Source organism: Salvelinus sp. IW2-2015, linkage group LG4q.1:29 (genome assembly GCF_002910315.2).
Source record: "Salvelinus sp. IW2-2015 linkage group LG4q.1:29, ASM291031v2, whole genome shotgun sequence".
NCBI classification, from domain to species: Eukaryota; Metazoa; Chordata; class Actinopteri; order Salmoniformes; family Salmonidae; genus Salvelinus; species Salvelinus sp. IW2-2015.
The window spans coordinates 73,403,297-73,475,385 of record NC_036842.1 but is presented as its reverse complement, the minus strand read 5'-3'; the positions used below and the strand labels follow the sequence as shown (position 1 = coordinate 73,475,385).

The window sequence follows — 72,089 nt, the reverse complement described above, 5'->3', positions numbered from 1 at the left end:
GCCCGTCAAATTAGTTGAACTTGTACCAAGCGGCATGGAGGACTGAATTTCCTTCCGTTTGAACGAGTTTCACGGCCCCCTCCCCAACCCTGCCACACTGCAAAGTCCTGGTAAAAATGCTGTGTCTCTTATGAACTTTGAACTCCTGTTGTTTACCTCTTTAGAACCACTGAGGGACTGCAGTCTGCCATCAGCTAGGCTAAGGCTCATTAGCCTGTCCATTTCCCATGGATGAGACACCTCTCTGCTAGTTCACACCATTCCATGCATGCTCAAAAAAACAAAAATACTACCCTTCTCCACTCACCTTTTCCTCCTAGACAGAGAAGCATTCTGTATCCATGACAACACCCCCAAACCCCCAGTTTGACTTTTGACTCCTGACCCCTCTGACCTTTGAACCCAATGTGGTGATGTGTGCTGTACCCTCTTCTAGGTACCCTATGCCCATACTGTCTGTACTCCATAGAAACAAACATTTTTATAGTTAAAGAAGATTAACTCTTTTATCAACCTCTTTCCTGTACGTACTCTACAGAGGGGCACTGTAAGCCTAAGTGGGGTTTTTAACATTCACTGTAAGCCTAAGTGGGGTTTTTAACATTCACTGTAAGCCTAAGTGGGGTTTTTAACATTCACTGTAAGCCTAAATGGGGGTTTTAACATTCACTGTAAGCCTAAGTGGGGGTTTTAACATTCACTGTAAGCCTAAGTGGGGGTTTTAAAACATTCACTGTAAGCCTAAGTGGGGTTTTAACATTCACTGTAAGCCTAAGTGGGGGGGTTTAACATTCACTGTAAGCCTAAGTGGGGGTTTTAACATTCACTGTAAGCCTAAGTGGGGGTTTTTAACATTCACTGTAACGCTAAGTGGGGGTTTTAACATTCACTGTAAGCCTAAGTGGGGGTTTTAACATTCACTGTAAAGCCTAAGTGGGGTTTTAACATTCACTGTAAGCCTAAGTGGGGTTTTAACATTCACTGTAAGCCTAAGTGGGGGTTTTAACATTCACTGTAAGCCTAAGTGGGGGTTTTAAACATTCACTGTAGCCTAAGTGGGGGTTTTAACATTCACTGTAAGCCTAAGTGGGGGTTTTAACATTCACTGTAAGCCTAAGTGGGGGTTTTAACATTCACTGTAAGGCCTAAGTGGGGTTTTAACATTCACTGTAAGCCTAAGTGGGGGTTTTTACATTCACTGTAAGCCTAAGTGGGGGTTTTAAACATTCACTGTAGCCTAAGTGGGGTTTTAACATTCACTGTAAGCCTAAGTGGGGTTTTAACATTCACTGTAAGCCTAAGTGGGTTTTAACATTCACTGTAAGCCTAAGTGGGGGTTTTAACATTCACTGTAAGCCTAAGTGGGGGTTTTAACATTCACTGTAAGCCTAAGTGGGGTTTTAACATTCACTGTAAGCCTAAGTGGGGGTTTTAACATAACCATGTTCCTTTTTATATGAACCAGTATTAGTTGTTTCTTTGGTTTTTGTTTCTAAGTTCTGACATAGTAAAAATCCTTTCAGGTGCTATATGATGACCAGTTACCGCTTTGTCACATAGGATATAGACTCTCCTCATTGTTGTCAATAGTTTTAATACGTTGTGCAGAGCAAAGACCGTCCCTTTAGGCAGTAGGACACCCATCCACCAGACCATAGAGCATGTAACATGATTTTATTGGTTCTCTTCAACTGTAACCTGACGAAAAAAAGGTGTTGTAGAAAAAAACTATGTGGAATTGACACAAAAAAATACTGAATTCCAGTTAATTTATTCTTTTTTCTATTAAGACTTTGTATAGGAACTTTCCATTTTTCTAAATGGTGTTGTTGGCACCTGATGATGGATTGTCCAGATGAGAAGAATTGGTGGTTCTTCAGATTATGAAAATAAATTATTGCTGAATGTTCTCAAGATGGTTTCCTGGTCTGTTCTTCTCTGTGTAATCTGTTGTATGTTCCTAAAGGTTTAGGGGTAGCATGTCCCTCTCACACCTCAATAGCTCAACGTGGCTTCCTCTCCACCTCTCCTTTCCTCTACTCTGGTAACTTTGGACTGATGCAGTAAATACCTGGCTGGCTTCATTGTATTACATCAGGTAGCGTAACGATTCTGCCTGCACTGACTGATGGGTCGGTTGAGGGACAAGCATATCGTAGGTGACACCACCTGTCTGAAGACAATAGGCGGGCCTGGCATGCACCATATTGCTTGAACTTTTATCAGAGCAAATTAAGGAGAGGAAGCCACATTCAGATGGGAAAATAATTAGGAGGACACCACTGAAAAGAACACACTCCTGTACAACCCTCCACCCTGTGGTCTCCATGCTGACAGACCCAGTCTTCAGACAGACCCACTCTGGGACCCCATCTCTTTGAAACTGGGGATTGAAAATCCCCTCACATCAGAGAGGCAAACTCAGGCAAGTCCAACTATTAGCCCCCCATTCTCTTTCCCTTGCCTTCTTTCTCTTACCCTTTGACGTTTTTCTCCCATTCTCTTCCTTTTCCATCTCCATTCTCTCCCCCCCACACCCTCTCCCACTATACTCCCTCTCTCCTCTAAAAAATCCATATTTTCTCTGCTGGTGTTCCCATAGCAGTGCTCTCAGAAACTGTTTCCTGTCTTACTTTATTTAGGAACGAACCCTTTAGGAATGGTGTGTGCATGTTTGAAATAGTGTGTGTGCGTGTGTGTATGTGTGTGTGTGGGACTTTGCTTTGCTTAGTGGACCTCAGGCAGTACTGAAATGGACCAGAACCGATTAAATTAATCATGTAACAATGAACTCAGGATTTGGGACACCACGAGAGCGGTTGTTAAAAGTTACCATCTCCCGAATACATTTTTGAGAAGCGTAGTAGAATGGTCCCACTTAAGTTCACTTTTCTAGATACTTTACTTAGGACAGCTAATCAGCCGTACCAGTGATTGTCCGGGAGGTGATGTTATTGTCTACCTCATGTTGAGATTGCAGAGTTCGAACCACTTTGGACGTGAGCTGCAGCTCAACGCCTCTCTGGTCTCATATGTTAATTCTTAACCCATCATTTTATACAGTTCTTCTAAAGGGGTGGTTCGTGAGGCTGACACTCTCTGAGGGGGGCTCAAGGGGGCGGTGACTACTCACTTGTACAAAGTTATAGAAACAATTTCCTCTTACAGTTTCTAAGATCACATCCCTCTCTTAACAAAAACACTATCATCATTTTTCATATTTTATCAACAACGTAGAGGATGGACACTTCACAGATATAGAGTGTATACTTTTCAAGTTACAGTATAAAATATTTATTGACATCACAAAATAACCAAATTACATTATTATTGTTTAGATCGCCTCTGACCATTCCTCACGTTCTATGTCAGAAATATTGTTCCAGTATTCGCTTTATAATGTGTTAGTGTTTAGACGGGAAAATGTCTGTGTAGACAAAGGCACGTTCATGTGTGAACATTGGAGAGGGATGTTCTCTCCTTGAGAGTGTGTGCTGTCACCCTCTGCGGGTGAGAGGCTGAAGTTATTTATTGCCAAGCTGATCTGACCTATTCGGATCCTCACAGGACAGTCATGACAGGGTGATCAAGACAGTCTAGGATAATGTTAGCTCTCCTCACCACTTGCTTTCTGAATGTCACTGAGAGCTGTGCCTGTTGCACCCCGATGACCTTGCTGGCCACCTTAACAACCCTGTCTGACCTATTTTTGTTGTAAACATTAAGATTGCCAAACCAGGCCAACATCGAGAACATCAACACAGATTCAATAAAACTCCTGTAAAATAGTGTCATCATTGTCTTGCTGACATTAAAACCAGCTACTGTCCCTTTTTACAGATGGCATCTGTTCTCCTCAAACGTCAACTTGTTGTCCAGCACTGTTCCCAGGTACTTGTAGGTATTGACCAGGTCAATGTCATTTCCCATGACCACAGTGGGTGTGTGGTTCAGTGGCTGCCTTCTAAAGTCAATATCTTTAGTTTTGGAGACATTCAGTTGGAGGAAGCAGTTCTCACACCGTGACACAAAGTCTTCTACCACAGGCCCATGCTCAGACTCTCCTTCCTGTAGGAGACTGACGATGACAAAGTCATCAGCAAACTTGATGATGTGCCTGTTTTCATATTCGCTACGACAGTCATTAGTGTATAGTATGTACAGGAGAGGAGAGAGCACACAACCTTGTGGGGATCCGGTGGAGGAGCAGAGCTGCTTTGACATGACGCCACTTGTTGGGACCGGTCGGTAAGGAAGTCCACAATCCAGCCCACAATGCTCACGTCCAGCTTGAAGTGGGAGAGCAGCTTCTCTGCTAGTATATGAGATTGTATTGTATTGAAGGTCGAAGATAAGTCGATGAACAGAAGCTTCGCATGGGTTTTTGGGCCCTCCAGGTGTTTGTAGAGGAAGTTGAATAGGGTTAGAGTGGCGTCCTCGACCCCCCCAGTAAGCAAACTGCAGGGGGTCCAGGGAATTCTCAACCTTACGTAGTACATCTTTCTTGATTAGCTTCTCGAATGATTTCATCACCAAGGATGTCAGTGCCACTGGCCTAAAGTAATTTAGCACCTTGCGGTATTTGCTTTTTTCCACAGGAACAACAGTTGCATGCTTCCAGAGTTTAGGCACCTTCTGCAGCTCGAGTGACAGCATGAAAATGTGATGAAAAATGACACTAAGTTGTTGACTTAAGTACCTGTCCACCAACGTTGTCTGGTCCTGGGCTCTTTTTAACTTTTTTCGGTCTGAATAGGCTGATGACACTCTGGATGCTAAATTCCATTTTGGGAGTAGCAATTGTCCTCATACGCACCTCAATAATTTCTCCACTAAAGTTCTGATTGTCAAATCAGAGATTAAAACCATTTAGCTCATCAGCCAGTCCTTTGTTTGAGTTAAAATCATCAACCTGTATCATCTTGTTTCCCTTGTAGCCCAACCATAGTTCTCCTTCCATTACAGGCAGCCCTAAGATTGTTGCTACTGAGTTCACCCTCAATTTTCTCCTTATATTTCAGTTTAGATTTCTTGATTTCTGGTCTCACCTTAATTCTAGATTCCCTTTTTGCAGTCACATTGCCCTCATAGAAAGCAGTATTCTTTTTACACAATAAGCTCTTCAATGACTTGGTAACCCAAAGCTTGTTTTTGGTATAGATAGTTACATTTTTGCTAGGGATCACTGTATTTTCATATAGCTGCAAACCACATCAGCGAGTTCATCTGTATTGACACTAGAGTCTTGACACACAGCCCAATCTGCACAGTCAAAACCCTATAATGCCAGATTGCTTTCATTGGTCCAAACCTTCACTTCCCGCTTTTGCGCTTTCTCCCTCTTCAGCACTGTCCTGTCGAGAGGCAGAAGATGCACTGTGTTGTGATCAGATGAGCCGAGCAGGGTTCTCGCTATAGACTTGTAGGCACCTCTGATGGAGCCATAACATAGGTTCAGAGTCTTGTTGAGGCGTGTTGGGAAGGTGAAATATTAATAGATGTTATTCAGAGTTTTCTTCATGTTACAGTGATTAAAATCTCCTAAAATAATATTGGGGCATAGGGAGACACCGATTGCAGTTTCTGTGTGACAGTATAAATAAGATCAGCAGCGTTCTTCGCATTGGCCTTCAGGTGAATGTAAATGACCGTGATAAATATTTGGGGAAACTCTCTTGGGAGATAGAAAGGTCTTACCGACACTGACAGAAGTTCAATATCAGGTAGACTCGAGCTGTGTTCGAATATCCATACTAACATACTGTATACTACATACTTAATGAGTATATACTACATACTATTAGTTAATTTGAGTATACTGTATACTTGTATCCTTTCAGTTAATGCTGTTGCTATAAAACCTCATGCTAGCTTGTTAGCATAGCAAATTATTAGCTATACATTTTACGATTTTGGGTGTGTTTGTAAATTCAACCTGGAGTGCCAGAGTGAGCAAATCCAGATCGTTGTCAGATTGTCCGTTAGTAAATTCAGAGCAATTCGCTCTCGGAGCGTACACTGGACGCTCTGGCCGAGGAGTAGGGTTGATCTGAGCGTTCTGACCTCGCAACGGCAGTCACGCACCCAAGCTAACTGGTTTAGAGTGTTGGGCCAGTAACCAAAAGGTTGCTGGCTCGAATCCCCGAACTGACAAGGTAAAAATCTGTCATTCTGCCCCTGAGCAAGGCAGTTAACCCACTGTTCCCCATGCACTTAGTTTGGAGTCATTAAAACTAGTTTTTCAACCACTCCACAAATTTCTTGTTAACAAACTATAGTTTTGGCAAGTCGGTTAGGACATCTACTTTGTGCATGACACAAGTAATTTTTTCCAACAATTGTTTACAGACAGATTATTTCACTTATAATTCACTGTATCACAATTCCAGTGGGTCAGAAGTTTACATACACTAAGTTGACTGTGCCTTTAAACAGCTTGGGAAATTCCAGAAAATCATGTCATGGCTTTAGGAGCTTCTGATAGGCTAATTGACATAATTTGAGTCAATTGGAGGTGTACCTGTGGATGTATTTCAAGGTCTACCTTCAAACTCAGTGCCTCTTTGCTTGACATTATGGGAAAATAAAATCAGCCAAGACCTCAGAAAAATAATTGTAGACCTCCACAAGTCTGGATCTTCCTTGGGAGCAATTTCCAAATGCCTGAAGGTACCACGTTCATCTGTACAAACAATTGTACGCAAGTATAAAGACCATGGGACCATGCAGCCATCATACCGCTCAGGAAGGAGACGCTTTCTGTCTCCTAGAGATGAATGTACTGTGGTGCGAAAAGTGCAAATCAATCCCAGAACAACAGCAAAGGACCTTGTGAAGATGCTGGAGGAAACAGGTACAGAAGTATCAATATCCACAGTAAAACAAGTCCTATATCGACATAACCTGAAAGGCCGCTCAGTAAGGAAGAAGCCACTGCTCCAAAACCACCATAAAAAAGCCAGACTACGGTTTGCAACTGCACATGGGGACAAAGATCGTACTTTTTCGAGAAATTTCCTCTGGTCTGATGAAACAAAAATAGAACTGTTTGGCTATAATGACCATCGTTATGTTTTGAGGAAAAAGGGGGACGCTTGCAAGCCGAAGAACACCATCTCAACCGTGAAGCACGTGGGTGGCAGCATCATGTTGTGGGGGTGCTTTGCTGCAGGAGGGACTGGTGCACTTCACAAAATAGATGGCATCATGAGGGAGGAAAATTATGTGGATATATTGAATTAACATCTCAAGACATCAGTCAGGAAGTTAAAGCTTGGACGCAAATGGGTCTTCCAAATGGACAATGACCCCAAGCATACTTCCAAAGTTGTTGTCACGCCCTGACCTTAAAGAGACGTTTTATTTCTCTGGTTGGTTAGGTCAGGGTGTGATTTGGGGTGGGCATTCTATGTTGTTTGTTTCTATGTTTTGGCCGTGTATGGTTCTCAATCAGGGACAGCTGTCTATCGTTGTCTCTGATTGGGAATCATACTTAGGCAGCCTTTTTTCCTTTTGGTAGTTGTGGGTAGTTGTCTTCGTTTGTGCATGTATAGCCATACGGAGCTTCACGTTCGTTTTTGTTGTATTATTGTTTTGTTGGCGACATTTGCAAATACAGAAAAATGTACGCTAACCACGCTGCACCTTGGTCCATTCCATACGACGATCGTGACAGTTGTGGCAAAATCGCTTAAGGACAACAAAGTCAAGTGGCCATCACAAAGCCCTGACCTCAATCCTATAGAACATTTGTGGGCAGAACTGAAAATACGTGTGCGAGCAAGGAGGCCTACAAACCTGACTCGGTTACACCAGCTCTGTCAGGAGGAATGGGCCAAAATTCACCCAACTTATTGTGGGAAGCTTGTGGAAGGCTAGCCAAAACATTTGACCCAAGTTAAACAATTTAAAGGCAATGCTACCAAATACTAATTGAGTGTATATAAACTTCTGACCCACTGGGAATGTGATGAAAGAAATAAAAGCTGAAATATATCATTCTCTCTACTATTATTCTGACATTTCACATTCTTAAAATAAAGTGGTGATCCTAACTGACCTAAGACAGGGAGTTTTTACTTGGATTAAATGTCAGGAATTGTGAAAAACTGAGTTTAAATGTATTTGGCTTAAGGTGTATGTAAACGTTCCCACTTCAACTGTTACTTAAGTATCAAATGAAAGGGACAAATCATATTCAAATCCGTATATAAGCAAAAAACCAGATGACACCATTTTTTTGCTTTTTTAATTATAAAGATAGCCAGGAGCACAACTTCTCCCCCTCCTTCCTCCCCCCTCCCCACCCTCCCCCTCTCCTCCCCCCCCTTCCCTCCTCCCCACTTTCCCCCCCTCTCCCCACCCCTCCTCCCCCCTCTTCATTCCCCCCTCCCCCCCCTTTTACCTACCTCCTCCCCTCTCTCCCTATCCCTTCCACCTTTTCCCCTCCTTCCCCCCCCTTTTCCTCCCCCCCTTCGCCTCCTCTCCTTCCCCCTCCGGCGCCCGGCCGTTCTCCTCCTCCCATCCCCCCCCCCCCCCCCTCCCCCCCCAGAGTTCCACCCTTCTGTCCGTGGTCACTCTGGCCCTTCCCCCGCGCCCCCTCCTGTCCCCCCCCCATACCATTTGTCATCCCCTTCTCTTCCCCCCTTCCGTCTCCCCCCTCATCCCGCCACCTCCCCCACCGTGGTGCCTGCGACGGGTGTCTTCCCCATTCGGCCCCTGTTGCGCGGCTGTGGCCCTCCTCATCCCCCCCCCCCCCTTCTCACTCCCGTCCCCCCCTCACTTCCCCACTCCTCCCCCCTTGCCCCCCTCTTCCCCCTTTCCCTCCCTGAGCCACCCCCGTGGCCCTGCCTCCTCTACCCCCTCGCTCGGGCCGGTCAACTCTACCCCTCCCCCCCCCCCCTCCGCGCGCTGGCTTTTGGCTTGTCCTCCCTCCCTCCTGGCTTCCCTTCCGCGCGGCTCTCTTCCCGGGCTCTCCCCCTCTCGTGCGCGGTCCTTCCCTCCCCCCCAAACACCCTCCCTTCCCCTGGTGTGGTGGCTCTCCCTTGTTGGCGGTCCCGCCCCTTTCCATCTCCTCCTCCCTCCCCCCTCCCCCCACCTCCTTCTCCTCCTCCTCCCTTTCCTCCCTCCCCTTTTCCTCCTCACCCACCTCCCTCCACCTCCTCTTCCGCCCCTCCTCTTCCTCCCCCTACTCCTCCCTTTATACTCCTCCTCCGCCCCCTTCCGTTCTCCCTCTCCCTTTCCCCCCTCCCCACCCCCCTACTCCTCCCCTCCCTTTTTCTCTTCTCACCCTCACCCCATCCCCCTTTTCTACCTCCCCCCCTCCCCTCCCGCTCCCCTTCTCCCCCCCTCCCTCCCCTTCGTCCCCTTCCCTCACCTCCTCCCTCCTCCTCCCCTCACCCCTTTTCCTCCCTCCCTCCTCTCTCCACCCGACCTCCCTCCCGCCTCTTTCCCCCTTCCCCCTCTCCTTCTCTCCTATCTCCCTCCTTTCCACCACTCCACCTATTCCTCTTTTCTCTTCCCTCCCCCCCCCCTCCCTGCTCTCCATCCCCCCCTCCCCTTCCCGCCTCCCTTCCCCTTTCCTCTCTACAACACTCCCCCCTTCCCCCCCTCTTTCCGCCTCCTCCACTCCGACTCCCCCCCCCCATCTCCCGACCCCCTACTATCCCTTTTCCTCTCTCCCCCTCCTCCCTCCTCCCTCCCTTCCTCCCTCCTCGCTCCCACTTCCCTTCCCCCCACCCTCCCTCCCTCCTCCACTCCCTTTCTCCCCCCCCTTTTCGCTTCCTCCTCCCCTTCCCCTCTTTCCCTCCCCGGTTTATCTCCACTCCCTCACCTACTTACTGCCAACCACTCAGACACATTTACAAACGAACCAAGTTTAGTGAGTCCGCCAGATCAGAGGCAGTAAGGAGGACAGGGATGTTCTCTTGATAAGTTGTGGGAATTGGACCATTTTCCTGTCCTGCTAAGCATTCAAAATGTAACAAGTACTTTTGGGTGTCAGGGAAAATGTATGGAGTAAAAAGTACATTATTGTCTTTAGGAATAGTGAAGTAAAGTAAAAGTTTGTAAAAATATAAATAGTAAAGTACAGATTCCCCAAAAAACGACTATATTTTTTTTTCTAGGCGTGGATCAGCTTAATATTGCAGATAGATGTTTCTTCCATCAATGTAATTGTCTGCATCATTTCCAATCCCCCATATCTTTTTTGGGTAAAATATCCATATACATACACATATGCATACATATACCACAACGTGGGGAGAACAAGTATTTGATACACTGCCAATTTTGCAGGTTTTCCTACTTACAAAACATGGAGAGGTCTGTAATTTTTTATCATAGGTACACTTCAACTGTGAGAGACGGAATCTAAAAACAAAATCCAGAAAATCACATTGTATGATTTTTAAGTAATTAATTTGCATTTATTATTGCATGACATAAGTATTTGATCACCCTACCAACCAGTAAGAATTCCGGCTCTCACAGACCTGTTAGTTTTTCTTTGAGCAAGCCCTCCTGTTCTCCACTCATTACCTGTATTAACTCACACCTGTTTGAACTCGTTACCTGTAAAAAAGACACCTGTCCACACACTCAATCAAACAGACTCCAACCCTCCACAATGGCCAAGACCAGAGAGCTGTGTAAGAACATCAGGGATAAAATTGTAGACCTGCACAAGGCTGGGATGGGCTACAGGACAATAGGCAAGCAGCTTGGTGAGAGGCAACAACTGTTGGCGCAATTATTAGAAAATGGAAGAAGTTCAAGATGACGGTCAATCACCCTCGGTTGGGGCTCCATGCAAGATCTCACCTCGTGGGCATCAATGATCATGAGAAGGTGAGGATTAGCCCAGAACTACACGGCAGGACCTGGTCAATGACTGAAAGAAAGCTGGGACCACAGTCTCAAAGTAAACCATTAGTAACACACTACGCCGTCATGGATTAAAATACCTGCAGTGCACGCAAGGTCCCCCTGCTCAAGCCAGCGCATGTCCAGGCCCGTCTGAAAATTGCCAATGATAAAATGCAAATTAATTACTTAAAAATCATACAATGTGATTTTCTGGATTTTTGTTTAAGATTCCGCCTCTCACAGTTGAAGTGTACCTATGATAAAAATTACAGACCTCTACATGCTTTGTAAGTAGGAAAACCTGCAAAATCGGCAGTGTATCAAATACTTGTTCTCCCCACTGTATATACATACACATACCTATATAGATATACATACTTTTTTTAGAATATACCTTTATTATTCCCCGCAAACCCTACCACCCTTCCCCCAATTGGAATAAACTAATAAGCAATAACACTTAGGCTTCTACCTTCAGTTTATACATCTTATATACACATTTTATAGACATAATCTATTTTACAATAGTTATATTTTGTTTGTTTTTAGTCCTTCCTCTATTTCTGATGTCCATCCAGTTTGATTTCTATTTGTAACTATGCTATTCACTAAATTTCTGAACCTATATACATTTTACAGACCCCATATGTTTTACATTGGTTATCTTGTTATTAGTCCCACCCTTCAGCTCCATTCAACCCCTCCCATTTTGGATTTCTATTTGCCATGTATTTTTGAACTGTGCTGTGATGCTTCACAAAAGTACTGAACCTTTCTATTCTCATAGCTTCTACAGATTTTAAATAAAAAATAAACATTTTTGCTAAAATAATTATTATATTATTGATTGATTGACTATGGATTTTCAAATCACCCAGTATTGCTATTATTATTATTTCTAGGCAAATGTTGCAATTCTTCAGCCATTCCTGGACTTGTGACCAAAAACGAGCTACATATGGACAATACCAAAATGAATTATCTAATGACTCTGCCTTCTCAAAGCAAAATCTACAGAGCTGGGAAGATTGTATCCCCCATATATAACCTTCTATTGGTTGCAATAATTTTGTATAGTAATTTAAATGGAAAAATTCGAAATGTATAATATGGCGTTGTTTTGCGTATCAATTCATAAACAATGTGCCATGGAATGGGTACATCAAAAATCTCTTCCCAACTATTTTGCAATGTATATGGCACAGCTGTCAGTTTTTTGGTCATTAAATGAAATTGGTATATGTTTTCATTTATCACACTTTTCTTTAACCATTTATGTTCTTTAGTGCAGGGCCGACATACAAGTTCCCTACTTTTTTCCCCGTCTACTTGCCTCTTCCATTTTTGTGGTAATGCTGCAATTAGTTGGTTGTAATTTTGGGTAGAGCAGACATTTCCATATGTCTGTGTTAGCTGCATGTGTGACAACTCCACCAGTCCTATTTATGATATCATTCACTAAAATTATCCAATTTTTAAAAATGTATTCGAAAAAAAACATTTTTTTTATCAATTAGTATATTGGAGTTTAACCACACTATTTGTTGTATTATTTTTCTGTCTTTTCGGGTGGATTAAACTGAAATTGCAACCAACTTTCTAAGGCTTGTTTAAAAATAACGATATTTTGGAGAATATTTCCTTTTCAAACAACCGAAAGTGAGCAGGTGTAATCTGGATAAAGGGAAAAAGGCCATTCTTGAACATAGGATGTGTCACGAATACCACCGAAGGTGGCTCCCCTTCCTGTTCGGGTGGCGCTCGGCAGTCGTCGTCGCCGGTCTACTAGCTGCCACCGATCCCTTTTTCCTTTTCGTTTGTTTTTGTCTAATTGTTTTCACCTGTTCCTTGTTGGGGTTTTGGGATGGGTGTTATTTAAGTTTGTTTAGCCCGATGGTGTTTGTGCGGGCTTGTTGTTATTTGACGTATGTGGTGTTTGTGTTCTGTTGGGTTTTCGCGGTCCGGTATTTTTAGTAACTATGGTTTTGGGTTTGTTGCACCTGTGTTTTGGGCTTCACCCGTGTTTGTAAACTGGTTACTTGACGAAAGGACATTAAAAGCGTTTTTCCCGTTTACCTTCTGCTCTCTGCGTCTGACTCCACACCCTTCACTCTCCAGACGTTACAGAAGCCCGCACCACGATATGGAGTCAGCAGGAGCAGCGACCACCCCTCTCCCCACGATGGAGGAGAGAGTCCTTCATCATACGTCCGTTGGGAGAGGAGTGGTCTCCCTACTACCCCACCTGCCCTCCCACCAGCAACTCTACCATCTCCTCCAGCGGGATCCGGTGCCAGCGCTCTGCGTATCACGCCTCCGAGGGAGTACGATGGAGCGGCGGCGGGGTGCCAGGGATTCCTGTTACAACTAGAGCTCTACCTGGCCACCATTCGGCCGGCTCCCTCGGACGAGGAGAGCGTGAGTGTCCTCGTCTCCTGCCTGACGGGTAGAGCCCTGGAGTGGGCCAATGCCGTCTGGAACGGGCCCAACTCAGCGAAGGGCCACTACCCGGAGTTCACCCGCCGTTTCCGGGCAGTGTTCAATCATCCTCCGGAGGGCCGAGCGGCGGGTGAGAGGTTGTTCCATCTCCGGCAGGGGATGAGGAGCGCGCAGGACTTCGCGCTGGAATTCCGGACTTTAGCCGCTGGAGCGGGGTGGAACGACAGGGCCCTGATAGACCATTACAGGTGTAGCCTAAGAGAGGACGTCCGCAGGGAGCTGGCTTGTCGGGACACTACGCTCAGCTTGGATGAGCTGATCGACATGTCCATCCGGCTAGACCATCTGCTGGCTGATCGCGGACGTTCTGAAAGGGTCCTGTCAGTTCCACCTCCTGGCCCTCCCGCTCCTATCCCGATGGAGCTAGGGGGTGCTGCATCTAGGGAGACCGGAGGAGGAGGGTCCTCCTGTACCCATTGTGGCCGGAGAGGGCACACTTCCGGTCGGTGCTGCAGGAGTCCATCTGGGAGTCGAGAGGGCAGGCAGAACACTCCTCGGTCACCCCAGGTGAGTCAGCACCACACTCTCCCAGAGCTTCCTGTTGGTCACATGTTTTTGTTAATTTGTTTTCTAAAATTTTTCCCCTCTCTCCAGCATAAGGCGCTAGTCGATTCAGGCGCAGCGGGGAGTTTTATAGATCGCGGACTCGCTCAGAGGTTGAGGATTCCATTAGTTAAGGTAGACCCCCCCCTTCCCCGTGCACTCCTTAGATAGTCGACCATTAGGGTCAGGGCTGGTCAGGGAGGCCACGATTCCTCTGGAGATGATTACGCAGGGGAATCATAAGGAGCGGATTGGCTGGCTATTCACAATCCTAGGATTTTGTGGAAACAGGAAGCTCTCCAGGAGTGGTCTGATGAGTGTTCAGGCAGGTGTTTAGGAGTTTCCATCGGTGCGACAACGGTGGAGAGTCCAGACCAGGTTTCCACCGTGCGCATTCCTGCTGAGTATGCCGATTTGGCTATCGCCTTCAGTAAAAAGAAGGCGACCCTATTACCACCTCATCGACAGGGGGATTGCGTGATAAACCTCCAGGTAAACGCTGCACTCCCCAGGAGTCATGTGTATCCTTTGTCCCAGGAGGAGACGTTGGCTATGGAGACATATGTCACGGAAGCCCTGGGACAGGGGTACATTCAGCCCTCCATGTCACCCGTCTCCTCGAGTTTCTTTTTCGTGAAGAAAAAGGATGGGGGTTTACGTCCGTGTATTGATTATCGAGGTCTAAATTCCATCACTGTGGGTTTCAGTTATCCACTACCTCTCATCGCTACGGCGGTGGAATCATTTCACAGGGCGCGATTCTTCACGAAACTGGACCTCAGGAGCGCGTATAATCTGGTGCGTATTCGGGAGGGAGATGAGTGGAAAACCGCATTTAGTACCACATCTGGCCATTATGAGTACCTCGTCATGCCGTACGGGTTAAAGAATGCTCCAGCCATCTTTCAATCCTTTGTTGATGAGATTCTCAGAGACCTGCACGGACAGGGTGTAGTGGTGTATATTGACGACATCTTGATTTACTCCGCTACACGCGCCGTGCATGTGTCTCTGGTACGCAAGGTTCTTGGGCGATTGCTGGAGCATGACCTGTACGTGAAGGCGGAGAAATGTGAGTTTTCCAAACGAGCCATTTCCTTCCTGGGTTATCGCATTTCCACCTCGGGGGTGGTAATGAAGGGTGACCGCGTTAAGGCCGTGCGTAATTGGCCGACTCCGACCATGGTAAAGGAGGTGCAGCGGTTTTTAGGGTTTGCCAATTACTACCGGAGGCTTTGGCCAGGTAGCGGCTCCTATTACCTCACTGCTGAAGGGGGGGGGCCGGTGCGTTTGCAGTGGTCAGCAGAGGCGGACGGAGCTTTCCGTCGTTTGAAGGCGCTGTTCAACGAAGCGCCAGTGTTGGCGCATCCGGACCCTTCCTTGGCATTTATCGTAGAGGTGGACGCATCCGAGGCTGGGGTTGGAGCGGTGCTCTCACAGCGCTCGGGTACGCCACCGAAGCTCCGCCCCTGTGCTTTTTTTTCAAAGAAGCTCGGGCCAGCGGAGCGGAATTATGATGTGGGGGATAGGGAGCTGTTGGCCATGGTTAAGGCCCTGTAGGTGTGGAGACACTGGCTTGAGGGGGCTAAGCACCCTTTCCTCATTTGGACTGACCACCGTAACCTGGAGTATATCCGATCAGCTAGGAGACTGAATCCTCGTCAGGCAAGGTGGGCCATGTATTTCACCCGATTTCGTTTTACAATCTCGTATCAACCAGGTTCCCTCAATGCTAAGGCCGACGCGCTGTCCCGCCTATATGACACTGATGACCGGTCCATCGATCCTACTCCCATCATTCCGGCTGCCAAGCTGGTAGCACCGGTAGTATGGGAGGTGGACGAGGACATCGAGCGGGCACTACGGGAGGAACCTGTGCCACCACAGTGCCCGGAGGGTCGTAGGTATGTGCCGAGCGGCACGTGATCAATTGATTCGGTGGGCTCATAGTCTACCCTCGTCAGGTCACCCGGGTATTTCGAGGACGGTGCGAGGTCTTAGAGGGAAGTACTGGTGGCCTACCTTGTTGAGAGACGTGCGCTTCTATGTCTCCTCCTGTTCGGTGTGCGCCCAGTGTAAGGCTCCTAGGCACTTGCCACGGGGGAAATTACAACCCCTCCCCGTTCCACAACGGCCGTGGTCCCATCTATCGGTGGATTTTCTTACGGATCTTCCCCTGTCTCAGGGGAATACGGCGATCCTGGTCGTTGTGGATCGGTTCTCGAAGTCCTGCCGTCTTATCCCTTTGCCCGGTCTCCCTACGGCCCTACAGACTGCGGAGGCACTGTTCACCCATGTCTTCCGGCACTACGGGGTGCCCGAGGATATCGTTTCTGATCGGGGTCCCCAGTTTACGTCACGAGTATGGAAGGCGTTTATGGAGCGTCTGGGGGTCTCGGTCAGCCTGACCTCGGGGTATCACCCGGAGAGTAATGGGCAGGTGGAAAGAGTGAACCAGGAGGTGGGTAGGTTTCTGAGGTCGTATTGCCAGGACCGGCCAGGGGAGTGGTCGAGATACATCCCCTGGGCTGAAATGGCCCAGAACTCACTAAGCCACTCCTCTACTAACATGTCACCATTTGAGTGTGTGTTAGGGTACCAGCCGGTTCTGGCACCATGGCATCAGAGCCAGACTGAGGCTCCTGCAGTGGAGGAGTGGGTGCAGCGCTCTAAGGAGACCTGGAAAGCCATCTAGGAGTCATTGCGTCAGGCGAGTGGACGGCAGAAGAGGAGCGCTGACCATCACCGCAGTGAGGCCCCCGTCTTTTCACCGGGGGACAGGGTCTGGCTCTCGACCCGAAACCTGCCCCTCCGCCTGCCCTGCTGGAAGCTGGGTCCGCAGTGTGTAGGGCCATTTAAAGTCCTGAGGAGAATAAACGAGGTGTGTTGTCGATTGTTACTCCCTTCGTATTATCGTATTAACCCCTCGTTTCATGTGTCTCTCCTCAAGCCGGTGGTAGCTGGTCCCATGCAGGAAGGTGAGGTTCCGGAGGTCCCTCCGCCACCTCTGGACATCGAGGGGTCCCCGGCGTACACAATACGGGCCATTCTGGACTCGTGACGCCGGGTGAGGGGCCTGCAGTACCTCGTGGATTGGGAGGGGTACGGGCCGGAGGAGAGGTGCTGGGTCCCGGTGGGGGATATATTGGATCCCACTATGCTAAGGGAGTTTCATCGCCTCCATCCGGATCGCCCTGCGCCTTGCCCCCCGGGTCGTCCCCGAGGCCGGTGTCGGCGCGCTGCGGGAGCCGCGCGTCAGGGGGGGGGGTACTGTCACGAATACCACCGAAGGTGGCTCCCCTTCCTGTTCGGGTGGCGCTCGGCGGTCGTCGTCGCCGGTCTACTAGCTGCCACCGATCCCTTTTTCCTTTTCGTTTGTTTTTGTCTAATTGTTTTCACCTGTTCCTTGTTGGGGTTTTGGGATGGGTGCTATTTAAGTTTGTTTAGCCCGCTGGTGCGGGCTTGTTGTTATTTGACGTATGTGGTGTTTGTGTTCTGTTGGGTTTTCGCGGTCCGGTATTTTTAGTAACTATGGTTTTGGGTTTGTTGCACCTGTGTTTTGGCCTTCACCCGTGTTTGTAAACTGGTTACTTGACGAAAGGACATTAAAAGCGTTTTTCCCGTTTACCTTCTGCTCTCTGCGTCTGACTCCACACCCATCACTCTCCAGACGTTACAGGATGAGACATTCCTACCAATTAACTAGAGAACCCGTTTGGATTTAAGTATAACTGTTGTATGACTGATGCCTTTAGTGAGAGGTCTAATGCTTTAATATTTAATTTGGTCTGGCTTGCCATTCCAAATAAAATTGAATATTTTTTGTTCATATAATTTAATAAGCAGGTCACTAGGTGTAGGCAAAACCATAAGCATATAGGTCAACTGTGATATGACTAAAGAGTTAATCAGGGTGATTTTTCCACAAATAGACAGGTATTTTCCTTTCCATGGTGGCAAGATCTTATCTATTTTTGCTAACTTTCTATAAAAATCTATTGGAGTGAGATCATTTCTTTCTATTGGGATTTATATACCGAGTATGTCCACATCTCCGTCAGACCATTTAATTGGTAAACTACACGGTAATGTAAAATTTGCATTTCTTTAGTGATCCAATACGTAATATGGTACATTTATCATAATTTGTTTTTAATCCGAAGAGGATTGCAAAAGTATCTAGATCCTCTATGAGGTCGTGGAGAGATTCTAATTGAGGTTTTAAAAGAAAACATGAATCATCAGCGTACAATGACACCTTAGTTTTAAAGCCACAGATGTCTAATCCCTTAATATTATTGTTGGATCTAATTTTAACAGCTAACATTTCGATGGCAATAATAAATAGATATGCCGATAGTGGACAACCTTGTTTTACTCCTCTAGATAGTTTAAAACTTTCTGAGATGTAGCCATTATTTACTATTTTACACCTAGGGTCCACCATACATAACTTTTACCCATTGTATAAGAGATTCCCCAAAATTGAAATATTCTAGGAATTTATATATAAACTCCAGTTGTACTTTATCAAAAGCCTTTTCAAAATCAGCTATGAAAACCAGGCCTGGTGTCCCCGATATTTCATAGTATTCTATTGTTTCCAGTACTTGTCTTATAATATCTCCAATGTATCGTCCATGTAAAAAAAACTGTCTGATTAGGATGAATAATATCTGACAATACTTTTTTAATTCTATGCGCCAAGCATTTTGCTAGGATTTTTTGCATCACAACACTGAAGTGTAAGAGGCCTCCAATTTTTTAAATGGACTGGATCTTTATATATACCACTTGGGTCCTGTTCAGGTAAATAATGAATCAGACCTTCTTGTTGCAGTGCGATAATCTACCATTTATATAGGAGTGTTAAAACATGCTAATAATGGTCCTCTGAGTATATCAAAAAAAGTTGTTGATACTTCACTGGTATGCCATCCAGCCCTGGAGTTTTCCCAGCCTTAAAGCTTTAATTGCATCAAGAATTCCTCGTCTGTAATTTGCCTTCACATGAGTCTTTCTGTACAGATGTTAATTTACATTATTATTAGGAAAAAAATCCATACAATTACTTCGTTAGTGAGATGAAGGAGACTGAAACGAAAACATATTCTTAAAGTACTTTACTTCCTCTTTCAAAATATCGGTTCAATACATTTTTTGTAGCATTTTATATTGAAGATTGAAAAAGAATTTGGTAAATTTTTCCCCATATTCCATCCAGTTCGCTTCTTTTTATAATACACTGCTCAAAAAAATAAAGGGAACACTAAACAACACAATGTAACTCCAAGTCAATCACACTTCGTGAAATCAAACTGTCCACTTAGGAAGCAACACTGATGACAATACATTTCACATGCTGTTGTGCAAATGGAATAGCAAAAGGTGAAATTATAGGCAATTAGCAAACACCCCCAATAAAGGAATGGTTCTGCAGGTGGTGACCACAGACCACTTCTCAGTTCCTATGCTTCCTGGCTGATGTTTTTGTCACTTTTGAATGCTGGCTGCTTTCACTCTAGTGTAGCATGAGACGGAGTCTACAACCCACACAAGTGCTCAGGTAGTGCAGTTCATCCAGATGGCACATCAATGCGAGCTGTGCAAAAAGTTGCTGTGTCTGTCAGCGTAGTGTCCAGAGCATGGGGGCGGTACCAGGAGACAGGCCAGTACATCAGGAGACGTGGAGGAGGCCGTAGGAGGGCAACAACCCAGCAGCAGGACCGCTACCTCCGCCTTTGTGCAAGGAGGTGCACTGCCAGAGCCCTGCAAAATGACCTCCAGCAGGCCACAAATGCCACAAACTTGAAAAGTTGCATATCGCGGGCCTATTCGATGCTAATGCAGTACGCCACAGGATGTTTTTGTGCTGGTCAAGGGCAGTTAGGTATGGAGTGAAACAAGGGCTATATCTGTTCCTGGTTCTACTTTTTTGAATGAGGCATGCTTATTTAGGATGGTGAGGAAAGCACTTTTAAAGAATAACCAGGCATCCTCTACTGACTGGATGAGGTCAATATCTTTCCAGGAAACCCGGGCCAGGTCGATTAGAAAGGCCTGCTCGCTGAAGTGTTTTAGGGAGCGTTTGACTGTGATGAGGGGTGGTTGTTGGTCCCGTGTGGCTCAGTTGGTAGAGCATGGCGCTTGCAACGCCAGGGTTGTGGGTTCATTCCCCACGGGGGGACCAGGATGAATATGTATGAACTTTCCAATTTGTAAGTCGCTCTGGATAAGAGCGTCTGCTAAATGACTTAAATGTAAATGTAATGTAAATGTTGTTTGACCGTGGACCCATTACGGACGCAGGCAATGAGGCAGTGATCGCTGAGATCCTGGTTGAAGACAGCAGAGGTGTATTTAGAGGACAGGTTGGTCAGGATGATATCTACGAGGGTGCCCGAGTTTACAGATTTGGGGTTGTACCTGGTAGGTTCCATGATAATTTGGGTGAGATTGAGGGCATCTAGCTTAGGTTATAGGACGTCCGGGGTATTAAGCATATCCCAGTTTAGGTCACCTAACAGTACAAACTCTGAAGATAAATGGGGGGCAATTAATTCACATATGGTGTCCAGGGCACAGCTGGGGGCTGAGGGGGGTCTGTAACAAGCGGCAACAGTGAGAGACTTATTTCTTATTTCATTTTTCAGCTATGACTTTACCACTCAGAATCCAGAATGGATATGACAATGGGGCCAGCACAGGATGTAATACACCCTTACAACAATCTACTTTTTGATCTTCTTGACTTCTTATCTGGTAAACTGCTACTATGTGTCAAGAAAAGAGCCCCAATTAGGGGTTAGTGTACTCCAGTAAAAAAGGTCTGGTTTAGATTAAAAGCTATTGCCCTGTGTCCCCGTCCATAGGGGCATGAGAGACTAGTCAGTGGTAGAATTGAGTTGGCACTTTATTGGCCCAAACACCCACAAGGTTGAGGTTACTTATGGACAGTAATTAGTAATATATATTTTTTTGCATTGATGCATTTTGTCTTCTAACTATTCAAGAATAGCATCCAAAGTGTTAGGAAATATTTGTTCCCATAAATACAAAGGAGGATGTCTCTCCTCAAACCTCTGGCACTTTAGTCAGACTGCCAGACTGTGCACCACAGAGCCAATCAGGAGAGAATACATACAGGTCAACGGTACAAATTGAAAGTCAAGGGGTGTGTCTGTGCCTTTTGGATTACTCTCTCTTTACACAGAACCCCTGTGGTTCAAGTCTGCTCTGCGCATGTCTGAAAGTGACAGAGCCAGCAGCCAAGAGAGTTTTTCCACAATATGTCATAAAAATGTATTACACTTATGAATGTATGTGAATTGCTAATATGTTTTAGATCCAGTACAATGGAATAACTAAGACCTGAATTTGAATGCAGCATGTTCTGATTCCTCCTTCTCTTTCTGTCCAACAGCGTCAACCAAAAACACTTGGCCTGATGGTTCATGCAGATACTGGGGAAGCAATATAGAAATGTATTGATCCCTTAAATTATTTTACTATTAAATGACCCATATCACAACCCCCATACCTCTTCACAAAAATGTACCTAAATCAATTTTGGAAAAAGGATTTTACTCACGAAAGACGTAGGAATGTATTTTCCCAGTTAGAAATAGTAGGCCATGCATCAAATAACTATTTTCATCATAAAAACGAACCCTCAGATGCAGTATTGCATTTTGTAAGTTGTCTGCAGGTGGCTTGTTGTGAATGCACTCAAATATCAAGTCATTATCAGGTTATGTAAACTGCGTTCTAATACTCAACGTAGAAGGATTTGTCTTAATGTACAGTATATGAAAATGATGCTATGAAAAGGATTCTTTCACGTTATCAAGCTCACTGTGACTGACAAATCACTGCCTATTACTGTGATTAAAAAGAGCATATGAAACATTGTTTTTCATGAGGCCGACCTGTGCGCTTTCCTTTAAGCACCTCTATTTGAACACCTCTCCTGTCCTTGATCCATTCCACATACAGCCATTTGCGGATCTTTCAGTGTCCATGTGAAAGATAGTTATTGCGAGGATGGAACATTTGTTGACTTAAAAAAATGTTTTTTTTAACACCCATGTAAAATGAAGGCCTGCAAAGCTTACAGATTTAAGTCTAATAGCATGAGATGAAAGTAGACAAACATCAGAGTGTGCGATTTGAAGGTATAGTCAGTGGACATTCTGAACCTTGTTTGAGGTCACTAGGTCACATGACCAAGGAGCTATTGAAATTTTTTATTTTTTAAAAATGCATGTAAAACCATGTGAGATGTAAATGGACAAACTAAAGGGTGTGCAATGTGTAGGGCCACTGAGTGGACATTCTGAACCTTGTTTGAAGTCACTAGGTCACATGACCAAGGAGCTATTGAAATTTTACATTTTGAAAAATGCATGTAAAACCATGTGAGATGAAAATGGACAAACTAAAGGGTGTGCAATGTGTAGGCCCACGGTGTGGACATTCTGAACCTTGTTTGAAGTCACCAGGTCACATGACCAAGGAGCTATTGAAATTTTACATTTTGAAAAATGCATGTAAAACCATGTGAGTTGAAAATGGACAAACTAAAGGGTGTGCAATGTGTAGGCCCACGGTGTGGACATTCTGAACCTTGTTTGAAGTCACCAGGTCACATGACCAAGGAGCTATTGAAATTTTACATTTTGAAAAATGCATGTAAAACCATGTGAGTTGAAAATGGACAAACTAAAGGGTGTGCAATGTGTAGGCCCACGGTGTGGACATTCTGAACCTTGTTTGAAGTCACCAGGTCACATGAACAAGGAGCTATTGAAATTCTACATTTAGAAAAATTAATGTAAAATCATATGAGATGAAAATGGACAAACTAAAGGGTGTCCAATTTGTAGGCCCACTGAGTGAACATTCTGAACCTTGTTTGAAGTTACTAGGTCACATGACCAAGGAGCTATTGAAACTTTACATTTTGAAAAATTAATGTAAAATCTTGTGAGATGAAAATGGACACACTAAAGAGTGTGCAATATAGAAGGGTAGTCAGTGGACATTCTGAACCTTGTTTGAAGTCAGTAGGTCACATGACCAAGGAGCTATTGAAATATGAATGTAAAAAAGGGTTGTACTTTGTTTACGCTCCCTAACTAATTCAAAATGCTGCTCACATTTCCACATGTTTATTAGCTTTGAAAACCGAATTAATGTCCAAATCGTGAAAATAAGACCTGTGCAATGTTGTGCGCAATTTTTCCAACATCATGACACTTATTTGGAGTCTGTGGCTCAAGTGGTTTTAAAGCCCGAATATCCAACTTGAAACTGTCTTTACCTCGGTCTGGTTATCAATATATAGTTTATCGACGACGAGAGCTACTCGTTTCCCTTTTAATCTATTTTCCTTGAAAATTGGATACAGAACGTTACGTCGTTCTGCAATTTCCTTCGGGAACTGATCATACATGACAATATTCGTGCCAGCAAGTCTTTTACCCAGGCTTTTAACCATTATTGTATCTTTAAAGAAAGCAAATTTGGCAACGATTGGGCGTTCATACCTCTGCTCGAAGCGGTGTACACGTTCGAGTTGTATTTTGTCGATTACTTCGCGTTGGATCTGAAGCGCTGTAAGGAGGAACTCACTAACTACAGATTCAGGAACTTCTTCTTTCTCTTGGATACTGTAAGTACCAGATTCGCTCTCATGGATCTAGTCTGTATGTCAAGTCAGGCTTCTCTCAGAACGGTGTTCTCCTTTTTAAGTTCATTAACATCGGTTTCAATCTTATTGACTGTCCCTTTTAGCGTGTTTGTGTATTTCTCCAATGTCGCAGCTTTTTCATCACTCATCTCGAGGCTTGCCTTAAACTCTTTTATATCTTTACTGACTAGTTCAAGTATACCCCGTTTGTCATTTATTGATTTTAACAGATCGGTTTCGACCTTTACTATTCCCAGTGGTGAAAATATTAAATCGTCTGAAGAGTCACGTTTCCGTTTTGAAATAGGTTCCCCTGTCGTACTCTCCGTCATGTTTGGGTGTTGCTTGTTTTCGTAATATTTTTCGATACATTTATCTAGTTTTAAAATTTGTTTTGTGTTGTTATCCAGATTGAAGGTTATCACCCACCAGACTGTGTAGTGCTAATATTTAGTCTAATTTACCGATATTACGTTGTTATCTTGAGGTGCTCTACATAACTACGTTCAGTCCACCATCTTCCTTCTCCCAAAGTAGTAATTTTAAGTACTTTACACCACTGGCTGAAATAAAATGTTCTTAAAAAGTCTCAGTGTAAAATAGTCCCTGTAGTTGGGTAGCCGGTGAAATCAGGGCAAGGTGAAATGCAAGGAGCGGTGTCCGTTAGCAAAATGTAAAATGACATACTGTAATGCTGTGCAGTTCGTGAGGATAGCGTAGCTACCAAATTGTCAGCCAACATAACGTGTAACGTAACTTTTTTGAAAAGTCATTACATTATTACGTTGCTCAACATTTTAACATGTCTTAATTAGTTAAAGTAATTACTTTTTATCGGCTCAGTGGGAGAAGATGGATTTTGGCCTACATTCTGCAAATTTTCTCATCGATGAAACATTTGATCTCAATACAGTTTTCTGTTCCCAAAACGATAATCTGTTACGAACAGAGTGGATACTAACTATATCCATACGATGACCAATAAGCATACTACATACTCCATTTAAGTACGGTTAGTATGAGTATTTGAACACAGCTCATGTCTGAGTCAGTCAGCCAAGTCTCAGTAAAAGCCATAAAACAGGCTCTGTACTCGTGAGGATGATTGACCTTTGCCTGCAACTGGTCTGTTTTATTCCTCAAGGATTGCACTTTCGACAGTTTTATAGAAGGGAAGGGAATGCGGTTAGCCTGCTGCTCACGTTTAATCTGTAATATATTGAGATTCAGAATAATCCACCAAACGAGTGAAAAAAGTATCTCCCTTTTACAAATGATCTCATAAAAACATTTAGCATATATTACACATCTAACTGGACAAAACAGACTCACTTGGGACGTTACTAACTATAAAGTTACAGAAAGTGTAACAAAAACACAAACACCTGCTGCCTGTCACTATCTGGAGACACACTCTAAATGTACAGTGCATTTGGAAAGTATTCAGACCCCTTGACTTTTTCCACATTTAGTTAACTTTACAGTCTTATTTTAAAATAGATTTTTTTTAAATGTTCTCAACAATCTACACACTATACCCCATATTGACAAAGCAAAAACAGAATTTTAGACATTTTTGCAAATGTATTAAAAATAACAAACTGATATCACATTTACATAAGTATTCAGACCCTTTACTCTTTACTTTGTTGAAGCACCTTTGGCAGCGATTACAGTCTTCTTGGGTATGACGCTACAAGCTTGGCACACCTGTATTTGGGGAGTTTCTATGGGGCCAGATAGCTACCAAAAGGTTGAATGTACGTATCATTAGGATCGTAAGAAAAGTCTAATTTAATCTCTGAACATACAAACACCATGTTACAATTACGGACTAACATTTTAGGCTTGAACAAATCTTGTTGCAATTCTGACGTACAATGATACCTTTCAGAGATTTGGCAGCTACATCTCACCAACAAAAAAAAACGTACACCAAACGGCCTGTGAGGAGTGCTATGTGAACAAGCCTAACACAGTATAAAAAAAGTCAGGGAAACCGGAAAGAGGTATCCTGCACGTTTTCAAGTTAAAAGTCTCCATTCTCTATTACTCCTCAGTTGAGTTTACTTCACATTTAGGTAGCTAATGTAATGGATTTGTTTGCCAGCGTAAGTCTAGATAGCACTAGCTGTATTATGCCTACAACAGTGAAGTTTCAGTCCACTAGGTGTATCTCTACAGCATGGGCATACATGTGTTATGAATTTTATGTATAATGACTAAATGATGTATACATTTTAAAGTAATGATAGGACTATATCTAACATAATTCTACCCTGTCTCTGTATAATGATGAAGAATGTTTGTCCATAAGAAAAGAGGAACTGTTAGCAGGCAAGGAACTGTGGCAGACAACTTGTGACCACTGTGAAACTGATAACAGGGAAGGAGGTCTCACCACCCAGAGAGGGGAGAAACTGTTGGGCTTGCAGTAGATTGTGTAACATGTTGCAGGATGTGATAAGCAATGTATGCGTAGGAGAAGACTTGTAAACTATATTGTCATTGTCTGAGAGGAGGAGGGACATTTATGACGAAATGGGAGATATATAAACCAATGTACATGATATGATTGGTAGAGTTCTCGTAAATAAACATTCTGACGGTTGTAGACTGGCCTCTGTCTGTTTCATTTCAACAAGAATCTTACAAATTCTTGGTAGCAGACCGAGTACTTTAATTGAAGTTCAGTTTATGAACACTGTTGTGTGTTATTTAGGCCTAGCCTAAATCATATTTACTTTATTTTTTTGCAGCTCAGGCAGTTATTCTAGAAAAGGTTATTTTGTGTCCTTATAGTATAATTCTCACACAAGTAATTTGTTGAAGGCCCAAGCATATACTTTTTAACATTATTTTTATTTCACCTTTATTTAACCAGGTAGGCCAGTTGAGAACAAGTTCTCATTTGCAACTGCGACCTGGCCAAGATAAGGCAAAGCAGTGCGACACGAACAACAACACATCGTTACACATGGAATAAACAAAACATACAGTCAATAATACAGTAGAAAAAAGTGAGTGCAAATGAGGTAAGATAAGGGAGTTAAGGCAATATATAGGCCATGGTGGCGAAGTAATTACAATATAGCAATTAAACACTGGAATGGTAGATGTGCAGAAGATGAATGTGCAAGTAGAGATACTGGGGTGCAAAGGAGCAAGATAAATAAATAAATACAGTATGGGGATGAGGTAGATACATGGGCTGTTAACAGATGGGCTATGTACAGGTGCAGTGATCTGTGAGCTGCTCTGACAGCTGGTGCTTAAAGCTAGTGAGGGAGATATGAGTCTCCATCTTCAGTGATTTTTGCAGTTTGTTCCAGTCATTGGCAGCAGAGAACTGGAAGGAAAGGCGACCAAAGGAGGAATTGGCTTTGGGGGTGACCAGTGAGATATACCTGCTGGAGCACGTGCTACTAGTGGGTGCTGCTATGGTGACCAGTGAGCTGAGATAAGTTGGGGCTCTACCTAGCAGAGACTTGTCGATAACCTGTAGCCAGTGGGTTTGGTGACGATTTGGGTGAAGGAGAAATGGTGGGGGCTTGGGCGCGTTGCTGTGGAGGGTGCCGGGCAGTTGACCGGGGTAGGGGTAGCCAGGTGGAAAGCATGGCCAGCCGTAGAGAAATGTTTACTGAAATTCTCAACTATAGTGGATTTATCAGTGGTAACAATTGTTTCCTAGCCTCAGAGCAGTGGGCAGCTGGGAGGAGGTGCTCTTATTCTCCATGGACTTTACAGTGTCCCAGAACATTTTTGAGTTTGTACTACAGGATGCAAATTTCTGTTTGAAAAAGCTAACCTTAGGAAAGCTAACTGCCTGTGTATATTTGTTTCTAACTTCCCTGAAAAGTTGCATATCACGGGGGCTATTCGATGCTAATGCAGTACGCCACAGGATGTTTTTGTGCTGGTCAAGGGCAAACGGGTCTGGAGTGAACAAAGCACTATATCTATTCCTAGTTCAATCTTTTTTGAATGGAGCATGCTTATTTAAGATGGTGAGGAAGGCACTTTTTAAAGAATAACCAGGCATCCTCTACTGACGGGATGAGGTCAATGTTTTTCCCGGACGCCCCGGCCAGGTCGATTAGAAAGGCCTGCTCGCAGAAGTGTTTTAGGGAGCGTTTGACAGTGATGAGGGGTGGCCGTCTGATCGCAGACCCATTACGGATACAGGCAATGAGGCAGTGATCGCTGAGATCTTGATTGAAAACAGCAGAGGTGTATTTGGAGGGCAAGTTAGTTAGGATGATATCTATGAGGGTGCCCGTGTTTACGGATTTGTGGTTGTATCTGGTCATTTGTGTGAGACTAAGGGCATCAAGCTTAGATTGTAGGATGGCCAGGGTGTTAAGCATGTCCCAGTTTAGGTCACCTAGTAGAACGAGCTCAGAAGATAGATGGGGGGCAATCAATTCACATATGGTGTCGAGGGCACAGCTGGCGGCAGAGGGTGGTCTATAGCAAGCGGCAACGGTGAGAGACTTGTTTCTGGAAAGGTGAATTTTTAGAAGTAGAAGCTCGAATTGTTTGGGTACAGTCCTGGATAGTAAGACAGAACTCTGCAGGCTATCTTTGCAGTAGATTGCAACACCGCCCCCTTTGGCAGTTCTATCTTGGCGGAAAATGTTATAGTTAGGGATGGAGATTTCAGGGTTTTTGGTGGTTTTCCTAAGCCAGGATTCAGACACGGCTAAGACATCCGGGTTGGCAGAGTGTGCTAAAGCAGTGAGTAAAACAAACTTAGGGAGTAAGCTTCTAATGTTAACATGCATGAAACCAAGGCTACTACGCCATCTACTGGTACAACGTCGTTATTAAATGCCATTCTAAAACGAGCTCTAGACTTATTTTGTAAATGAAACAGGAAACTGCAAAGCAACTAACGTCTGGGCTAGATTGGTGGAGTGCTGCAGAGATTGTTGTCCTTCTGGAAGGTTCTCCCATCTCCACAGAGTAACTCTAGAGCTCTGTCAGAGTGACCATCTGGTTCTTGGTCACCTCCCTGACCAACGCCGTTCTTCCCCGATTGCTCAGTTTGGCCGGGCAGCCAGCTCTATGAAGAGTATTGGTGGTTCAAAACTTCATCCATTTAAGGACGATGGAGGCCACTGTGTTCTCGGGGACCTTCAATGCTGCATACATGTTTTGGTACCCTTCCCCAGATCTGTGCCTCGACACAATCCTGTCTCGGAGCTCCACGACAATCCTGTCTCGGACAATTCCTTCGACCTCATGGCTTGGTTTTTGCTCTGACATGCACTGTCAACTGTGGGACCTTATATAGACAGGTTTGTGCCTTTCCAAATCATGTCCAATCAATTGAATTTACCACAGGTGGACACCAATCAAGTTGTAGGAACATCTCAAGGATGATCAATGGAAGCAGGATGCACCTGAGCTGAATTTCGAGTCTCATTGCAAAGGGTCTGAATACTTCTGTAAAGGTACTTATGTTTTTGTATTTTTTTTATACATTTGCAAAGGTTTCTAAAAGCCTGTTTTCGGTTTGTTATTATGGGGTATTGTGTGTAGTTTGCAGATTATTTTATTTAATAAATTTTACAATAAGCCTGTAATGTAACAAAATGTGGAAAAGGTCAAGGGGTCTGAATACTTTCCGAAGGCAATGTATATTCATACCTGGAGATTATGAAGTTGAATATTTATGAAAATTGTCCTTTATGGCATAAAATAAAATAAAAACAATTATAGACTGAAGTTGTACACTTTTGTGACAGTTTTTGTAACTTCTGGATTGGAAGCACTTTATGGACCCAATGAAATTTGAGAACAAACTGCAAGTCAATCAAAATGCAGAATCATTCACGGTTGTAGCCTGGAGTGGGCCTATGGTATGTCACCAGCTTGCTCTCTCTAGCCCCATTATACCTGGTTCTAATGGTTCTAATATGAGTATTTTGTCCTGATATTTTTAGACCGATGTAGACGATTAAAAGACGCATCTGGACCACCTCCGGATGTAGTCAGAAACGCATTGTTTTACAAGGGTAGACGGATCTAGACAGTGAAACCATTTAAATAATTATTCCGCCCGATAAAATCATCGACAGGCAACGTCATTGACTTATGGCATCAATACGTGTTGCAATATGTAACTTTCTGGGCGACTCGACCAAGTTATAGATCTATGATTCTCATTAAGTGCAAGTCTAAGAAGCGGTAGATCTGTGCGCTATTTATATGTGTCCCGTTCTTAAATGTAGTTTTTACTTAATTTAGTTTCAAAAGGGCGCATGTGCACAAGGTATATACGAGGCTTCTATCAAAACCTCACATTCTTGAATTTTTCACCAGAAACCTGTGTGTGTGTGTGTGTGTGTGTGTGGGCGTGTGGGCGCAGACACTGAACCCAATACCGGCTGCGCGCGTGCGCCATCGTGCATACATTTATTTTGACCCCCCACACCAAACGCGATCACGACACGCAGGTTAAAATATCAAAACAAACTCTGAACCAATTACATTCATTTGGGGACAGGTCGAAAAGGATGAAACATTTACGGCAATTTATCTAGCTAGCTTGCACTTGCAAGCTAATTTGTCCTATTTAGCTATCTTGCTGTTGCTAGCTAATTTGTCCTGGGATATGAATATTGAGTTGTTATTTTACCTGAAATGCCCAAGGTCCTCTACTCCGACAATTAATCCACACAAAAAACGGTCAACCGAATAATTTCTAGTCATCTCTCCACCTTCCAGGCTTTTTCTTCTTTGAATTTAGTGGGGCAAAAAAGTATTTAGTCAGCCACCAATTGTGCAAGTTCTCCCACTTAAAAAGATGAGAGAGGCCTGTAATTTTCATCATAGGTACACTTCAACTATGACAGACAAAATGAGAAAACAAAATCCAGAAAATCACATTGTAGGATTTTTAATGAATCTATTTGCAAATTATGGTGGAAAATAAGTATTTGGTCACCTACAAACAAGCAAGATTTCTGGCTCTCACAACCTTGTAACTTCTTCTTTAAGAGGCTCCTCTGTCCTCCACTCGTTACCTGTATTAATGGCACCTGTTTGAACTTGTTATCAGTATAAAAGACACCTGTCACAAACCTCAAACAGTCACACTCCAAACTCCACTATGGCCAAGACCAAAGAGCGTTCAAAGGACATCAGAAACAAAATTGTAGACCTGCACCAGGCTGGGAAACTGAATCTGCAATAGGTAAGCAGCTTGGTTTGAAGAAATCAACTGTGGGAGCAATTATTAGGAAATGGAAGACATACAAGACACTGATAATCTCCCTCAATCTGGGGCTCCACGCAAGATCTCACCCCGTGGGGTCAAAATGATCACAAGTGAGTGATCACGGTGAGCAAAAAATTCCAGAACCACACGGGGGGACCTAGTGAATGACCTGCAGAGAGCTGGGACCAAAGTAACAAGGCCTACCATTAGTAACACACTACGCCGCCAGGGACTCAAATCCTGCAGTGCCAGACGTGTCCCCCTGCTTAAGCCACTACATGTCCAGGCCCGTCTGAAGTTTGCTAGAGAGCATTTGGATGATCCAGAAGGAGATTGGGAGAATGTCATATGGTCAGATGAAACCAAAATAGAACTTTTTGGTTAAAAACTCAACTCAACGTGTTTGGAGGACAAAGAATGCTGAGTTGCATCCAAAGAACACCATACCTACTGTGAGAATGGGGGTGGAAACATCATGCTTTGGGGCTGTTTTTCTGCAAAGGGACCAGGACGACTGATCCGTGTAAAGGACAGAATGAATGTGGGCCATGTACGTGAGATTTTGATGAAAACCTCCTGCCATCAGCAAGGGCATTGAAGATGAAACGTGGTTGGGTCTTTCAGCCTGACAATGATCCAAACACACCGCCTGGGCAACGAAGGAGTGGCTTCACTAAGAAGCATTTCCAAGGTCCTGGAGTGGCCTAGCCAGTCTCCAGATCTCAACCCATAGAAAAATCTTTGGAGGAGTTGATAGTCCGTGTTGCCCAACAACAGCCCCAAAACATCACTGCTCTAGAGGAGATCTGCATGGAGGAATGGGGCCAAAATACCAGCAACAGTGTGTGAAAACCTGGGAAAGACTTACAGAAAACGTTTGACCTCTGTCATTGCCAACAAAAGGGATATAACAAAGTATTGAGATAAACTTTTGTTATTGACCAAATACTTATTTTCCACCATAATTTGCCAAATAAATTCATTAAAAATCCTACAATGTGATTTTCGGATTTCTTTTCTCATTTTGTCTGTCATAGTTGAAGTGTACCTATGATGAAAAGTACAGGCCTCTCTCATCTTTTTAAGTGGGAGAACTTGCACAATTGGTGGCTGACTAAATACTTTTTTGCCCCACTGTATATGGTGATTGGCATCTAAACTTTCATAGTATTACCACGATGACCTGCAGCACAGTTAGTCTTTCAATCACCCACGTGGGTATAACCAATGAGGAGATGGTACCTGCTTCTATAAACCAATGAGGAATTGGGAGAGGCAGGACTTGCAGCGCGATCTGCGTCACAAATAGAACCGACTTCTATTTTAGCCCTTGGCAACGCAGATGCTCGTTGACGCGCGTGAGCAGTGTGGGTGCAATAATTGAATAACATAGATTTCTAAATTTATTTTGCAACGCTCGCGCACGCGACGCAAACGGTATAGTCAGGGTATGACAGTGAGGTCAAGAGGATAAAAGGAGTGGAGAAGCAGAAAATCTACACATCTGCAGCCATCATCATGGGTGGATACACTAACAGGCAATTTACTGTTCATGGCTTAACAGTTTAACTTTTCAGGAGATATCCATAGACCAACATGATAAAGCTTTCAAATCTCACTTCCAGTTAATGTAAGGAAATAGCCTAATTTAACAATGAATGCTTTTGGCCAGTTTCCTATGTTTACACAATGTAAAAGTCTCTCTTTTTCTCTGTCATTCTCTCTCAAACTGTCCCCAGGTTTAACTACTAGCATGGCTGAGTCTGCAGCCATGAGTTCAGATGATGGTACGTGACATTTTATCTTTGTGATCAACTTTCAGTTCACAAATGGCACTGAACTATTTTCATATGGCAAAGGATAGAATAACATTGGTCATAGTATGGTATGGGCATATCACATTTTTCCAAGAATGATATAGGAAGAGGTGAAGTGAGAGGATTTACCAAGTTTAAAGTCTGTCTATGTGAGATAAGCCCTTTTTTGCATGGAGGTCTACGAGAGAGTCGAATTACGTGAGGCTTATTTGATCTAATAAAGATTTCGTAATGTTTAGGGCAGGGATGGGCAACTGGCGGCCCACGGGCCACCCTTTTGAAGGCATATTTATTTTATTTATTTTTGTAGGAACTCAGTGGGGGTCCCAACTTACTGTTGCAAGTTAGAATAGTTGTAGTAATTTCGAAATTTGGTTGTGCATCAGCAGATTTTCCTTTGTTAGAGTGATAGTCACTAAACATTTTTGATTGGTAAATTAGTCTAGGGGTTAGCTATGATGGGTTTGGATTTCTGAGCTTGAACTATTATTAATCATTAGTTATATTATTAATAATGACTTATAATAGAGACATGAGGGGTGCCATAATGAAGTTTGGGAGGGGCTGAGTGCAGGGAAAACGGTCACATGAGGCAGTACTGATAAATGGAGGAACCTTTTATTGCCCATATCACTTAGCTCCCTGCCTAGCAATAATGATGCAATGTTTAGCGATAAGAAGGAGACTCCACCGAAAGTGGGGTATGAATACTACCACGGGTGGAACTATGTCCCTGTCGATACAGCTGTTCGACCCTCTGGGAAGAATAAACTTGGTTTAAGCTTTCACAGTGTCCGTCGAGTTCTTACTATAATAATTAGAACGTAACAGTTATCAAAATGTAGTAATCATGGTCGGATTACCTGACGGGGGGCCTCAATTGATTTTGTTAGTCTCACTCTAATATAGATCATCTTTGGTATAGGGGAATCACAGATTGGTCAAAACCAGAAAAACCTGTCACTTCCACTAGGGGGCTTACTCTCTTTACTATATAAAGAGAGTGTCCAGTGGCAAGGCAGAGGGAGAAGATGCCGCAAGATGAAACTAGGGCGACGTTCTGCTTATTTTCTCATACTCAGTATTCTGTTCCCAAAACTAGAATGTGTTACCAACAGAGTACACTGAGTTTTGTAGACTTGTCTCATTGCCAAACTTTCAAATAATTGTTGTTTAGAAAGAGTGCATGGGCAATGTCAAGTTATTACACACCAGCACTTCAGAAAGTTGGCATTCAGTAGGATTAATATGCAAATACATGCTAAAATGCGCCAATAGGATATTGCTAGCTCATGCATGGCTCTGCCCACCTTTTTTACTTGTTTTGCCCACAATGTGACAGTGATTCCCATAGTAAAAAGCCCATATGAACTACCTTGCATTAGAATCTTTGGTACATGTATGGTAAATACAGTTATATGCTATCATGTTTTGTACAAAATCAAAGCGCTGATTGTTCTTAAAGATTAACATTGCAATAACCTGGCAAGAATGATGCCACAGTACTATCACAGAGACATTGACAGATGTTTGTAAAGTCATATTTGTTAAATGTGACATTCAAATCTTCAAAGCTTTCCTCCTAGTCCTGCCCACTTAGGAGCAGATTCACAGAGAGCACGTCTGTAAGATTGGCTTGTCAACTTTGCCTTTCTAACATCACACCCAGATGCCCAGTTTGTGGATCGGCACATGGCTGACCTCATAAAGAGGGTTACTATAGTAATGCCCATAGCAGATAACCTACTACAGAGGGGCATGATACATGAGGAGATGTACTCGAATATCCGTGCTGCCAGCACCAGCCAGCAACAGATGCGACTGCTGTATGAGGCCCTGAAAGGAGGGGTAAAGGTGAAATCAGCCTTTTACAGGGTTCTACTGGAACAACAACCTCATCTAGTCCAAGATCTAGGTAAGATCATCTCTCTCCCTATTTGGCTGCATTTACACAGACAGCCCAATTCTAAACTTGTTTTCACTTATTGGTCTTTTGACCAATCAGATTAGCTCTGAAAAATATCTTATGTGATTGGTCAAAAGACTGACTAGTGGAATAAATATCAGAAGTGGGCTACCTGTGTAAACGCAGCCTTTGTGCTGCAGAAACAACGTATAAAGTTGGGATGTCTTGGCTTTCTACACATTTGCTATTTTTCACTGTCCCATAAGTTAAACCAAAGCCAGTACCACAATCACAGCTCAGCCCTGATGCAATGTCATTGCTGCTGTTTAGGATAAATGGTTACCATATGCAAGGATCAGTTGATTATGCATCAATAAAAATAAAATACAAAATTATTTAACCTTTATTTAACCAGGAAGGGCTCATTGAGATTTAAAATCTATTTTTCAAGAGCGTCCTGGCCAAGATAGGCAGCACCAAGTCATTACAAAAATTACAGACAGACAACATGAAAAACTACAAGTAATCTAGTAAAAACCATTGAATTCACAAGAGTATAACAATATCAAAAACAGAAAATTAAAAACATTGACAGGTCAGGGAATCAGCCTCAAAATCCTTCATCAGTGATTTAAAAACACCAATCGGGACAAGTTCTTCCAGTTTAAAATTATTTTGTAAGCTGTTCCGAGACGATGGCGCAGAGTACATAAAAGCCCTTTTACCAAATTCAGTTCGGATATTTGGAACAGTTAGCAGGATAAAGTCTAGCGAACGAAGAGAGTACCCACCACATTTCTGAACAATAAAAATGCCCAAATAAAAAGGTAGTAAACCCAAAATGGCTTTGTAAATAAAAGTATACCAGTGACTGAGCCTACGAGTGACTAAAGAAGGCCAGCCAACCCTGGTATACAAAGTGCAGTGGTGCGTAAGGGTTTTGCAGTTTAAAATAAATCTCAAAGTGCCATGGTAAAGGGTGTCAATTGATCTCAAACACTGAGCGGAAGCATTCATATATAAAATATCCCCATAGTCTAGTAAAGGCATAAATGTAGCTGGTACTAGCCTCCTTCTGGCTTCAAAAGAAAAACAGGCCTTATTCCTAAAATAAAAACCCAATTTCAGCTTCAATTTTTTTGTAAGTTGTTGAATATGCAATTTAAAAGAGAGGCCGTCATCAATTAGAATTCCAAGATATTTATATGAGGTTACAACCTCAATCTCCTTACCCTGACAGGTAGTAATAGGTGAAAGGTTCAGAGGTCTATTTCTTGCATTAGAAAACACCATTAGTTTAGTTTTGTCAGTATTAAGGATAAGCTTCAATTGACACAAGGTATGTTGAACAGTATAAAAAGCAGTTTGCAAGTTCTGGAAAGCTTTTGTAAGAGATGAGGCACAACAGTAAATAACAGTATCATCAGCATAAAAATGAAGTTGTGCATTTTGGACATTTTTGTCTAAATCATTTATATAAATAGTGAATAAGAGAGGACCAAGTACAGAGCCTTGGGGCACACCATTCAGGACAGACAATTTAACAGACATAAGCCCATCAAATTGAGTGCACTGAGTTCTATCAGACAGATAGTTAGTAAACCATGCAACTGCATGCTCCGAAAGACCTACACTCAACAATCTCTGCCTTAGTATAGCATGATCAACTGTATCAAAAGCCTTAGAGAGATCAATAAAAAGTGAGACYCAGTGCTGTTTTTTGTCAAGGGCTTCAGTGATATCATTTAAAACCATGGCTGCTGTAATTGTGCTATGCTTCTTCCTGAAGCCCGATTGGTACATAGATAAAATAGAGTTAGTAAATAAAAACTCTTTTAGCTGTTCACTTACAAGGGTTTCAAGTATTTTCACCAGGGGTGACAGCTTTGAGATTGGCCTATAATTATTTAAAATAGTTGGATCTCCCCCTTTTAAAAGTGGTAGGACAAATGCTGATTTCCAGATATTTGGAATTTCATTACATTCCAGGGTTAGATTGAACAGATATGTAAGTGGTTCAGCTATGAAATCAGCTGCCAGATTTAAAAAGCAGATCCCAAAAATCAGGACCTGCAGGCTTTCTTGATCTAAGGATTTCAGGGCTGTTATGTACCACCTGCACTGAGAATGGCAAAAAAGCAAAAGTTTGACCAGGCTCTCACTGGTTCATCCACACAGGGTTGTACAGAGACAGAGGACACTGTTCATCCACACAGGGTTGTACAGAGACAGAGGACACTGAATCAAACAGCCTACCAGATGATACAAAGGTGCTCATTAACAATTCAGCATTTCAGTTTTGTCATATACAGCAAGAGAGTCCTTCAAAACATGACGGTAATTCATTAACATTACTATTACCAGACATAGACTAATAGCATCCAAAAACTTTCTAGGGTTCATTCAGTTATCAGTGGTAACAGACATAAAAATATTCAGACTTGGCCTTCCTGAGAAGAAAAGAACACTTGTTCTTAACTGCCTAAAAATAAGCCAATCAGCATCAGAACAAGATTTCCTTGTCTTAGCCCAGGCTAGATTACGGTCGTGAATAATACAGACAGCTCAGAAGAAAACCATGGATTATCCGCGCTTTAACCCTGAACCTGCGGAATGGGCATGTTTGTTTACATTTGGAAAAAACATAATGAAAGAATATCCAGGCAGTTCACATCAGGGATGAGCTCAATCTTGCTCCAGTCAAAATAAAACAAATCATGAAAAAAGCCTGCTCATTAAAACACTTCAAATTTCTCTTACGAAAAAACGTGGATTTGTCTTTGGAACCTTAGTATTTCTAACAGCAACCAACAGCACAATGGTCACTTAAATCATTACAAAAAAAACAACCGCAGAATATTTATGTGGAACATTTGTCAATATCAAATCAATCAGGGTAGATTTATCTGGGCATTTTAAGATTTGGGCGAGTGGGTGTGTTAATCAACTGGGTAAGATTCATAGAATTACAAAACATTTTTAAATCATCAGACACCGGCTTTAACCAACACCATGAGATCACCAATCAAGATAATTTCACTGTAAAGAAGTTTAGACATAAAGGTGCGTCAAAGAAGAAAATGCATCACCGAGAGCAGAGGGGTCTATAACAGCCAATCACAGTTATAGAGAGACCTTTGAACCTCAATATTCAAAGCAAGAAATTCCAACTGTTTACAAATAGTTTCAGACTTTGCCACACTTACATGGAATTTAGATTTTACATATATAGCCACACCCCCACCTTTCTTAACCCGATCAGTGCGATAAACATGTAACCACTTATACAAATATCCTTATCAAAAATAGACTTGGCTGAGCCAGGTTTCAAGAAAACACAATTACATCAGCATCAGTTGATTTAGCCCAAATCCTAACCCCATAAATTTTTGACAACAGGCTGCGTACATTTAAATGAAAAATACCAAAACCAGATCTTGATTTAAAATCAGAGGGGGTTTGGAGACATTGCATATCAGGGCCAGGGTTAGGTTGCACGTTACCTGATATCAACAACAGAAGAATAACTAGGCACCTCTGTTTAATAACCTTGCACGGCTTCTCTTTTTTAAGAGACCTACTGCAAGCGAATTCTACAAGTGAGTTTCCAGACAATACAAAACAGTAATTTAAAACCATTAGACTTTGGTAGTGACACACATTCGTACTGTTCACATCATGCCACAAATGCATCGGCACTTGGACGAGTGGACCGAGTAAAAAAGAGCGAGTTCCTGCAGACAAAATGTCTAATGGACGGGAGAGCACATTGTCAGATGTACTCACCCTGCGACAATGTTCGTTTTCTCCAGAGTTCAGTAAAGTCAGTGCACAAAGCAATACCACGTAAATTGTCATTTTCTCTGACAAAAAAATAAGAGGCCAACGAAGGTAAGGGGAGAGAGGGAGTGTATGTGAGTCAATGTGAGTGTTTGCGCGTGTGAGTAGATTGGGTGTTGAGGGCGATAGAGAGAATGGGTTGAGTTGCCACTGACAGCCAGGCGAAGAGCAAAAAGGAGCAGCTTGGACAAGACACTCCGCGGACGAAGGAGGAACTCAGGCCAGCCAGAGATAGGGTTACTTTGGTAAACTTCAAGTAATGAAGTGCCGAGTTGAGGAGGACCTGTGATCTTTACACCAGCAAAAATACAATTGTTTGCACTACACAACAACGAAGTTACGCAACCATAAATAGATAGATTATTAGTAGGTTAAAATGTACTAGTCACAGACAAACGACTTGACATGCTGCCATCTTGGAACGCTGCACATATAATGTTAAATAAAAACGCTACAGGGAATGGTAAACTATAGTATGCTGAGTCTCTCTACATCCACACCAACACACAAATGCACTGATAAAAAGGCATTGGTTGCTATTAATGTTCTGTTGCTCTATCATCCCAGGTCAACCCTCTGCAGTCCATGCCAGCACAACTCTGAATTCTAAAGACAAAGGTAAATTATGGGAAATATTGGCTGTGCAATCATCAACACTTGACTGACTTCCTACGAGATAAAATCCTGTCCTGTGTTAAAAAAACAGAAGAATATTTAGCATTATTCACCAATATTTTTCAGATAAGAATATTGAAGGGTGCCAAACAGAACTGAAATCTTACCTGAAGAAAACATTTGAAAGAATTTTTCCTGGAATAGCTATACAAGGACGTCCTACACTCCTAAACAAGATCTACACAGAGCTCTACATCACAGAGGGTGGAAGTGGAGAGGTCAACAAAGAACATGAGGTGATGCAAATTGAGGCGGTATTAAGGAGACCAGCGACACAAGAGATGGCAATCAAATGCAACGACATCTTTAAGCCGTTAACTGGACAGGACATGACTATCAGAACTGTGCTCACAAAGGGAGTCGCTGGCATTGGAAAGACGGTCTCAGTGCAGAAATTCATTCTGGACTGGGTTAATGAAGAAGCCAATCAGGATATACAGTTCATATTTCCAATTCCTTTTCGGGAGCTGAATTTGATGAAGGAAAAGACACTTAGTTTGATTGAGCTACTTCATGAATTCTTTGTTGAAATCAAAGAATCTGGACTTTCCAACTTGAAAAACATCAAAGTGTTGTTTATCTTTGATGGGTTGGATGAGTGTCAACTTCCTCTGAGTTTCAAGACAAATGTGATCTGCCGTGATGTCACAAAGTCAACCACAGTGGATGCACTGCTGACAAACCTCATTAAGAGGAAACTGCTTCCTTCTGCGCTTCTCTGGATAACTTCCCGACCAGCAGCATCCAATCGGATCCCACCTGAGTGTGTTGACCAAGTGACGGAGGTGCGAGGGTTTAGGGATGAACAGAAGGAGAAATACTTCAAGAAGACAGTCAGTAATGATAAACTGGCAGAAAAAATCTTCACACATGTACAGTCATCAAGGAGCCTCCACATCATGTGCCACATACCAGTGTTCTGTTGGATTTCAGCCACTGTTCTAGAGAGACTGTTGAGTAAAGCAGTAACTGGAGACTTGCCCAAGAATCTGACACAAATGTTCTTACAGTTTCTGATCTTTCAGATAAGACAGACAACGCAGAAGTATCACGAAGACTCTGACACAGACCTCCACTGGGATAAAGAGACTATCATGAAACTTGGAAAACTGGCTTTTGAAGAGCTTGAAAAAAGCAACCTGATCTTCTATGAGAAAGATCTGAAAAAGTTTGGCATTGATGTCAGAGAAGCTTCTTTGTGCTCAGGGGTGTTCACACAGATCTTAAGAGAAGAGTGTGCGTACCAGGAGGTGGTCTACAGCTTTGTTCATCTGAGCCTTCAGGAGTTCATTGCTGCTTTGTATGTGTTTCTCTCATTTGAAAACAACAATGAAGATGTTATAACACCACAACAACCATCCAACTCGACTGGAATCGTCTTGTATGAAGAATATCTTCCAGACAACATCTACAAGAGTGCAGTGGATAAGGCCTTAAAGAGTGAGAGTGGACACCTGGACCTGTTCCTCCGCTTCCTTCTCGGCCTTTCACTGGAGTCCAACCAGACATTCTTTCGAGGCCTACTGACACAGACAGGAGGGAGCTCACAGAGCAACAAGGGCACAGTCGACTTCATTAAGGACAGGATCAGGAAAAATCCCTCTCCAGAGAGGTGCATTAACCTGTTTCACTGTCTGAATGAGTTGAACGACCATTCTCTGGTGGAGGAAATCCAAATCTACTTGAAGTCAGGAGGTGATTCGAAGATCGAACTCTCATATTCTCATTGGTCCGCTATGGCCTTTGTTATGCTGTCCTCAGGCGAGGAGCTGGATGTGTTTGATCTGAAGAAATTTGTCAGATCAGATGAAGGTGTTCTGAGGCTCATGCCAGTGATCAAAGCCTCTAAAACAATTCTGTAAGCTCTCTCTCGTGTGTGTGTGTGTGTGTGTGTGTGTGTGTGTGTGTGTGTGTGTGTGTGTGTGTGGTGTGTGTGTGTGTGTGTGTGTGTGTGTGTGTGTGTGTGTGTGTGTGTGTGTGTGTGTGTGTGTGTCAGATTCAAAACATACAAATTTGTGCTGGTCTACAGACCAAAGTTTTTAAGAAACATTGGACTAAATCACTTTGAGCAGATGTTTCTTATTTCACCAAGGTTGAATTCTTGCAATATCACTTGGAGAAATTGTGAGAACCTGGCCTTAGCTTTCAGCTCAAGTACTTCAAGTATGAGAAATCTGGATCTGAGTCACAATGGCCTTACTGATACAGGGGTGGAGCTGCTCTGTCTTGGACTAGGGAATACAATCTGTAAATTGGAAACACTGAAGTGAGTATTATAACTATTACATGATATTATTGTGATAAAGATAACACATCTATCTCCAATCTATTATTTATTGTGAAACTTCTCAGTTGTGGTTTTGTATCCTGAAAGAGTGAAACCCTTTCTTACTTCTCTGCAGGCTGTCAGGCTGTAAAGTACAAGAGGAAGGCTGTGCTTCTCTGGCTTCAGCTCTGATGTCAAACCCTGCACACCTGAAAGAGCTGGATCTGAGCTACAATAACCCAGGAGATTCAGGAGTGAAGCAGCTCTCTGCTGCACTAGAGGTTCTACACTGTAAACTGGAGACACTAAGGTGAGTATCTCTCCACTCAACATGGTTATGTTGTTAACTCTGGTATTTGACTAAATATACAGCAATCACATTCTTTTTTAGTCTGGTTAATTGCAGCTTAACTGGAACATGTTGTGAAGCCCTGGCCTCAGCTCTGCGCTCAAACTCCTCAAGTCTGAGAGAGTTGGATCTGAGTAAGAATGACCTGCACAATATGGGGCTGGAGCTGCTCTCTGCTGGACTGAGAAGCATAAATTGTAAACTAGAAACCCTGAGGTGATGATTGACATAATTTTTTTAAGCTGCAATATGAACTTCATTGTGGAAGATGTGTTGTGTAAAACTGAAAGATTGAAACTATTTTCTACTTATCTGCAGGCTGTTAGACTGTCAAATCACAGAGCAGGACTTTTCTTTTCTGGGTTCAGCTTTGGGCTCAAACCCCTCACACCTGAGGGAACTGGACTTGAGCTACAATCATAACCTACAGGATTCAGGAGTGGCCTATCTTTCCGCTGCACTGGAGAATCTGCTTTGTAAACTGGAGACACTGAGGAAAGTGTTGATGGAGACGCCCTCTGGGTTTCAGATAGTTGAGATACTGATGGTTGACACTCAATAAACTGTACAGGTTCAGCTGAAACAGAAAACATATCCCTCTCTTATCTGCAGGCTTGTAACCTGTGGAGTCACAGAGGAAGGCTTTTCTTCCCTAGCCTGTGCTCTGAAGTCCAACCCATCACACCTGAAACAACTGGACCTGAGCAACAATAAAGCAGGAGATGCAGGAGCAATACTGCTGTCTGCTGCACTGGAGCATCCAGGTTGTGAGCTATTGAAATTAAGGTCCGTTTTTTTGTAACAATGTGTAACTAAACAGAGAAGGGATTTTTGAATTTGAGCAAAAGTTACTGTTCCAGCTGGTATCAATATGGAGTGAAGGCCTCTTCCCTTCATTTGATCAGGCTGTCATTCTGTAGTGTCATGGAGGACGATTGCTGTTCCCTACAGATGTAGGATCTTAATGACTCTTTTGTTGCTAAGAATTTTGCAGGAAATGCAAATTTGTAGTATATTTGAGTTGTAAAAGTTTTTCACTAACGAGAAATGTATAACCCCCTACAAAAATGCCCACTAATTATAATCCACATAATAATCCACATTTCCCGTTGCTGCAGGATTATGCTCCTGCTGTAGCAAACTGGCTCAAATTAAGATTCTACATCTGTAGCTTCAGCTCGTCTTATTTTTTATTTTTTTCACAACCTTTTAATTAAATTTCAGTTCATCCTCAGAAATGGTTGAGTGAATTACTTTCATCCACTGCAGGCTCTGTGATTGTGGTATGACAGAGAAAGGCTGGGCTTTTCTGGCTTCCAATCTGAGGTCAAACCCCTCACACCTGAGAGAGCTGGACCTGAGTAAAAATGTCCTTGGAGACTCAGGAGTGAAGATACTTTCTGCTTTACTGGAGGACCCACACTGTGAACTCAAAACACTGAGGTACAGTTATACAACTTACAACAATACTTCATTCATATAATTGATTATTACATTTGGAAAGAGTCAAACTGAACGTCTGTGGCTCTTAACTATATGTTTTAGTTATAATATTTTATTGTCTTTCTCTCTGCAGGCTTGAAAACTGTTCAGGGGAATGCTTTGTTTCTCTGGCTTCAGCCCTGAAATCAAACCCCTCTCACCTAAGAGAGCTGGACCTGACCGGAAATAACGTAGGAGACTCAGGAGTGAAGCTGCTCTCTGCTGGATTGGAGGATCCATGCTGTAAACTGGAGAAACTGAGGTGAGTTTTATAATTACTGTGGTTAAAAGGAAATTGTGTTTCTCATGATCTGTTGACATTTTTACCAGCCTGATTTGTTGTGGACTGAGTTGGGAATGCTGTGAGACACTGGCAGCAGCTCTCAGCTCAACCTCCTCAAGTCTGAGAGAGCTGAACCTGAGTCGCAATAATCTGGAGAATTTGGGAGTAAAGAGGCTGTCTACAGGATTGGGCAATCCACATTGTAAACTGATGATCCTGAGGTATTGAAATGGAATGTAACTACTTTGACCGATTTTAAAGTCACCAATTATTGTCTTATTTTTTAAGGTTATTTTTATAGAATTTCTGTTCATCCTTTAGAAATGGTTGAGTGAATTACTTTCATCCTCTGCAGGCTTAGTGACTGTGGTATGGCGGAGGAAGGCTGTGCTTCTCTTGCCACCGCTCTAAGGTCAAATCCCTCTCACCTGAGAGAGCTGGACCTGAGTTTAAATTCCCCAGGAGATTTTGGAATGAATCTGCTCTTTGCTATGCTGGAAGTTCCCTGTTGTAAACTAGATATTTTGAGGTGATTATGACAAGCTTTTATGCCATTACAATCACAACTATTATTGTGGGTTTGATTTAGTTAAGCTTAACAGGCATGGTTCTAGATGTATTATAAGAAGGCATTCTTGTCGTTCTTTGCATCCTAAGTTCAAAGGTTTTTTGTTTGTCTCCCCAGCCTGGATAACTGCAAACTCACCTATAATTGCTGTGCGGCTCTGGCCACTGCTCTCAGCTCAAACTTCTGTAGTCTGAGAAACCTCAACCTGAGTAACAATAACCTACTTGATCCAGGAGTACAGCTGCTCTCTGCTGGACTGGAGAAACCACAGTGCAAACTGGAGAAGCTGGAGTACGTTCACATGGCTTAGCCCTAGTCAATGTAGATGATTGATATTCAAGGTTTTTTACATGATGTATATATTGAATGGAATATAATTGAATTAATCGCTGATGTTTTCTTACTTCCACAACGCATTCCAGGATGTATGCAATAGACATGCCCCTTTAAAAAAATGCAGGATTAAGGGCAGAGAGAACCCTTGGTATACTGATGAACTTACTAAAATCATAAGGGAACGAAATGCTATGTGGGCTAAAGCAAGAGGGTCTGGTTCGGCAGATGATTGGATGGCTTTTAAATGTCTTCGAAATATGGGTGTGGCTAAAACTGAAAGCAGACCACTACCTTATATCTACTTTGGATAATTTAAAGATACACAGCTGCCCAAACAATTGTTGGTAGACACACAGATTGTAACTGAGAGAACCTCTATTCTGAAAGCCTTAAATCAGCATTTTCTAGATGCAGGCAGTTTATTTGAAAAAGTTAACGGTATAAATGAGCCCCCTGTGAATTTACCTCACAACCCTATGCACTCCTTCATCAGGTTCTCTTTCTCATTCAGCTCTGTTTCAGAAGTGTGTAAAGCCCTGAAAGAAATTGATAGAAGGAAATCCCCTGGCCCTGATGATCTAGACCCCCGCCTCCTACACCTAGTTGCTGACATAACTTCTCTCCCCATAACATGTATTTTTAACCTCACTCTTGATGTTATGGAAATCTGCTTTTGTACTGCCTCTCCTGAAAGGTGATTCTTCGCTACTTGACAACTATCGACCCATATAAAATTGTCTGTACTGTCAAAGGTATTGGAGTCCCTAGTTAGTAGTCAGCTGAAGGCCTACCGCCAAGAAAACAACATCTTAAATGGAATGCAATCAGGTTTTAGGTCTGGTCACAGTACTGTTTCAGCAACATTGAAGCTTTTAAATGACATCCACTGTGCTCTTGACAAGAAGTTACATAGTGTGTCTGTCTTTATTGATTTGTCGAAGTCATTTGACACCGTGGACCATGCTGTGTTGGTGCAAAGGTTAAAATGTGGAATTACTGGTCATGCTCTAGATAGGTAATTTATAAACCAATCAAATCGTACACAATGTGTAATGGCGGGTGGTTGTAAATCTGAGTCCATAGAGTTGTGCTCAGGTGTTCCACAAGGTTCTATTTTGGGCCCACTGTTGTTCATTTTTGGGGCGGCAGTGTTTAGAGCGTTGGGCCAGTAACCGAAAAGTTGCTGGATCGAATCCCTGAGCTGACAAGGTAAAAATCTGTTGTTCTGCCCCTGAACAAGGCAGTTAACCTACTGTTCCCCGTTAAGACATCATTGTAAATAAGAATTTGTTCTTAACTGACTTGCCTAATTAAATAAAGGTTACATATCAACATCATTGGGGATCATATTAAAACAGCAGATGTTAATTTTTATGCAGATGATACTGTTTATTCAAGTGGTAGTAGTTTATATTTAGCTTTTGAAAATGCAAAAAGAGCATTTAACACCATACAACAGAATCTGTATGATCTAAAGCTGGTTATGAATTTGGGTAAAACAAAATGCATGGTATTTTCAAATGCTAGGCATGTTACTAACCATGTCATTGCTACAATGGATGGACCTACTATAGAGCAAGTCTAATATTTGGGAGTGTGGGTTGATGACAAGCTGAGCTTCACTGTTCATGTGGAGAACTTGATAAGGAAGCTCAAACTGAGAATAGGTTTTTATTACCGGCATAAGGCTTGTTTTTCTCTGGAGGCCAGGAAGGAGCTGGTACGATGTACATTACTGGCGGTTTTAGATTTTAGTGACTATTTATATATATATATACACTAATGTTCAAAATTGCTGGCAATTAAATGAAAAGATTAAGATCACACACTGGACAGAGGAACTCTGCCTAGAAGGCCAGCATCCTGGAGTCACCTCTTCACTGTTGACGTTGAGGCTGGTGTTTTGCGAGTACTATTTAATGAAGCTGCCAGTTGAGGACTTGTGAGGCATCTGTTTCTCAAACTAGACACTAATGTACTTGTCCTCTTGCTCAGTTGTGCACCGAGGCCTCCCACTCCTCTTTCTATTCGGTTAGAGCCAATTTGTGCTGTTCTGTGAAGGGAGTAGTACACAGCGTTGTACGAGATCTTCAGTTTCTTGGCAATTTCTCACAAGAAATAGCCTTAATTTCTCAGAACAAGAAGAAACTGACTATTTTCAGAAGAAAGTACTTTCTGGCCATTTTGAGCCTGTAATCGAATCCACAAATGCTGATGCTCTAGATACTCAACTAGTCTAAAGTAGGCCAGTTATATTACTTATTTAATCACCACAACAGTTTTCAGATGTGCTAACATAATTGCAAAAGGGTTTTATTATGGTCAATTAGCCTTTTAAAATTATAAACTTGGATTAGCTAACACAAGATGCCATTGGAACACAGGAGTGATGGTTGCTGATAATGGGCCTCTTTACGCCTATGTAGATATTTCATTACAAATCAGCCGTTTCCAGCTACAATAGTCATTTACAACATTAACAATGTCTACACTGTATTTCTGATCAATTTGATGTTATTTTAATTGACACACAAATGGCCTTTCTTTCAAAAACAAGGACATTTCTAAGTGACCCCAAACTTTTGAACGGTAGTGTGTGTGTGTATGTATGTATATATATACACACACACAATATGTATGTATGTATGTATGTATGTATGTATGTATGTATGTATGTATGTATGTATGTATGTATGTATGTATGTATGTATGTATGTATGTATGTATGTATGTATGTAGGCCTCAACAACTTCCCTGAGAGCACTTGACTCAGTATATCATGCTCCCCTCAGGTTCATTACCAATCAAAAACGTCTAACACATCATTGTGATCTCTACAGCGCTGTTGTCTGGTCGTCATTGACCTTGCGTAGGCTTAAACACGGGTATACACTGATTTATAAGGCCATACTGGGTAAAATACCACTTTATCTCTGTTCTTTTTTAATCAGGTCAGTAAATAAATATCAGTTACGGTCCCATTCTCGTTTGCTTTTAACAGTACCAAGACTTTGAACAGGTCATGGTAGAAATAGTTTGTTATTCAGCTCTGTGGTCCTGGAATTCTCTCCTGAACATTTTAAAATGTGATGATCTAGTCACATTGGTGTAGTTTAAACACTTGATCGATGTAAATATCACAGAAGAGTGTAATTGTATTTTGGACAACATTTTTTTTTACATAATATGTAATTGTTGTACTGTATGTGTGTCTATAGTTTTGTTCAATGTTGTTAGTGTATGTAAGTTGTTTTGTCTGGAACTTTGTTCCCCCTGCTGCTGTTGGACCAGGTCTCTCTTGAAAAGAGATTTTATCTCAATGAGAAAAACCTGTATAAATAAAGGTTAAATAAAACAATGTGGGCTTTACACTGAAAGGTTTTATACATGAATGATTGATCTGAAATTAAATAATTTGATTCTTCCTACAGGCTGGCAAACTGTAAGTTCAACAAGGATGGCTGTGTTTCTCTGGCCTCAGCTCTAAGATCTAACCCCTTCCACCTGAGAGAGCTGGATCTGGACCATAACACATATGGGCGTGGAAAAGCCTTCCTCAAAGCACTACAGAAAGATCCACACTGTCAACTAGAGAAACTGGGGTGAGTGTTTGAAAAGCAATTCAATAATTGTGGTATAGTGTCAAGACCACACATTTTGTTCAAGGTATATTTGGATCTGTCGATACTAATAATTGTGAATCATTGATAATGCAGGGTGACTGAAAGCAAATATTGCAGTTTGTTCTCCTACTCATTTTATTCTTTATTTTACATTCTACATTGTAGAATAATAGTGAAGACATCAAAACTATGAAATAACACATGAAATCATGTAGTAACCAAAGAAGTGTTAAACAAGTCAAAATATATTTTAGATTCTTCAAAGTAGCCACCCTTTGCCTTGATGACAGCTTTGCACACTCTTTGCATTCTGTCAACCATCTTCACCTGGAATGCTTTTCCAACAGTCTTGAAGGAGTTCCCACATATTTTGAGCACTTGTTGGCTGCTTTTCTTTAACTCTGCGGTCCAACTCATCCCAAACCATCTCAATTGGGTTGATGTCGGTTTATTGTGGAGGCCAGGTCATCTGATGCAGCACTCCATCATTCTCCTTGGTCAAATAGCCCTTACACAGCCTGGAGGTGTGTTGGGTCATTGTCCTGTTGAAAAACAAATGATAGTCCCACTAAGCGCAAACCAGATGGGATGGCGCATTTCTGCAGAATGCTGTGGTAGCCATGCTGGTTAAGTGTGCCTTGAATTCTAAATAAATCACAGACAGTGTCATCTGAAGAAAAAAGCACCCCCACACATCACACCTCCTCCATGCTTCACGGCGGGAACCACACATGTGGAGACCCTCTGTTCACCTGCTCTGCGTCTCACAAAGACACGGTGGTTGGAACCAAAAATCTACAATTTTGACTCATCAGACCAAAGGACAGATTTCCACCGGTCTAATGTCCATTGCTTGTGTTTCTTGGCCACAAGCAAGTGGTGTCCTTTAGTAGTTGTTTCTTTGCAGTAATTCGACCATGAAGGCCTGATTCACGCAGTCTCCTCTGAGCAGTTGATGTTGAGATGTCCGTTTCTTGATCTATGTGAAACATTTATTTTGGCTGCAATTTCTGGGGCTGGTAACTCTAATGAACTTATCCTTGCAGCAGAGGTAACTCTGGGTCTTCCTTTCCTGTGGCGGTCCTCATGAGAGCCAGTTTCATCATAGCTCTTGATGGTTTTTGCGATTGCTCTTGAAGAAACTTGAAAAGTTCTTGAAATTTTCCAAATTGACTGACCTTCATGTCTTAAAGTAACGATGTACTGTCATTTCTCTTTGCTTATTTGAGCAGTTCTTGCCATAATATGGACTTGGTCTTTTACCAAATAGGGCTATTTTCTGTACACCCCTACCTTGTCACAACACAACTGATTGGCTCAAACGCATTTAGAAGGAAAGAAATTCCACAAATGATCTGTTAATTGAAATGCATTCAAGTTGACTACCTCATGAAGCTGGTTGAGAGAATGCCAAGAGTGTGCAAAGCTGTCATTAAGGCAAAGGGTGGCTACTTTGAAGAATCTCAAATATATAAAATATACTTTTTTAGTTACTACAAGATTCCATATGTGTTATTTCATTGTTTTGATGTCTTCACTATTATTCTACAATGTAGAAAACAGAAAAATAAAGAAAACACCTTGAATGAGTAGGTGTCCAAACTTTTGACTGGGACTGTATGTATAACTCATTATTATTCTTCTGCAAAATCCTTTCAGATTGTTCACACGCTTGGAAGTAAGAGTCCGCATTTAGCTAAAATAATCTTGTTCCTGAACCACTGCACTGAAAACATGTGATGTGTAGACCAAAATTGAAACATCAGATGCAGCGAAACATGAAAGTTATTACAAAAAAAGTGTGTTAAAGTTTTTTTTGTATTATTCTTTATCATTCTTAAAGGAATGAAACTCATGAAACATCTGTCAATTTGGTGATCGTCTATGTTCTGAGTTTGTAGTGGAAAATTGTATATGCTCTCTGTGTTCTTTCTCAAGGTTTACATGTTCTGTAAACTGTCTGCCAATGAGTTGTTGTTTTCTGTTATCAAGTTGAAATGTGATTGTGGTTTAGTCACAGGGTGGGGGGGCGACAGAAGAAGAGGAGCTAGATTTGGCTAGATCTTGAGCTATTAGCTCAACGCCCAGGAAAGGGCTTAGACAGGACAAAGACCTCTCTCCTCCACCTTGAGACTCTTCCTGAATGGATAATATGTTTCTCCTTGGTCATGTTTGTGCAGCAGCGTATAAAGGAGAAATGAAGGGACTGACCCGTGAGAGATTATGACAGTATTGTACCCTGCGCATTAAGTTTGTTGTAATCTCTCCAGCATGCTGTTAATAAAGAATGATTCATTTAAGATTGACTTCAGGTGTCCCTTGTGTTAAATATCTGCCACAAGTTGGTAAAATAACTATTTTCACCATGATTTAACTTCTAAGTGGTTTGTCTGTGAAATCAGTAAATCGTGTTGTAACGCCTCATCACCAAAAGGTTCTTATCATGAGAGATGGGGCAGTGATTATCGATGTTCTATTTAATGAAATGGTAATAAAATACAGTGCTAGTATGGTACATCATTGTGAATATTCTTAGACATCCTTATAAAATTGAATCTAAAAGGGTTTGTAATACACACACACACAGGTCTGTGGGTTCAGATGCTGAATTCCCCTGTTTCCAGTAGGGGCTCTGTGTGCTCGTCTGGGCTCTGTAGGAAAAAAAAAATAATGTTTGTTTAGTGCCCAGTTCAGCTCAATGTTTGTTTAGTGAGTCCAGTGCAGCTCAATCAATCAATCATTCAAATGTATTTATAAAGCCCTTCTTACATCAGCTGATGTCACAAAGTGCTGTACAGAAACCCAGCCTAAAACCCCAAACAGCAAGCAATGCAGGTGTAGAAGCACGGTGGCAAGGAACAACTCCCTAGAAAGGCCAGAACCTAGGAAGAAACCTAGAGAGGAACTAGGCTATGAGGGGTGGCCAGTCCTCTTCTGGCTGTGCCGGGTGGAGATTATAACAGAACATGGCCAAGATGTTCAAATGTTCAAAGATGACCAGCAGGGTCAAATAATAATAATCACAGTGGTTGTCGAGGGTGCAACAGGTCAGCACCTCAGGAGTAAATGTCAGTTGGCTTTTCATAGCCGATCATTCAGAGTATCTCTACCGCTCCTGCTGTCTCTAGAGAGTTGAAAACAGCAGGTCTGGGACAGGTAGCACGTCCGGTGAACATGTCAGGGTTCCATAACCGCAGGCAGAACAGTTGAAACTGGAGCAGCAGCACGGCCAGGTGGACTGGGGACAGCAAGGAGTCATCAGGCCAGGTAGTCCTGAGAGCATACTTAAATTCACACAGGACACCGGATAAGACAGAAATATTACATATATAACAGACTTACCCTAGCCCCCCGACACATAAACTACTACAGCATAAATACTGGAGGCTGAGACAAGAGTGGTCGGGAGACACTGTGGCCTCATCCGACGATATCCCCGGACAGGGCCAAACAGGCAGTATATAACCCCACCCACTTTGCCAAAACACAGCCCCCACACCATTAGAGGGATATCTTCAACCACCAACTTACAATCCTGAGACAAGGCCGAGTATAGCCCACAAAGATCTCCGCCTCGGCAGAACCAAAGGGGGGGCGCCAACCTGGACAGGAAGATGACGTCAGTGACTCAACCCACTCAAGTGACGCACCCCTCCTAGGGATGGCATGGAAGAGCACCAGTAAGCCAGTGACTCAGCCCCTGTAATAGGGTTAGAGGCAGAGAATCCTAGTGGAGAGAGGGGAACCGGCCAGGCAGAGACAGCAAGGGCGGTTCGTTGCTCCAGTGCCTTTCCATTCACCTTTACACTCCTGGGCTAGACTACACTCAATCATAGGACCTACTGAAGAGATGAGCCTTTAATAAAGACGTAAAGGTTGAGACTGAGTCTGCGTCTCTCACATGGYTAGGCAGACCATTCCATAAAAATGGAGCTCTATAGGAGAAAGCCCTGCCTCCAGCTGTTTGCTTAGAAATTCTAGGGACAGTAAGGAGGCCTGCATCTTGTGACCGTAGCGTACGTGTAGGTATGTAAAGCAGGACCAAATCGGAAAGATAGGTAGGAGCAAGCTTTGTAGGTTAGCAGTAGAAACTTGAAATCAGCCCTTGCCTTAACAGGAAGCCAGTGTAGAGAGGCTAGCACTGGAGTAATATGATCAAATTTTGGGGTTCTAGTCAAGATTCTAGAAGCCGTGTTTAGCACTAACTAAAGTGTATTTAGTGCTTTATCCGGGTAGCCCGAAAAATAGAGCATTGCAGTAGTCTAACCTAGAAGTGACAAAAGCATGGATACATTTTTCTGCATCATTTTTGGACAGAAAGTTTCCGATTTTTGCATTGTTACGTAGATGGAAAAAAGCTGTCCTTGAAACAGTCTTGATATGTTCGTCAAAAGAGAGACAGGGTCCAGAGTAATGCCGAGGTCCTTCACAGTTTTATTTGAGACGACTGTATAACCATCAAGATCAATTGTCAGATTAAACATAAGATCTCTTTGTTTCTTGGGACCTATAACAAGCATCTCTGTTTTGTCTGAGTTTAAAAGTAGAACATTTTCAGCCATCCACTTCCTTATGTCTGAAACACAGGCTTCCAGGGAGGGCAATTTTGGGGCTTCACCATGTTTCATCGAAATGTATAGCTGTGTGTCATCCGCATAGCAGTGAAAATTAACATTATGTTTCCGAAGGACATCACCAAGAGGTAAAATACACTGCTCAAAAAATTAAAGGGAACACTTAAACAACACAATGTAACTCCAAGTCAATCACACTTCTGTGAAATCAAACTGTCCACTTAGGAAGCAACACTGATTGACAATAAATTTCACATGCTGTTGTGCAAATGGAATAGACAACAGGTGGAAATTCTAGGCAATTAGCAAGACACCCCAAAAGGAGTGTTTCTGCAGGTGGTGACCACAGACCACTTCTCAGTTCCTATGCTTCCTGGCTGATGTTTGGTCACTTTTGAATGCTGGCGGTGCTCTCACTCTAGTGGTAGCATGAGACGGAGTCTACAACCACACAAGTGGCTCAGGTAGTGCAGTTCATCCAGGATGGCACATCAATGTGAGCTGTGGCAAAAAGGTTTGCTGTGTCTGTCAGCGTGTGTCAGAGCATGGAGGCGCTACCAGGAGACAGGCCAGTACATCAGGAGACATGGAGGAGGCCGTAGGAGGCAACAACCCAGCAGCAGGACCTACCCCCATATAGATTACCGCCACTTTCGGACTTAGTCCCTCCCTATGCGCTGGTCTCAGTATGAGGAGCGACAACGGACTCCATCTCAGGTTTCCGGCAGATCAGCCTTTGTTGACCAGGAAGGGTGCTATAGAAGTACAAGGAACTGGACAAAAAATGATATCCAGCAGGCCCACACAATTTGGGCATATAAACGCTCGCTACTGGCTCAATAAGCAACCAAGGTCAAGAAAAACAGACTCATCCAAACGGGGTGCGGGGCTGATGAAAAGGGGCACCGAACGTGCCTGGACGGGTGGGGGTTGTGTCTTACAGCCCAGCACCGGTGCAGGGACCGTTTGGCATTCTGTGCCAGAGACCACCAAATATGTGCGAGCAAAAGAGTTTCGGCCACTGGCGCCTGTTGAGCTCTTACAACCAGGTTTCACACTGAGACACATCGAGCACATGTGACATGACGATATAAGACAGAGTACCCTGGAGACCCGGGCACGAACGCTCCATCCTATCGAGTTCCTGACCCTGCGAACAATCCACTCAGCAATGGACCTCGGCGGCAGTTTTACCAGAGTGGGTCAGGATCAAGCGGTGTGGAGTGTGGCATTTCTTTGTGGGGCCCACAGCCCTCCATGTGGCCTCGCCAACGTAGCCCATGAACTGCCATTAGGTGACCGAGATGAGATCTCAGAACCCCTTGTGAGACCTATGCTGACCACAAATGCTACATTTGTGGCCTCTGGAGGCTCATAATTGCGAGACGGCATACTGGGCAGTGCACCTCCTTGAGCAAACAGGCGGAGGGTAGCGGTCCTGCTGCTGGGTTGTTGCCCTCCTACGGCCTCCTCCACGTCTCCTGATGTACTTCTTGCGCCTGTCTCCTGGGTACGGACCTTCCATGCGTGCATGAGACACTAACGTTTTGACAGAGCAATTTGCCACAGCTCGCATTGATGTGCCATCCTGGATGAAACTGCACTAAACTGAGCCACTTGTGTGGCGTCTGTGAGACTAGCACCGTGTCATGCTACCTATAGATGTTGTGAGCACTGCCAGCATTCAAAAGTGCATGCCAAAACATCAGCCAGGAACGCTATATGGCGCAACTAATGCGAGAAAGTGGTCTGTGGTCACCACCTGCAGAATCACTCCTTTTTTGGGGGTGTCTTGCTAATTGCCTATAATTTCCACCTTTTGTCTATTTCATTTGCACAACAGCATGTGACATTTATTGTCAATCAGTGTTGCTTCCTAAGTGGACAGTTTGATTTCATAGAAGTGTGATTGACTTGGAGTTACATTGTGTTGTTTAAGTGTTCCCTTTATTTTTTTGAGCAGTGTATATAGTGAAAACAATAGTGGTCCTAAAACAGAACCTTGAGGAACACCGAAATTTACAGTTGATTTGTCAGAGGACAAACCATCCACAGAGACAAACTGATATCTTTCCGACAGATAAGATCTAAACTAGGCCAGAACTTGTCCGTGTAGACCAATTTGGGTTTCCAATCTCTCCAAAAGAATGTGGTGATCGATGGTATCAAAAGCAGCACTAAGGTCTAGGAGCACGAGGAAAGATGCAGAGCCTCGGTCTGACGCCATTAAAAGGTAATTTACCACCTTCACAAGTGCAGTCTCAGTGCTATGATGGGGTCTAAAACCAGACTGAAGTGTTTCGTATACATTGTTTGTCTTCAGGAAGGCAGTGAGTTTGTGTGCAACAGCTTTTTCAAAATGTTTTGAGAGGAATGGGAGATTCGATATAGGCTGATAGTTTTTTATATTTTCTGGGTCAAGGTTTGGCTTTTTCAAGAGAGGCTTTATTACTGCCACTTTTACACATCCGGCGGATAGAGAGCCGTTTATTATGTTCAACATAGGAGGGCCAAGCACAGGAAGCAGCTCTTTCAGTAGTTTAGTTGGAATAGGGTCCATTATGCAGCTTGAAGGTTTAGAGGCCATGATTATTTTCATCAATGTGTCAAGAGATATAGTACTAAATACTTGAGTGTCTCCCTTGATCCTAGCTCCTGGCAGAGTTGTGCAGACTCAGGACAACTGAGCTTTGGAGGAATACGCAGATTTAAAGAGGAGTCCGTAATTTGCTTTCTAATGATCATGATCTTTTTCTCAAAGAAGTTCATGAATTTATCACTGCTGATGTGAAAGCCATCCTCTCTTGGGGAATGCTGCTTTTAAGTTAGCTTTGCGACAATATCAAAAATAAATTTTGGATTGTTCTTATTTTCCTCAATTAAGTTGGAAAAATAGGATGATCGAGCAGCAGTGAGGGCTCTTCGATACTGCACGGTACTGTCTTTCCAAGCTAGTCGGAAGACTTCCAGTTTGGTGTAGCGCCATGTCCATTCCAATTATCTGGAAGCTTGCTTCAGAGCTCAGGTATTGTCTGTATACCAGGGAGCTAGTTTCTTATGGCAAATGTTTTTTGTTTTTAGGGGTGTGACTGCATCTAGGGTATTGCGCAAGGTTAAATTGAGTTCCTCAGTTAGGTGGTTAACTGATTTTTGTACTCTGACGTCCTTGGGTAGGCCGGAGGGAGTCTGGAAGGGCATCTAGGAATCTTTGGGTTGTCCGAGAATTTATAGTACGACTTTTGATGATCCTTGATTGGGGTCTGAGCAGATTATTTGTTGCGATTGCAAACGTAATAAAATGGTGGTCGGATAGTCCAGGATTATGAGGAAAAACATTAAGATCCACAACATTTATTCCATGGGACAAAACTAGGTCCAGAGTATGACTGTGGCAGTGAGTAGGTCCGGAGACATGTTGGACAAAACCCACTGAGTCGATGACGGCTTGGAAATCCTTTTGGAGTGGGTCTGTGGACTTTTCCATGTGAATATTAAAGTCACCAAAAATTAGAATATTATCTGCCATGACTACAAGGTCCGATAGGAATTCAGGGAACCCAGTGAGGAACGCTGTATATGGCCCAGGAGGCCTGTAAACAGTAGCTATAAAAAGTGATTGAGTAGGCTGCATAGATTTCATAACTAGAAGCTCAAAAGACGAAAACCTCTGGGTTTTTTGTAAATTGAAATTTGCTATCATAAATGTTAGCAACACCTCTGGCCTTTGCGGAATGCGCGGGGGATATGGTCACTAATGTAACCAGGAGGTGAGGCCTCATTTAACACAGTAAATTAATCAGGCTTAAGCAATGTTTCAGTCAGGCCAATCACATCAAGATTATGATCAGTGATTAGTTCATTGACTATAACTGCCTTGGAAGTGAGGGATCTAACATTAAGTAGCCCTATTTTGAGATGTGAGGTATCACAATCTCTTTCAATAATGGCAGGAATGGAGGAGGTCTTTATTCCAGTGAGATTGCTAAGGCGAACACTGCCATGTTTAGTTTTGCCCAACCTAGGTCGAGGCACAGACACGGTCTCAATGGGGATAGCTGAGCTGACTACACTGTCTGTGCTAGTGGCAGACTCCACTAAGCTGGCAGGCTGGCTAACAGCCTGCTGCCTGGCCTGCACCCTATCTCATTGTGGAGCTAGGGGAGTTAGAGCCCTGTCTATGTTCGTAGATAAGATGAAAGCACCCCTCCAGCTAGGATGGAGTCCGTCACTCCTCAACAGGCCAGGCTTGGTCCTGTTTGTGGGTGAGTCCCAGAAAGAGGGCCAATTATCTACAAATTCTATCATTTGAGATGGGCAGAAAACAGTTTTCAACCAGCGATTGAGTTGTGAGACTCTGCTGTATAGCTCATCACTCCCCCTAACTGGGAGGGGGCCAGAGACAATTACTCAATGCCGACACATCTTTCTAGCTGATTTACACGCTGAAGCTATGTTGCGCTTGGTGACTTCTGACTGTTTCATCCTAACATCGTTGGTGCCGACGTGGATAACAATATCCCTATACTCTCTACACTCACAAGTTTTAGCTTTAGCTAGCACCATCTTCAGATTAGCCTTAACGTCGGTAGCCCAGCCCCCTGGTAAACAGTGTATGATCGCTGGATGATTCGTTTTAAGTCTAATAGTGCGGGTAATGGAGTCGCCAATGACTAGGGTTTTCAATTTGTCAGAGCTAATGGTGGGAGGCTTCGGCGTCTCAGACCCAGTAACGGGAGGAGTAGAGACCAGAGAAGGCTCGGCCTCTGACTCCGACTCGCTGCTTAATGGGGAGAACCGGTTGAAAGTTTCTGTCAGCTCAATGTTTGTTTAGTGAGTCCAGAGCAGCTCAATGTTTGTTTAGTGAGTCCAGTGCAGCTAAACATGTCAAGTCATTTTGTATTTTATTGGGGCAGATGCCTGTGTGTGTGTGTGTGTGTGTGTGTGTGCCTGCCTGCATGTGCGCACGCGTGTTTAGTCTTGCCTGTGCTAGACGATTGTAGGTCTGACTGTGGAGGCCTCTGTAGCATCGTAGACTCTCCAGGAGAGGAAGTGAGTGTAGACCGAGTCCAGAAGACACCACTGTGAACACCATAGAGCCGACTTTTGCTATGTACTGTGGCAGACCAGGGGGTTTGGTCAAGACGTTTACACAGATCAGACACGGACAGAGTATGATTAGCTCGGTTTCAAGGGTGTTTATTAAATAATAAATCAAAAGAAAAGGATAGGTCTCCCCCATGAGACCCTCTCTGGGATACCGTGTTCTGGGCTCCGGGTCTTGCTGTATCCTGTTTGGCACTCAAACTCCCTCGCCTTAGCTCGGGCACCGTCTCCAACGTCACGGAAGTCACCTTACTTTCCCCAGTCCTTCCCTGTGTGCTGCCCTTCTGGCAGCTTTATGGGGCTTGTACAGCTGGTGAGAAATCCGCCCTTGATTATTTACCAACTCCCCAATCAGCCCCAGTTAGTCCTGGGCGGAGAGCCCGTCGAGACCTGGCACGTCCAGCAGATGGAGCCATCGCCTCGTGATGTATACTCCGTCTGTCATCAGGCCTCAACGAGTCTCTCCCTGGTGGCTGACCTGCTGTACGCCACAGTACTCACACACATGCTGGGAGGGAGAGAATGGGGAGAGACACATAGAGGAGACATCGAGAGGAGGGAATTGGAAGAGGTAACGCACACAGAGACATACACACACACACCTACAGTACACACCTGTTGGTCTGTGTAGAGTTCTTTAGCCTGTGTAGTGATGAGGCTGTAGGCCAGCAGAGCGCAGGACCCCAGCAGTGGACTGAAAATGTTCAGGCCCATCAGTGTGGTCACCTGCTCAACACACAATCAAAACAGTGACCATAACTTAACACAAAGTAAATTAAAGAATTACAAACATAAAATTGTGAAACTCATCACTATCACAGCAGCAATGAATTTAGTGACTCACTACAAACCGTGGAGAACAAAAGATTCACTCGGATGAGACGTCAAAACTGGGAAAAGAAATTCAAAAAGTCTATCAGGAATGTTTTTATTAATAATATCACTCATTGAAAGAAGCACTTGTATGATAAATACACTCACTTTAAGTTTGTAGGCACTTTCATTGCCAGCGCTCCAGATACAGTAACACACAATAACCATCACAGTGACATCATCTATCATCTGTTAGAAAACATTTTGAAACTGAGGGGATGCCTAAGCATTAGGTCAGTGGACAAACACAGTCTTGCATCAGACAGTGAAGAGCGGGATGCAGACTCACAAACAGGCCAGACCAGACTGGTGTTGTCATTGAGACGGGACAGTTGAAGCTCACACAGGCGTACTTTACTGCGGTGAGGATGGATACAAAGACCTGCAACAGCTGAGTGACAGAGAGTGAGGGTGGGGTGGGGGCAGGAGATAAATAGAGGATGAAGAAGGGAGAGAGAGAAGTAGCTGGAGGGTTTTGGGTAGAACTTTATTTAATGGTACAGAAATTACCAGGTATTTACTATAAAACTACATGGTAAAATGATAACACAGTAATAACTGATTAATAACAGTTTTCGATCACAGAAATAATTAGGAACCACAGGGGTTGTTTTTTGTTTTCCTCATCTCACCCCACGACTGTCCCAAACAAGCATCCAATCCGCACATCTTTGAATCCTTCCTGATTGGTGGTTATAGTGAGTGGGTGGCTCGAGGGCCAGTCCTTAAAGAAAACATGGTACATCCGCTACATCCGAGTCATCTGAGAGAGCCAGACAAAAAAAAACATGTTGCAGCCTGATGATGTAAGAGATATGTAACTGTGTGATGATGTAATAGCTACAGCTGAAGATATTAGGGAAACATATCTAATGTGGTTATAAGGTAACACACACACACACACTTGGATACCAGTGGCGGTTGGTGCCATTTAAGATGAGGGAGGATGATTATTTTTTTGTCATGAGTATGGCCTTATTTCTATTGCATCATATTGGATGACTGTCATTCATATTTCATTCACCCAGTTCAATGTAACAGCAATAGGTTTAGGCTACCACATGATACTACAATGTTCCCTATACACATTATGAGGTTGCTACAACCTAACCTATGAATGAAAGTTTACAACGTTGGTGCACACAGGTCAAGAGAAATTTGAGGTGACAGACAGTGACACATTCAATACCGCCTTGCACACTCTTGCCTGCATCTAGCTGATCTAGGGTGTAGTCAATAGACCAACAGTTGCAAACAAGAGTTTCTATTGGACAAATTCAGGTATGTTTATCCCCGTTTCATTCCGCTTGCTTCCTCTATATATATATATATATGTTTCAACAGTGAGAGGACTAGTAGGAAGTGTCCCAATGTTGGACAAATCTGCTGGCATAAACATACTGTCTTGTCTGTATGGCTCCAACACACATGGTAGTTAATGGTTAACTCTACAGCATACTGTAACGGCAGTCTAAGTCGTCCTCCTCCTCAGACGAGGAGAGGCGAGAAGGATCAGAAGACTAATGTGCAGCGTGGTAATTAGACATAATGAATTTAATCAAACAAAACAAGACACTATACAGAATGACAAAACAAACTAACCGTCACAGTCCCATGTAGCACCAACACTGACACAGGAACAATCACCCACAAACAAACAGTGAGAACAGCCTACCTTAATATGGTTCTCAATCAGAGGAAACGTCAAACACCTGCCTCTAATTGAGAACCATATCAGGCAACACCTTAAACCCAACATAGAAACACAAAACATAGAATGCCCACCCCAACTCACGCCCTGACCAACTAAACACATACAAAAACAACAGAAAACAGGTCAGGAACGTGACAGAACCCCCCCCTCAAGGTGAAAACTCCGGGCGCACCCCTAAAACTCAAGGGGAGGGTCTGGGTGGGCATCTGTCCGCGGTGGCGGCTCCGGCGCAGGACGAGGACACCACTCCACCATTGTCTTTGTCCCCCTCCTTAGCGTCCCTTGAGTGGCGACCCTCGCCCCCGACCATGGTCCAGGAACCCTCACCAAGGCCCCTCCTAAATATAGACAACTCAGGACAGAGAGGTAGCTCAGGACAGTGGGGTAGTTCAGGATAGAGGGGCAGCTCAGTACAGAGGGGCAGCTCCGGACCGAAGGACAGCTCCGGACAGAGAAGCAGCTCCGGACTGAATGGTTGCTTCGGACTAGATGCAGCTCCGGACTAGATGCAGCTCCGGACTGGAGGGCAGCTCATGACTGGAGGGCAGCTCATGACTGGAGGGCAGCTCATGACTGGAGGGCAGCTCATGACTGGAGGGCAGCTCATGANTGTGTGTGTGTGTGTGTGTGTGTGCCTGCCTGCATGTGCGCACGCGTGTTTAGTCTTGCCTGTGCTAGACGATTGTAGGTCTGACTGTGGAGGCCTCTGTAGCATCGTAGACTCTCCAGGAGAGGAAGTGAGTGTAGACCGAGTCCAGAAGACACCACTGTGAACACCATAGAGCCGACTTTTGCTATGTACTGTGGCAGACCAGGGGGTTTGGTCAAGACGTTTACACAGATCAGACACGGACAGAGTATGATTAGCTCGGTTTCAAGGGTGTTTATTAAATAATAAATCAAAAGAAAAGGATAGGTCTCCCCCATGAGACCCTCTCTGGGATACCGTGTTCTGGGCTCCGGGTCTTGCTGTATCCTGTTTGGCACTCAAACTCCCTCGCCTTAGCTCGGGCACCGTCTCCAACGTCACGGAAGTCACCTTACTTTCCCCAGTCCTTCCCTGTGTGCTGCCCTTCTGGCAGCTTTATGGGGCTTGTACAGCTGGTGAGAAATCCGCCCTTGATTATTTACCAACTCCCCAATCAGCCCCAGTTAGTCCTGGGCGGAGAGCCCGTCGAGACCTGGCACGTCCAGCAGATGGAGCCATCGCCTCGTGATGTATACTCCGTCTGTCATCAGGCCTCAACGAGTCTCTCCCTGGTGGCTGACCTGCTGTACGCCACAGTACTCACACACATGCTGGGAGGGAGAGAATGGGGAGAGACACATAGAGGAGACATCGAGAGGAGGGAATTGGAAGAGGTAACGCACACAGAGACATACACACACACACCTACAGTACACACCTGTTGGTCTGTGTAGAGTTCTTTAGCCTGTGTAGTGATGAGGCTGTAGGCCAGCAGAGCGCAGGACCCCAGCAGTGGACTGAAAATGTTCAGGCCCATCAGTGTGGTCACCTGCTCAACACACAATCAAAACAGTGACCATAACTTAACACAAAGTAAATTAAAGAATTACAAACATAAAATTGTGAAACTCATCACTATCACAGCAGCAATGAATTTAGTGACTCACTACAAACCGTGGAGAACAAAAGATTCACTCGGATGAGACGTCAAAACTGGGAAAAGAAATTCAAAAAGTCTATCAGGAATGTTTTTATTAATAATATCACTCATTGAAAGAAGCACTTGTATGATAAATACACTCACTTTAAGTTTGTAGGCACTTTCATTGCCAGCGCTCCAGATACAGTAACACACAATAACCATCACAGTGACATCATCTATCATCTGTTAGAAAACATTTTGAAACTGAGGGGATGCCTAAGCATTAGGTCAGTGGACAAACACAGTCTTGCATCAGACAGTGAAGAGCGGGATGCAGACTCACAAACAGGCCAGACCAGACTGGTGTTGTCATTGAGACGGGACAGTTGAAGCTCACACAGGCGTACTTTACTGCGGTGAGGATGGATACAAAGACCTGCAACAGCTGAGTGACAGAGAGTGAGGGTGGGGTGGGGGCAGGAGATAAATAGAGGATGAAGAAGGGAGAGAGAGAAGTAGCTGGAGGGTTTTGGGTAGAACTTTATTTAATGGTACAGAAATTACCAGGTATTTACTATAAAACTACATGGTAAAATGATAACACAGTAATAACTGATTAATAACAGTTTTCGATCACAGAAATAATTAGGAACCACAGGGGTTGTTTTTTGTTTTCCTCATCTCACCCCACGACTGTCCCAAACAAGCATCCAATCCGCACATCTTTGAATCCTTCCTGATTGGTGGTTATAGTGAGTGGGTGGCTCGAGGGCCAGTCCTTAAAGAAAACATGGTACATCCGCTACATCCGAGTCATCTGAGAGAGCCAGACAAAAAAAAACATGTTGCAGCCTGATGATGTAAGAGATATGTAACTGTGTGATGATGTAATAGCTACAGCTGAAGATATTAGGGAAACATATCTAATGTGGTTATAAGGTAACACACACACACACACTTGGATACCAGTGGCGGTTGGTGCCATTTAAGATGAGGGAGGATGATTATTTTTTTGTCATGAGTATGGCCTTATTTCTATTGCATCATATTGGATGACTGTCATTCATATTTCATTCACCCAGTTCAATGTAACAGCAATAGGTTTAGGCTACCACATGATACTACAATGTTCCCTATACACATTATGAGGTTGCTACAACCTAACCTATGAATGAAAGTTTACAACGTTGGTGCACACAGGTCAAGAGAAATTTGAGGTGACAGACAGTGACACATTCAATACCGCCTTGCACACTCTTGCCTGCATCTAGCTGATCTAGGGTGTAGTCAATAGACCAACAGTTGCAAACAAGAGTTTCTATTGGACAAATTCAGGTATGTTTATCCCCGTTTCATTCCGCTTGCTTCCTCTATATATATATATATATGTTTCAACAGTGAGAGGACTAGTAGGAAGTGTCCCAATGTTGGACAAATCTGCTGGCATAAACATACTGTCTTGTCTGTATGGCTCCAACACACATGGTAGTTAATGGTTAACTCTACAGCATACTGTAACGGCAGTCTAAGTCGTCCTCCTCCTCAGACGAGGAGAGGCGAGAAGGATCAGAAGACTAATGTGCAGCGTGGTAATTAGACATAATGAATTTAATCAAACAAAACAAGACACTATACAGAATGACAAAACAAACTAACCGTCACAGTCCCATGTAGCACCAACACTGACACAGGAACAATCACCCACAAACAAACAGTGAGAACAGCCTACCTTAATATGGTTCTCAATCAGAGGAAACGTCAAACACCTGCCTCTAATTGAGAACCATATCAGGCAACACCTTAAACCTAACATAGAAACACAAAACATAGAATGCCCACCCCAACTCACGCCGTGACCAACTAAACACATACAAAAACAACAGAAAACAGGTCAGGAACGTGACACATACAGTATGTAAGAGTGTCCAGAGATGGAGCAGGTACACATAGAGCAGAACTAGGACAGCATCATACTTTCTGCACTCCAGGAACTACATGTTACCTTGGCATAAGTGTGCAGGTATTCTTCTCTCTTGTCACATAATATTTCAGACACTTTGCACCTGTTAAATGTACTGGATGTGCCTATGTTACTGTCACCATTTTAGGTTATCATCCCCCCCAGGACTCGGTGAAAAGGACAAGCCATGTCTGGCAAGTTTCAGTTCAAAGTGCTTAGAGTGTACACGATACACCTCCACAGAGACAGAGCTCTGGGCAAAGGTAACATCAAAACAAGCAGTGGCATCCACTACAGACACTACAATAAGAATAACCAATCATAACTTTTAGAAAATTGCATTTAAACTTCACAAAAGCAGACTTGATAGAACTCAAAGCCATTATTTTAATCACATAGAGAATCCAAATGGTAAGAGTGAAACGAACACGAGTGGTGGTGTTTGAATGAGTTCAGAGTTTGAATGTTATGGACATACTCCCTCACTGGTGGAAGTCATGTTTATGGTCTAACAGGTCTGCTAGAGCATTGAGAGGACTTGGCCCTCGTTTAACAGATAAAAATGGAGGGAGGGAAGGGATTACTCAAAAAATATCTATTTAAATTCAGAAGTTCTCATCAATGACAAAGCCTACTCAGTCATCAATTCAATTCAATTTCAATTCAGTTCAAGGGGCTTTATTGGCATGGGAAACATATGTTAACATTGCCAAAGCAAGTGAAGTGGATAAACAAAAGTGAAATAAACAATAAAAAGTGAACAGTAAATATTACACTCACACAAGTTCCAAAATAATAGAGACATTTCAAAGTCATATTATGTCTATATACAGTGTTGTAACGATGTGCAAATAGTTAAAGTACAAAAGGGAAAATAAATAAACATAAATACGGGTTGTATTTACAATGGTGTTTGTTCTTCACTGGTTGCCCTTTTCTTGTGGCAACAGGTCACAAATCTTGCTGCTGTGATTGCACACTGTGGTATTTCATCCAGTAGATATGGGATTTTATCAAAATTGGGTTTGTTTTTGAATTCTTTATGGATCTGTGTAATCTGAGGGAAATATGTATCTCTAATATGGTCATACATTTGGCAGGAGGTTAGGAAGTACAGCTCAGTTTCCACCTCATTTTGTGGGCAGTGTGCCCATAGTCTGTCTTCTCTTAAGAGCCAGGTCTGCCTACGGTGGCCTTTCTCAATAGCAAGGCTATGCTCACTGAGTCTTTACATAGTCAAAGCTTTCCTTACGTTTGGGTCAGTCACAGTGGTCAGGTATTCTGTCGCTGTGTACTCTCTGTTTAGGGCCAAATAGCATTCTAGTTTGCTCAGTTTTTTTTGTTAATTCTTTCCAATGTGTCAAGTAATTATCTTTTTGTTTTATCATGATTTGGTTGGGTCTAATTGTGTTGCTGTCCAGTGGCCCTGTGGGGTCTGTTTGTGTTTGTGAACAGAGCCCCAGGACCAGCTTGCTTAGGGGACTCTTCTCCAGGTTCATCTCTCTGTAGGTGATGGCTTTGTTATGGAAGGTTTGAGAATCGCTTCCTTTTAGCTGGTTCTAGAATTTAACGGCTCTTTTCTAGATTTTGATAATTAGAGGGTATCGGCCTAATTCTGCTCTCCATGCATTATTTGGTGTTTTACATTGTACACAGAGGATATTTTTGCAGAATTCTGCATGCAGAGTCTCAATTTGGTGTTTGTCCCATTTTGTGAATTCTTGGTTGGTGAGCGGACCCCAGACCTCACAACCATAAAGGGCATTAGGTTCTATAACTGATTCAAGTATTTTTTGCCAGATTCTAATTGGTATGTCAAATTTTATGTTCCTTTTGATGGCATAGAATGCCCTTCTTGCCTTGTCTCTCAGATTGTTCACAGCTTTATGGAAGTTACCTGTGCCTCTGATGTTTAGGCCGAGGTATATATATTTATATTTTTGTGTGCTCTAGGGCAACGGTGTCTAGATTGAATTTGTATTTGTGGTCCTGGCGACTGGACCTTTTTTGGAACACCATTATTTTGGTCTTACTGAGATTTACTGTCAGGGCCCAGGTCCGGCAGAATCTGTGCAGAAGATCTAGGTGCTGCTGTAGGCCCTCCTTGGTTGGTGACAGAAGCACCAGATCATCAGCAAACATTAGACATTTGACTTCAGATTCTAGTAGGGTGAGGCTGAGTGCTGCAGACTGGTCTAGTGCCCTTGCCAATTCGTTGATATATATGTTGAAGAGGGTGGGGCTTAAACTGCATCCCTGTCTCACCCCACGGCCCTGTGGGAAGAAATGTGTCTGTTTTTTGCCAATTTTAACAGCACACTTGTTGTTTGTGTACATGGATATATGTAGATATAATCTTGTATGTTTTTCTCCCAACACCACTTTCCATCAATTTGGCTACTGGCTACTCCAACCCCGGCCAACAGCTCCGCCTCCCCTGCAGCTACTCGCCCAAGCCTCCCCAGCTTCTCCTTCACCCAAATCCAGACAGCAGATGTTCTGAAAGAGCTGCAAAACCTGGACCCGTACAAATCAGCTGGGCTAGACAATCTGGACCCTCTCTTTCTAAAACTATCCGCCGCCATTGTTGCAACCCCTATTACCAGCCTGTTCAACCTCTCTTTCGTATCGTCCGAAATCCCCAAAGATTGGAAAGCTGCCGCGGTCATCCCCCTCTTCAAAGGGGGAGACACCCTGGACCCAAACTGTTACAGACCTATATCCATCCTGCCTTGCCTATCTAAAGCCAAGTTAATAAACAGATCACTGACCATTTTGAATCCCACCGTACCTTCTCCGCTGTGCAATCCGGCTTCCGAGCCGGTCACGGGTGCACCTCAGCCACGCTCAAGGTACTAAAGGATATCATAACCCCCATCGATAAAAGACAGTACTGTGCAGCCATCTTCATCGACCTGGCCAAGGCTTTCGACTCTGTCAATCACCGTATTCTTATTGGCAGACGCAGACTTTTTCTAATGACTGCCTCACCTGGTTCACCAACTACTTTGCAGACAGAGTTCAGTGTGTCAAATCGGAGTGCATGTTGTCCGAACCTCTGGCAGTCTCTATGGGGGTACCACAGGGTTCAATTCTCGGGCCGACTCTTTTCTCTGTATATATCAATGATGTCGCTCTTGCTGCGGGCGATTCCCTGATCCACCTCTACGCAGACTTTATATTTTATCCACCTCTACGCAGACTCCATTCTGTATATTTCTGGCCCTTCCTTGGACACTGTGCTAACTAACCTCCAAACGAGCTTCAATGCCATACAACACTCCTTCCGTGGCCTCCAACTGCTCTTAAACGCTAGTAAAACCAAATGCATGCTTTTCAACCATTCGCTGCTCGCACCGGCCCGCCCGACTAGCATCACCACCCTGGACGGTTCTGTCCTAGAATATGTGGACAACTATAAATACCTAGGTGTCTGGCTAGACTGTAAACTCTCCTTCCAGACTCATATTAAACATCTCCAATCCAAAATCAAATCTAGAATCGGCTTTCTATTTCGCAACAAAGCCTCCTTCACTCACACCGCCAAACTTACCCTAGTTAAACTGACTATCCTACCGATCCTCGACTTCGGCGATGTCATCTACAAAATAGCTTCCAACACTCTACTCAGCAAACTGGATGCAGTCTATCACAGTGCCATCCGTTTTGTTACCAAATCACCTTATACCACCCACCACTGCGACCTGTATGCTCTAGTCGGCTGGCCCTCGCTACATATTCATCGCCAGACCCACTGGCTCCAGGTCATCTATAAGTCTATGCTAGGTAAAGCTCCGCCTTATCTCAGTTCACTGGTCACGATAACAACACCCACCCGTAGCACACGTTCCAGCAGGTATATCTCACTGATCATCCCCAAAGCCAACACCTCATTTGGCCGCCTTTCCTTCCAGTTCTCTGCTGCCAGTGACTGGAACGAATTGAAAAATCGCTGAAGTTGGAGACTTTTATTTCCCTCACCAACTTTAAACATCAACTATCTGAGCAGCTAACCGATCGCTGCAGCTGTACARAGTCCATCTGTAAATAGCCCACCCAATCTACCTACCTCATCCCCATACTGTTTTTATTTTATTTACTTTTCTGCTCTTTTGCACACAAGTATCTCTATTTGCACATCATCATCTGCTCATTTATCACGCCAGTGTTAATCTGCTGAATTGTAATTCTTCGCTCCTATGGCCTATTTATTGCCTACCTCCTCATGCCTTTTGCACACACTGTATATAGACTTTCTTTTTTCTACTGTGTCATTGACTTGTTTATTGTGTTATTGGCTTGTTTATTGTTTACTCCATGTGTAACTCTGTGTTGTTGTCTATGTCACACTGCTTTGCTTTATCTTGGCCAGGTCGCAGTTGCAAATTAGAACTTGTTCTCAACTAGCCTACCTGGTTAAATAAAGGTGAAATTTAAAAAAAATATATAATAATTGTATAGCAGACTCCCATGCCAAATTGAGTCTAAGGCTTTTTTGAAATCAACAAAGATTGAGAAGACTTTGCCTTTGTTTTGGTTTGTTTGTTTGTCAGTTAGGGTGTGCAGGGTGAATACGTGGTTTGTTGTACGATCATTTGGTAAAAAGCCAATTTGACATTTGCTCAGTACATTGTTTTCACTGAGGAAATGTACGAGTCTGCTGTTAATGATAATGCAGAGGATTTTCCCAAGGTTTCTGTTGATGCATATCCCACGGTAATTATTGGGGTCAGATTTGTCTCCACTTTTGGGGATTGGGGTGATCAGTCCTTTGTTCCAAATATTGGGTAAGATGCAAGAGCTAAGCATGATGTTAAAGAGCTTTAGTATAGACAATTGGAATTTGTTGTCTGTATATTTGATCATTTCATTGACGATACCTTCAACACCACAGGCCTTTTGGGGTTGGAGGGTTTTTATTTTGTCAATAGATAATTCTTTGTGTTGTTGTTTGATTAGTGTTTTCCAATTTTCCCAGAAGTTGTTAGAGTCTATGGATTCTTCAAGTACATTGAGCTGATTTCTGACACGCTGTTCCTTCTTTTTCCGTATTGTATTTCTGTATTGCTTTAGTGATTGACCATAGTGAAGGCGTAGACTCAGGTTTTCTGGGTCTCTATGATTTTGCTTGGACAGGTTTCTCAATTTCTTTCTTAGGTTTTTGCATTCTTCATCAAAGCATTTGTCATTGTTGTTCATTTTCTTCGGTTTTCTGTTTGAAATTTTTTGATTTGATAGGGAAGCTGAGAGGTCAAATGTACTGTTAAGATTTTCTACTGCCAAGTTTACACCTTCACTAATACAGTGGAACGTTTTGTCCTGGAAATTGTCTAAAAGGGATTGAATTTGTTGTTGTCTAATTGTTTTTTGGTAGGTTTCCACACTACATTCCTTCCATCTATAGCATTTCTTAATATTACTCAGTTCCTTTGGCTTTGATGCCTCATGATTGAGCATTGCTCTGTTCAAGTAGAGTGTGGTTTTGCTGTGATCTGACATGGGTGTCAGTGGGCTGACTGTGAACGCTCTGAGAGACTCTGGGTTGAGGTCAGTGATAAAGTAGTCTACAGTACTACTGCAAAGAGATGAACTATAGGTGTACCTACCATAGGAGTCATCATCTCATGTCAAGGTCTGAGTAGTCCACCATGGCATAGTCATATCCCTCAGCTATCCACTACTGTGCTTTACTCTATGTTTTACAGTGGGTCTTTCTGGCTGTGAAGGCCATGAAGCAGTGGAGTTAAGCTCCTCAGATGTCAACTTCAAGGTGGTGTCAGATGGGGGGGTTAGGATTCACAGAGATTTGAGACTGGGGTACAAACCTTCTGGAGTCAATAACCCAATGACCAGGAGGGTCATTGTCATGGTGATTATCATCACATTTCAGTCATTTAGCAGACGATCTTATCCAGAGTGATTTACAGGAGCAATTAGAGTTAAGTGCCTTGTTCAAGGGAACAGACAGATTTTTCATTTAGTTGGCTCAGGGATTCGAACCAGCAACCTTTCGATTACTGGTCCAATGCTCTTATCCACCTGCCGCCCAGGTGAGCAGATTGGCTGGTCCAGTTCAGGTGGGAATTTTATGTTAGTAAAATTTTTATGTAGGTAGCATAATGTTTATGTGAATGTGGTGTCTTGTTGTTACCTGACATGCTAGGCATGGTGCTGTTGCCGAAAATATTTTTCCATGTTTATAGATACATTACTGCTTAATGAGATATGTACACAAACCTCATCTCTCAGGGTGAGCCCTTCCCAGATGTCCCTGTGCTGGAGTTACCAAAATCCCATGTGAGCCAGATGAGGAGGAAGAGGGATTGGGTCATCCCTCCAACCAATGTAGCCGAGAATGGCAGGAGCCCCTTCCTCAGTCCTATAGTACAGGTATGTGTCTGTTACTGTGCACACACACACACACAACAGTATAGCTTCCGTCCCTCTCCTCGCCCCTACCTGGGCTCGAACCAGGGACACTCTGCACACATCAACAACTGCCTCCGACGAAGCGTTGTTACCCATCGCTCCACAAAAGCCGTGGCCCTTGCTGAGCAAGGGGAACAACTACTTCAAGGTCTCAGAGCAAGTGACGTCACCGATTGAAACGCTATTAGCGCGCACCACCGCTAACTAGCTAGCCATTTCACATCGGTTACACATACACACACAGGTACCTCCTTAACGTATTATTGACTGCGTCGTGTTTCCTGTGTTGTTCAGATCAGGTACAGTAATGATAATGCAGTGAAGATGCTTTATAAGATCAAAGACCAGGGGGCAGACCATCCTCCAGTTGGCCGATTCAAGATCGAAAGGAACACTTGTTGGCTGTCTGTCATGGACAGTGGCGACCCGTCATTCAGGGCAGGTGGGTCCCACCTGTATTGAGCCCCACATTTTTTGTAGAAAAAAATAAATATATATATGTATATTTTGGGGCTTGCCTGTTTTGCATGTTATTTTGGCATTAATACGAGTAACATGTCAGTTTGCAAACAATGTAAAAATATATATATATCATTGAGTTAATAAAGCCCCATACAAACATGGTCTCTTTTTTTGTTTTGTTGAGTAAGGCAGCTCCAAAATGCAGGTGTTTCAGCCTAGCTCASTGCTTTCTGTGGTGGTGGTGGAAGCCAGTAGCATACAACAATGACAATGCACCCCAGTTTAAACAAACAACGGTATATCTAAGTTACTATAACATAACTATTGCTCTATCAGTATTACTATATTATAGATTCATATAACTATATCAGTGTACGACAATGCTAAGACAGGTCAGTTTACCCAAATAGAATTTACTGGATTATCATCATCTGTTTGCATTCAAGAAACTCTATTTTCAATCACCCAACTTTTCTCCCATTTATTTGCCAGTACACAGCCTCAGTTCCGGAGAACCAGTTGCCTGCCTTAGTGGTGGTGATGGCAGTGAGAGATGCTGACCAGTCCCGTTCACCAGCCTGGAGAAGCCGGCTCAGGATTGTACAGGGAGACACCGATGGCATGTTCAACATCTCCACTGGACCTATAGGAGATCAGGGAATCATTACCACCACCAAGGTTACAACAATGTTATATGGCAGGTTTTTAATCATTCAGAAAGGTATTCCCTATGTGCTAATTTAGACACTTGTGTCTCTCTTTCGCTCTTTGTATGTCTCGCTCTCCAGGAGGTGGATTAGAGAGTTTATAGGCCAAACCGTACAGACGTTTTTGTGAGAAGACCGATTCTCGGTATGCCTCATGGTCTAACAAACACAGCTGTAGCTCGGCCACCTTCCACCGCAGGTGCGGTGGATTGATAAATATGTGTAAAATCTTAATTTCTTAATTTAATTAATTAATTTTTACTATTTTCTACATTGTAGAATAATAGTGAAGACATCAAAACTCTTAAATAACACATATGGGATCATGTAGTGACCAAATAAGTGTTAAACAAATCCAAATATATTTAAGATTTTTCAAAGTAGCCACCCTTTGCCTTGATGACAGCTTTGCACACGCTTGGCATTCTCTCAACCAGCTTCAAGAGGACTGTTTTAACAACATTCTTGAAGGAGTTCCCACATATGCTGTTGGCTGCTTTCCCTTCACTCTTTGGTCCAACCCATCCCAAACCACTCTATCACTCTCCTTGGTCAAATAGCCCTTACACAGCCTGGAGGTGTGTTTTGGATCATTGTCCTTTTGAAAAACAAATGATAGTCCCACTAAGCGCAAACCAGATGGGATGGCATATCCCTGCAGAATACTGTGGTAACCATGCTGGTT

General features: G+C 43.2%; 2 protein-coding genes across 2 annotated transcripts in view; both read left to right on the top strand.

Moving 5' to 3' along the window:
* The window catches only part of frmd4a (FERM domain containing 4A), a 62,045-nt gene extending 60,131 nt beyond the window's left edge, over nucleotides 1-1,914 (top strand). Inside the window, 1 exon segment of the mRNA XM_070439760.1 lies at nucleotides 1-1,914. This exon segment is cut by the window's left edge and continues 3,256 nt beyond it. The gene's annotated coding sequence lies outside the window, so the exon portion shown is untranslated.
* Nucleotides 1,915-23,125: 21,211 nt separating this feature from the next.
* Nucleotides 23,126-50,278, top strand: LOC111962517 (NLR family CARD domain-containing protein 3-like). The gene is made up of 15 exons (XM_070443103.1): nucleotides 23,126-23,584; nucleotides 32,567-32,614; nucleotides 34,314-34,559; nucleotides 38,958-39,008; nucleotides 39,132-40,923; nucleotides 41,158-41,331; nucleotides 41,468-41,641; nucleotides 42,293-42,466; nucleotides 42,950-43,123; nucleotides 43,257-43,424; nucleotides 43,493-43,666; nucleotides 43,801-43,974; nucleotides 44,131-44,304; nucleotides 47,781-47,951; nucleotides 49,632-50,278. The coding sequence occupies exons 2-15, from the start codon at nucleotides 32,581-32,583 to the stop codon at nucleotides 49,666-49,668; spliced, it is 3,717 nt and encodes a 1,238-aa protein (XP_070299204.1). The 5' UTR covers nucleotides 23,126-23,584; nucleotides 32,567-32,580; the 3' UTR covers nucleotides 49,669-50,278.
* Nucleotides 50,279-72,089: the final 21,811 nt, after the last annotated feature.

Coding starts and splice junctions, on each gene's coding strand:
- LOC111962517 (XM_070443103.1), top strand. CDS start 32,581: ATGGCTGAGTCTGCAGCCATGAGTTCAGATGATG. Junction 41,642..42,292: donor TGTAAACTGGAGACACTAAG/GTGAGTATCTCT, acceptor TCTTATCTGCAG/GCTTGTAACCTGTGGAGTCA. Junction 44,305..47,780: donor TGCAAACTGGAGAAGCTGGA/GTACGTTCACAT, acceptor TTCTTCCTACAG/GCTGGCAAACTGTAAGTTCA.